Source organism: Nannospalax galili, unplaced genomic scaffold (genome assembly GCF_000622305.1).
Source record: "Nannospalax galili isolate Female #2095 unplaced genomic scaffold, S.galili_v1.0 scaffold543, whole genome shotgun sequence".
Taxonomy (NCBI): domain Eukaryota; kingdom Metazoa; phylum Chordata; class Mammalia; order Rodentia; family Spalacidae; genus Nannospalax; species Nannospalax galili.
This window is the reverse complement of record NW_008352270.1, coordinates 4,956,109-5,016,887: the sequence shown is the minus strand read 5'-3', so window position 1 is coordinate 5,016,887 and position 60,779 is coordinate 4,956,109. Positions and strand designations below refer to the sequence as shown.

The 60,779-nt window shown below is 41.6% G+C and overlaps 2 protein-coding genes across 2 annotated transcripts in view; one reads left to right on the top strand and one right to left on the bottom strand.

The window, feature by feature from the left end:
• Nucleotides 1–8,940: 8,940 nt before the first annotated feature.
• On the bottom strand, nucleotides 8,941–35,926 carry Fh (fumarate hydratase). Its single transcript, XM_008849181.3, has 10 exons — nucleotides 35,768–35,926; nucleotides 28,377–28,511; nucleotides 24,898–25,008; nucleotides 23,373–23,549; nucleotides 21,179–21,361; nucleotides 18,413–18,578; nucleotides 16,038–16,241; nucleotides 13,893–14,020; nucleotides 11,909–12,062; nucleotides 8,941–9,142 (listed from the first exon to the last, which is right to left on the bottom strand). Exons 1-10 carry the CDS (start codon nucleotides 35,891–35,893, stop codon nucleotides 9,000–9,002), a joined length of 1,527 nt encoding a protein of 508 aa, XP_008847403.1. The 5' UTR covers nucleotides 35,894–35,926; the 3' UTR covers nucleotides 8,941–8,999.
• A 24,438-nt stretch (nucleotides 35,927–60,364) lies between these two features.
• The window catches only part of Kmo (kynurenine 3-monooxygenase), a 47,076-nt gene continuing 46,661 nt past the window's right edge, over nucleotides 60,365–60,779 (top strand). Inside the window, 1 exon segment of the mRNA XM_008849192.3 lies at nucleotides 60,365–60,482. Coding sequence (XP_008847414.3) covers nucleotides 60,429–60,482 — 54 coding nt within the window. The 5' untranslated portion in view covers nucleotides 60,365–60,428.

Here is a 60,779-nt window from a genome sequence, read left to right as displayed (position 1 = left end):
TACCTGAAAGCAAATCCTGAATCCATCACTCTAGAGTCCAGCCTTGGCTGAGAAGACAAAAGAAAAATGAGGAGGAACCCAATAGAGGGATGCTTTGGGAAGCCCTTGTCAAGAAACTCCAATGGACTCTCATATGAACATTTGAAAATTTCCCTGTTCTGCCTTCTTTCTAGTTCCCTGTCTAGAACTTGTAATGCTAATTACACTTGATTTACTTCTTCACATCTCCTATTCATGATTCAAGGACTTTGTTTTCCCCTTAGAGATAAGAGTTATGCAATGTGGGAGTCGGGCCACTCCAATTGCCTCACCCTGCATGCCTGTTCAGCATGGAAGAAGCCAGAGTGGTCTGCATTCCTATTTCCTATTGGCAATTCGGGCAACCCCTTCAGAGGATGGTGTGATAAGAATAGGAGGTAGGAATTGGCTAGGCAGTTAGGGTAAAAAGACCCCAAAGAAAAGTAGCCAGTTTCTTGGCTAAAAAGTCAAAATGGCCTTGGGACTGTTAGCAACATACCCTGTTCCAAAGGCCAAAAATGTCAGAAGTATTTGGGAGCTTCTATCTAATCCCTAAAAGATTTTAGGGTTACCTCTTCAGAGAGGGAATGTTAGAGTAGCCAAAAGCCCTATAAAAATAAATAAATGAAAGAAGAAAAAAAAAGAAAAAGAAAAAAGTAATGGGGAGATATGGGAGGTGTTGGAGGGGAGGGAGTGGGCATGGATTTGATCAAAACACCTTCTATGCATGTATGAAATTCTCAATAAAATTTTTGTAAAAGTTAAATATATATATAATTCAAATATATTGAAAATCAAGCACAATTAAATAGAACATGGTTTGAGTACATAAATACTTCTGCTTTAGAATAATAGAGGTGGTACATAGAATTTTTAAAAACTTTAAAATTTTATGTATTTGAGTGTCTTGCCTGCATTCTCTAAGTGCATATGTCCATGCAGTACCCACAGAGGTCAGGAGAGGGCAGTAATTCCCTTGGAACTAGAGTTACAAATGGTTCTGAGTCACTGTATGTATGCTGGGAACCAAAGGTTGGTCCTCTGCAAGAGTAGCAAGTGCTCTTAACTACTGAGCCATCTTTCCAGCCACATTTAATTCATTTCCAGCCACATCTTTCCAGTTTCACATTTAATTCATTTTCACATTAAGAAATGGAAGTCACAATATTGTATTGTATTTCGTGTATTGTAACATAACTAGGAAAGCTGTCTGCTTTAATTCTTAGAGAACTATTCGATCTATTTACCATGTTTCCAAACAACATTTCTGTTTAGATTTTGGACAACTTACAACACTTTATTAATTCCAGGGCTGTTTACTAATGAGCCAATATTCAGAGTCTGTCTCCTCCAGGTGAAAATCGGAAAGAGCACTATTTATGTGAACTTCATGTTCTGAGCAGGGACCAAATTCACCAGGCTTTAGATTGTTTTAGCTTCTTGCTTCTGTCATGTGAAGGAGACATCAGGGCTTATGTCTGTTGACTGCACTTAGTCTTCCTGTAAAAATACTATTCCTACTCATCATTTATTGTGTATATGGAAAGGATGTTGAACTATAAAGCTACAGTATCCAGATTTCATATTCCTGCACCGCAAGACTTTCTGAAGTTGGCCTGATTATCAGAGTGACTGAGTATTAGAGAACTTGAAAATCTACTTTAAAACAAATTAGTGGTTTTTAAAAATCTGGGAAACAGTTCCAAGTGTAATATTAAGCAGGGTTCTGCTCATTGTGTGGATGTCATCTCATAACCTACCCCCCACCACCACCCCTACCACCACCAACTATAGGAGTGATTTTGTGACTAAGATTGATGACAGCATAGTGTTATGGGGACAGAATGACAGTCTAGTGACACATCAGGCACTAGAAAGGAAAAATATCTCAGAAATGTAACATCATGGACCCTAGAAATGTTTCAATACTATGAATCTCTTCCTAAAAATAAGGACAACAAAATAACTTTACTCACTGACAAAAAGCCACACATTCAAACAACTATAAGAGAATGTGGAACAAATTGTAATTATTCAAAGAGTCATCATGATTACTCATAAAAATCCTTAACGTTTGCCAACCATTTTTTTTTCTTGTCAGAACGCATTGCTTCTTCTGGGGTTCAGACCCTCAATTTGCCCAATTACTCTCCGCAAATGTTCTTTTAGGTGGCTGGAACCCAATGATATTCATGTTCTAAAGGCTTGGGAACCATGTTTGAGAACAGATTAATACCTTTCAAAGGCAATTGTGTTTAAGATTGGTGAGAGAAAGAAAGGGGAAGAAAGTTATCTGATGGCTTGGGCCTACTCCAGGGACCCTCCAGCTGCGGAGTGTAGCGGTGCAGTGCTAAAGGCGTTGATGCTCAGCACACGTGAGCCTTTCCTCTTCTTCACCGTTGTCCCTTGCATCTCCCCTCCCTCAAAGTGGTCCACATTTCTGTCCCTTCTTTGGCCCCTGTTCCCTCTCCTCGGTTTCCTTTTTCTGCGCTTTTCTATGCTCACTATAACCTTCTGAGATCTCTTGTTCTGAGATAACTGGGATATGAAAGCTGCAAAATATGGGTATCTAGCCCTTTCTATGGCCTACCTGAAACTATGAAACATGTCCAAACTGCATTTGATTACATGATATTTAACCCCAAGTATAGGGCTGTCACACTGAGAAGTTGTCTAGACTGGGAAATTGCAATGTTTCTATTTTGTTCTCAGGAGCGCTTCCCTAGTCTGGGGTATTCTTCCTGAACTGAATCTCCTCTGATTGCCTGCTGGTTGCTTTGCCATCACCTACCCCATCACCAGAACCAGACTTTCTTCCTTTAACAGGATCCCAAGACCTTTACCTCCTGCCATCCAACCTAGGGAGCTGCCATTTGTTAAGCTAATTTGATTGCTTAGTGTAAGCCAACACGTTAATGATTTAACTGATACTGTTTCCATTTATTGGGCCTTTTTAATTTTTTACTTTTTGTTGTGATGCAAATACCACTGTAGTTTGAATGTTGAATGTCCCCCAAAGGCCTGTGTGCTACAGGCTTGATCTCCAAATGACACTCTTGGGAGGTGACTGGGTGGAGCTTAGTAGAAGGTCCTCAGATCCTTAGGGGTACACCCTTCATGCCCCTGAAGGGGCTTGTGGAATGTGGTCCTGGCCCTCTCCTCCACTGCTTCTGTTTCTTGACCATGAGTCTAACGGTTTTGCTTTACCACACACTCCCACCAGGACATGCCACCAAAGGCCAAACAATCTGGACAATCAATCTGACTAGACCTACCAAAACTGAGGCAAAATAATCCTTTCTCTTTATAATTAATTAACTACCTTAAATATTTAATTATAGTAACAGAATGTTGACTGACACAAATACTTAAGAGCTTGCCCCTTGATCAATTTTAAGCACACAGTAATATATAGGCACTAAGTTTATAGCAATCTCTAGAATTTACTCATTTTGTATAAGCACCTTGAATGGATACTTAAAAGATCATTCAAATAATGTCTTAGTACCTCTTAGGAGTCAGACATTATGCCAGATTTTGCACATCTAGGGAGATAAAATGTACACATGGAAACCATATTTGGGGGTTTTGTGGAAGACTTGTTTTATATTCTGTTTGTTTTGAGACAGGTCTCATGTTGTTGCCTGCTATGTAGTCAGGCTGACCTCAAGCTCATGGTGATCCTCCTGCCTCAACCTCATAAGGGCTGGGACTATGGTGAAATCTGGCATGCTTGGCTCACATGGTACCTATCTCCTGAGCATTATAATGGGATAAATCACCAAGTCAGTACATTAGGTTGGTGTCTCCACACCCTTTGAATTACTTCACATGTGGAAGACAGGCATCTGATTTGTCACCTTATGTGCTGGACAGATTTAGTTGTTGACTTGACACACCTGGGTAGAAGGAGCCTTGAGGGAATTGCCTCCACTGGACTGGCCTGTGGCCATGTTTGTGGGGTATTTTCTTGATTTTTGAGTGATGTGGGAGGGTCCAGCCCACTATGGGTGGTGCCACCCCTGGGCATGTTATTCTGTATCGTATAAGAAAGCGGGTCAAGCAGGGACCAGGGGAGCAAGCCAATAAATAGCATTCCTCCTTGGCTTGTGCTCCAGCTCCTGCCTCCAGGGTCTTGCCCTAAGTTCCTACCGTGGACTCCCTGATGAACTGTAACCCGGGAGATGTAAGCCAAATAAACCCTTTCCTCCCCAAGTTGGTAGTGGTCAGAGTGTTTTGTAACAGCAAGGGAGAAATAAACTAGAATACCTTATGAACAATTTTTGGAAGAATTCTCTTCAGGGACACATTTCCAAACAAACAATAAACAAGCGATTTAGTTCTGTTGGCATTTTGCAGGGAGCAAAAGCTGGGACAAGCAAGTAGCAGTGTTGACTCTGAACAGAAGTTTGGATACCAAGTGTAGCACTGTCCACTCCATTGCCGGTGCCACCTCAGGCCCCTTGGATAGGTGGCAAGTAGGATGTACACACGGGACGAATAGAGCTGTAATGTTTTTCAAGACATTATTATTGCAATACTTTCATGCTAAGACCACATCATTCTCTTTTAAAAAATATTTGCATTGACTCTGAGAATTTCATACCACATATTCTGATTATGTTCAGACCCCCTCCCCCATGTTCACCCCTGCTTACTGCCCTCCCCTACTTCCTGCCCTCTGTTAAAGGCCTATCAAGTCCAATTTGTGTTTCTCAAATGCTCTTGGGCATGGGTCCATCCCCTGAAGGCTGGTCAACCCACCTGACATCACACCTCTAAAACTGATTCTTCCTCTCCCAGAAGCTATCAATTGCCAATAGTTCCTCAGCTAGGCCTGTGGGTTCATATGGGCAACTGTTCTGTCAGTTTCCTGGTATTTATCCACCCACTTTGGCTCTTGAAATCTTTCTACCTCCTCTTCTGAAATGACCCTGAGCCTTGGGAAGAGAGGGTGTGATATAGGTGTCTCATTTAGGGCTGAGCCCTCTGCAATCTCTTATTGTCTACACATTAGCCAGTTGTGGGTCTCTGTGTTAATCGCCATTTGTTGCAAGAAGTTCCTCTGGTGAGAGCTGAGAGATGCATTAATCTATGCGTATAACAAGTCATTAGGAGTGGGATTAATACTATGCCCATTTAAACAGAATAATAGTAATAAGTTTCCCATTATGGCTGTGATCTGTCTAGTCACAGGTTTTTGGCCCTAATAGTGCCAGTTATGGGCTCCATCTTGTGAAGTGCCTTAAATCCAATCAAAAAGTGGTTGGTTACTCTCATAACATTTATGCCACTATTGCACCAATGGGTATATACTGCCAGGCTAGTTATTATAGCTCAAAGACTTCATAGTTGGCTAAAACTGATGGTTACTTTTGTCTTCTAGTAACATGTGTAGCACCTTCCAGCACTATGAAAGCTATTCAGTAGATGAAGCTTTGACGTCAGTACTGACTTGATTTCTTTGTGTTTGTTCTACAACTCATATTTGTAGTGTCTTCGGAAATAGGGTTTTATTGTCAAATTCTGGAAGGTAACCAAGAGCAACGGCAATAGCCAGTTTTGTTTGAGGGTCTATGGGATCCCTCTGGTCAACAATTCCAAGAGTCCATTGCTGGCATTGGGCTTATTTGCCAGCCTGTGGTGTCTAGTAGAGGCATTGTCCCCGTTATAGAGTAACTGCATTTCAATTTGTAAGGGGAGTGAGGGACTTCATCGGAGGGGACATAGAATACAGGTACATCATTCTTACTGTAGAAAATATGCTGCCTAGAATCATCAAGCTAACTTTCTCTGTTCCCTTTACCTCCTCTGTTCTTTGTGTTAATGAATTCACCCTGTTCAATGAATCTTTCCCACAAATGTCAGCACAATGCTGGAGTTTGGTTCCTCAGTCTTTTCCTGTCTGATGCTATCTCCAGACATACTGTGTCATTCATTACTCACCTTCCTCTTACGTCAGCTTGTTGACTAGATCTTCAGTCCCTCTGCTTGCCTTCAGTAGTCATCCCTTACATTCAGCAAATTAAAGAGTTTATGTAGCATGGAAAGTGTCATCTGGTTATATAAAGTTATAAAAATGGGCGACAATGGCCTCTCTGAACTTTTTATTTGCTAGCTTGTGGTGTCTGATAGGGCCCTTAGTTTCTTCTTGCTTTTTTGTTTTTTGACAGTATATTTGTATACGAGGCTGTAATCACATTCACAGCCCCACCACCTCTCATCCCCCTCCCACTCCTACCAACCCTTCTTCCCAACTAGCCCCTCCTATGCTCGTTTCTTTTCTGTTTTTTATATCTGAAGCAGGCAATCACAGCTGCTATGTGTTCACAATTGTAATGGCCCTGTCACAACTAGAAGACAGCACCCACTACACTCCTATCTTTTAATTTTTATTTTTTGGATATGAATGCTATGTCTGCATGTATATAAGTGTACCTGTGTTATGCAGTGCTCATGAGGGACAGAAGAGAGTATTGGATCCCCCTGGAACTGGAGTCACAGATGGTTGTTAGCTGCCGTGTGGAAGTTGGGATTCAAACCTAGGTCTTCTGCAAGAACATCCAGTGCTCTCAACCACAGTCCCTCCTCCCCATCTTTTGATTTCTAATCTCTCAACCTCCCTACAGTGATCTGTAGTAGCTCTAAGTTCATTGGGAGACACATCAAACACACTTCACTCCGCAAAGGAATTCGGTTTGGTTACCATTTATGGATGGCTTGGAGGTAAATATTCTGTCACATGATAGTGTTATATGACAGTGGAAATCAATGAGACATGACTTATTTTATAATTCTATAATGTGTGACATACATGTGAACCAATTACTACCAGTCACCTTAATCACCAGCTTTCCATTGCAGAGGAAAACACTCTCATAGGATCAGTCTTACTACATTACAAAATATTCAGAGGTCATAAGGCTACAAAAATCTTGTGGTAGCAGAAAGGTGAGAAAACATGCCAAAAGAAATTGGTAAGTTTGGCCCTGCGCAGTGGCGCACGCCTTTAATCCTAGCACTTGGGAGGCAGAGGCAGGAGGATCTTTGTGGGTTCGAAGCCAGACTGGTCTACATCGTAAGTTCCAGGACAGCTGGGGCTACAAGGAGACCCTGTCTCAAAAGAGACAAAAAAAAAAAAATCGATAGGTTTGTGAAAAAATAACACAATACCCCACCTGAATGGTCAAATTCGGAGCAAACTCAGGATTTTCCAAACAAAAGAGCAGAGCTAATGGAACCTTCATTATTCCACCAAAGTTGATCCCATGTTGGCAAATCCTCTAGTCTTTGATTTCTTATTCCTATTCCCCCCCCATAACTTCATTGTATATACATTTTTAAGTAACCTGCTTCAAGTTATTTCTAAAAAAATGTGTTAAAAATTGCCTTCCTTTGGAATAAAAAAAAATTAAATATAGAGAAACAGAAAAGATCCATGATTTAATCAACACAACCTAGACACAAACACCCTGGCTTTCCACTGAAGCTTTTCTGCTTAGGATGCTTGTTACTATGCTAAAGTAACAGAGAGTAAAATGTTAACCATGGATATGTAAGAGAGTATTATGTGATATATTTACTAGATTTTTTTTTTTTTTTTGCCTGTAGAATGCTGATCAAAGAAATGAATCTAGTCAGGAACAAAGAAACTAGCATTTTCTTGAAGTTGACTAGGACTGCAGTCCATAGAAACAAAGGTCCAAACAGCACTGACTTTGTCAGATGGCCCACGGAGGACAAAACTGCTCCCAGCAGAAACTTTCCGAAGGTTGTTCTTTCAATGCAACCTTCCACCAGGGAATTCTGAAAGCCTCTTCCCCAATATGTTATCAAATGTACTCTTGTACTCCAGTACCACGAGATGATTATCAATTCAATGGATTCCAGGATGAGATGTATATGAAGTATGCTGAGATGTATCAAGACAGTTGTACCAAGGCTGTCTGAGGCTAGGAACCTGATCTGCTGTCATCTTTATTACCTGAGTGGTCGTGACTACAGATAAGCCCTCAATGACAGCCCACTGACACTGAGGGTGCCTAAGGTAGACAGTGACATCCTAATAGATACATATGTCACAACTAAAAAACAGTTTCTACAATGATCCATCAGTTGCAAGTTTGGTTGCTGCCACACAATCTGATTTTATTTTCAATAGTTTTATTGAAAGATGGGACAAAGGGAAGCCACACCTTATCCTAAAGCAAACTGTATATTATTACCATCTAAGTAACACTGGTGAAAATGGTATTACAGACTGAGGAAGTAGCTCAATTGTACAGCTTTCGCCTAGCAGGCTTGAGGTCCTGGGTTCAATGCCCAGCATGAAAGAAAAAGAAAAATCAAAGAACTAACATGTAAATCCTTTAATTTCTACAGTTACATAGAAAATGTCTGAAACTATAACAACATGCCTGTTCAGTATTAAGAAATTTTAATGTAGTCAGGTGTGGTGGCACAGTCCTGTAGTCACAGCTACTCAGGAGGCTGAGAAAGGAGGACTGCAAGGTAAAGACCTGCCTAGACTCCACAGCCCCTCTAAGGAAACCTGAGCAACCTAGTGAGGCCTCATCTCACAAAAAGTAAAAAGGGCTGGGCCAAGGATGGATCAATGGTGGCATGTTGAGCACATGTGAAGACCTGGGTCTAATCCCCAGTACCACCACACATCAAAGTCATCTCTCATTGAGTTTCAGAACTTGCTTTACCCTTTTATTTAAAAAAAAATTTATTTTTAAGTGTATGGGTGTACTGATTACATGTATGTGAAAACCAAGTAAAAAACAATTTTACTTTACACTTGTTTGGTTTACTGTGGACACTGCACATCCTGGAGCTTTACACAAATGACCACATGCTCTGACAGGGACTGGGTCTCCTCTCAAATGGATCTGGTTTCTCTGAAGAAATACAAAGGAGTCTTGTTTTTTAAAATTTTATATATAGGGTTTCTTTTTTTTATTACAAATTCATTTAAATCACTTTGGACCCAGCATGTCCTTAGGTTTCACCCACTCATCAAACTGCTCTGCTGTGAGGTAGCCAAGTTCAATAGCTGTTTCCTTTAAGTTTGATCCTTTCTTGTGTGCAGTCTTGGCAATCTTTGCTGCCTTGTCATAGCCTAAAGGGAAAATTGAGAACAAATATTAAGAGGGGTATTTTTCCAAAACAAAGGCAATTATCACTGCTAACTTGATATTGACGCTCGGAACCTCTTACATGACAATATTCCACTTTCAAAGATATGTAAGAGTAAATACATTAATAACTGTCATTTCTTATATAGAACACAAACAACCTTGGTTTTCCTAAGGGAACACAGACTTAAACATACCTCATTTTCTGCAAGATTGGTTCTTAAGTTGAAAATGCTCAGTAATCCAAACACTTTCACAGAGAAATAAAAATTTTAAAATATAGCACTAAGATATAAAAATTCACACCTGGGTGTACTGTTCAAACAACCAACATGCTTAATCAGTAATAACTATATTTCTAAGGAAGCACTAAGCACTCAGATGCTGAGAACAGGTGGCTGTGGGGACCAGGAGGGGGGCCCTCCTCGTGAGTGGAGAGCAGCCAGACTGAGGACAGTCTTCCCTAAGGCTGCTTCCCACAGTCCTCTCTTCTGGACTCTCATCACAATGGCTGCCATTTCCTGGTTCTGCTGGACATTACAAGGCCAGGGAGGGAAAGTTTTAGCAGATATACTTAGATAACAGGTCACAGGGAACCCAGACAGGGTGGTACACACTTATAATCCCAGCACTCAGGAAGCTGAGGCAGAAAGGTCACGAGTCCCAGGCCAGTCCCTGACTCAAAAACAAAGCAAAAGACCACAGACCATGAGCATATGGCTTACTTCAGAGTTACCTACTTTTTAAATAAAGGTTGGCACTGGGCAGCTTTTAAGGTTGTTTTGATTAAAAAAAAAAAATGTCAGAAAGTGGACAATGAAGCTGAGGAGGGAAGACTCAAGACCAAAGCTTGGGAGGCTGCTGAGGCAGGAAGATCATCGGCCAACAAGGCCTAAGAACATCAGTCAACAGGGCATTACGTGTCTGTGTGCAACAATAAACTAGCTACAGCCACATTGGGCCCACCTGACTTCATTATTCAGCTGAATCTGTGAATTTTAATATGCTGAAAAGGATGTATAGTAACCAGAGTTTTCTGAAAGAATTCTCACATTAAACTTTCGGGCCAACCTGTCTTTTGTACTGTAATGTGAATGATGACGTTAAATGTAAACATCTATGCCCATCCTATTTCCTTCAAGTTCCACAAACACTATGAACAACTAACTAGTCTGCTGGGTCCGGGCACAGAGGAACCCAGGATCTAGAAGCTTGGGCAGCTAGGGAGGTGGTTCGGGCCCACGTCATGAGGCACCACCTTGGGTAGATCTTACCTCACACTGACTCCAAGACAAATCTGCCAGTTACCCTGCCTAGAGAGTATCTCTAATTAGAAGTTTTGGCACATGTAAAGATCTGATGGAAATATTTCTCAAGTGAACCTTTGGGGTCCCCTTTGTACCTTTCCAGCTGAATATTCATGTGTAATGATTTTAAATGAATTGGACCAGTATTAGCATCCTCGACAGTATACCAGAAAACAGGTATAGCATTGAGTCTAGAGCTACCTAAAGATGAAAAGCTCCAACTTTGTAAAATTGAAAAACCAAGAATAAAATCTGCCAAGAAATTCAGGCTTACAGAATGCCACTACTGTAACTGTTTCATGCCAAGTGACGGCACTGTAACTTATTCTGAAACAGAAAAACCAAAGAAATCAATTCGGCAGAGGGAAGAGCACAAAGAAACCAGATGACTGTCTCAAAGCCTAGACAGCTAGAATAGCCTCCTTGATCACTGTGGTCAGCCTATAATCCAAGTCTGTACAAGCAAAGAGTTACAGTTCTGGAAAAGACTTGGAACACAAGAGCATGCTTTTAGACAAAAGATTTACATTTCCCTCCCTTTCCCTATAAGCAACAAATATGTTGCCTTTCTCTTTTAATTAATCACATCCAGTATCTGAATCGGATTAACAAAACCAAGGAAAGACAGACACAAATGGTAATCCAGTGGCGCCACCTAGTGACATTACCACCTGAGGGTGTTATAACCTCCCCAGGTGTTTGCATGCAACATTTAACATCGGGCTCCATTAATACTACAAAGGGGGACCTGATGACCTGGGTTAGATTACCAAAATCCACATGATGGAAGGAGACAACTGACTATTGCAAATTTTTCTCCGGCTTCCACGGACATCCCATAGGACACATACGTGTACAGAAATAAATGTAATAAAATTTAATTTTTTTAAAAAAAGAAGAGTTCAGTCATTCTAGGCATATATACGCACGAGATCCTGTCCCCCAAAAAGTCAGGTGAAACTTCTGGGACAACAAGATGGCTCAGTGGGTAAAGGTGCTAACTACCAAGCCTGAGAACCTGAGTTTGATCCCCAGGACCCACATGGAGGAATCAGAGCCCCCCAACCCCAAGCACATGTGCACCTCAGCACAACCCTGGTCCCCAACATCCACACACAATAAATAACATATATATTTTTAAATTTTAAGGTTTTCTTTTTTTTTTTAACATTTTATGTATAAGCGTGTTTTGCCTGCATGTATGTAAGCATATCATGTGTGTGCAATGGCCACAAAAACCAGAAGAGGACATCGAATCTCCTGGAACTGAAGTTATGAACAGTTGTTAGCTACCACATAGGTGCTGGGAACCAAACCTGAGTCCTCTGGAAGAGCAGTCAGAGCTCTTAACTGTTGAATATCTCTCCAGTCCCTGTCTCCACCCCTGTACCTTCTCTTACTTTAAAATTTTGTATTCAAAATGACATTACTCCTGAACCTTACCTATATGAGGATTAAGAGCGGTCACCAACATTAGAGACTCGTTCATTAGCTTGTTGATCCTTTCTGTGTTGGCCTGGATCCCCACCACACAGTTTTCTGTGAAGGAAACAGAAGCATCCCCCAGCAGCCTGGCGGAGTGTAACACGTTCTTAATCTGTCAGAGAGAGGAAGACGAAGGGAGAATGATAGCTGAGGCCATGTTTGTTTTGTTTTCTTTGGTCCAATGACATCTACCTTTGCTGCTTCACACTGGATATACAAGTTGACAAGCCATGCAGCACTATACCCAAAGACCAACAAGAAAGACATTATGAGCTAAGGAAACAAAGCTACAAACCTAAAAATGACAGAAAAGACATAAAAGGAAATAATACAGGAAAGCCCATGGTGAAGAGCAAAAGAGGGACATGGAGCGTGGCAGCCACAGTCAAAGAGGAGTCCACTCCGCTGGAGAACTGGGGAGCCCTACATGTTGGAGAGCTGGACAGCCAGAGGGACAAGAATATGGGGGGGATGGGGGGGCTAAGGGGCAGAGGCCAGGACCTTCACAGGTGCTTGTCACAGTTGCTAAATTTTAGAATCTCCAGTTTTAGGCTTTAGGAACAAATATTCTACAGTTACTTTAAAATAACATCACACAATGTATAAAGTCAGTTGGTAGGTTTGGGCATTTGTTTCTACAGAGCAGTATTTTCTATACATGCCTTTGGTCTAAAATCCCAGGAGGGTCTAGAAACTTCCACCAATGAATTCTAACAGAAGAAACTAGAGGCTAAAGTTTGGTTTGATTCTAATGTCTTTACTGTAAGGCAACTATCTTGATTTTAGTTAAAAATTTTTCTCACTTAGGCGTATTTTCACCCTCTTCTTCCTCCCTCTCCCCAGGCTTGGCTTCATTAGTCTGGCTTCTTCCAGATGCTGTGGAAACAATGTGTCCACTCATCTGTTCTTCCTTCATCTTTCCACAATAAATGATAAAAGCCAACAATCAACAGTCTCTATACACTTGTACATGTCAGTCAGCTGGTGTTAACTGTTCGGAAATGGCCTTTAGGCAAAAGAATACAGATCTGAAGTCTAATTCGGCCTGTCTTACCTACCAGTACTAACACAGTACACACTCCATGAAGGAGGGAAAAAACAAAGAACAAAGAACCAAATCCCAAACCTTGTCTCGTACAGTGGAACAGAATGAATATAGTTCTTATCAGGCAACTGCACATTCTTACCAAATTATCCTGCATCCTATACCAGCAGAAATAAGCCTCCGGTGTGTTTCTGATAGAAGGACTAAGCCGAGGCACAGCTTCCCTGTCTGAAGTTCAGGGACCTGCACACAAGATGACACTACCTTGTTCCATCGTTGCAGTGATGAAGGAAAAAGAAGTGTGGTGACACTGAATGTTTCCGAGGTACGTGGAAAAGGCAAAGGGGCACTAAGGAGCGGGGCAGAGAGAGCTGAAGAAAAGGAGGGACGGCCAGTGTCAGTTAAGAGAACGGGATGCCCACTGGATGGAAAAGGTCACTGATGATGGAGAACAATGCAGACACAGGTGGAGGGGCTGAGGCTGGACTACAGTAATCAGGTCATAAAGGGACAGGCTGGTCTTCCCAGACCAAATCTGAAGGAAGCAGGTGCCAACGAAGCCAGGAGACCGAGTTGTAAAGGAGTCGTATTTTCTAAACTGAGGAGACCTGAACTGCTTTCCAGCTACTGGCATCCCCAGTGGCAGGGACAAAGAAGAAACCCGTCTTCCGGGTTTCTTTTTTCCTACCCAAGAAAGCAACCCATCAAAACACCTGCACTAAATGACTAAATTCCAATATCCAGGATTATTCCTCTAACAAAACCATAAACTTGACTTTTGACTGCTATGTAAGCCACACAATCACCTACTGTGGAAGCTGCAGAAACCTTCATTAAAGACAACAGTGATGATTAGTTTTCAATTGAAACATGCTAAAAATCCAATTTAAACCTTACCATCATTGGTTTAAAAACATTCAACTCAAAATGTCCATTGCTGCCTCCAACAGTAACGGCCACGTGATTCCCCATGACTTGGGCTGCAACCATGGTCATCGCTTCACACTGAGTAGGGTTCACCTTGCCTTGGAGAAAAACCGGTGGCAGAATCTCATCACACATGCAGTTTTACATCAGCAGTCAAAGAAATCTGCTCTTATCCAATTAAGACGTACACTAAAGCGTGGTTGACTGAAGGAAACAAACCAATCAAAGATCCTGGTTTGGTGGTACAGGCTGCAATTCTAGCTATTCAGGAGGTACAGGCAGGAGGATTCCAAGTTCAAGGACTTTCTGAGCTTCAGAAGTTCAAGGCGAGCCTAGGCAATTGGGTGAGACCTCTCTCACAATAAAGTCTAAAGAGTGCTGAAGATACAGCTTAATGGTAGAGCACCTGCCTAGCATGAGCGAGGCTTTAGTTCCATCTCCAATATCATACACGCATGTGCACACATATACACACACACACACAAAGACAAAAGACAACCAAAAAGGTGTAGCCACACAGACTCACTCAGTGAGTAACCAGTAAGATCCCCATCTATATACAGTTCCCCGTCTTTCTGGCTTTTATTCCTGTGTATGTGCTTAGGCAACCAGGCACTAAATATATAATCAGAAGGACATAGACTACCCTTCCAGGGTCTGGCAGCCAAGAAAAGCACTGGCAATTTCAATAAATAGGGGTACACACAGAGAAGCACAAGCTCCTAAGGGGAGGCTTCCTGCTAAGCCGGAACTCTATTTACCACTAAGTTTCCAGAGCTCCACCTCCCAGCACCGCTCTTCTGACAAGACCAAACTGGAACCAAGCATGGTGGATTCCTCCAGCCAGTGTAAGGTAGCATACTGGGAGGCATACCTCCTTTATCTGGGATGGTCTCTCATTGTTTTTTTTCTTTTGGAGACAGGATCTCACTAAGTAGCCTCATCTGCTCTAGAATACCATATGCAGCCATGGCCTTGAACTCATATAATCTTCCTGCCTCAGCTCCCCAAGAACTAGGATTATGGTCATGTGCCACTACACTTGGCTCCATTTCTCTTTTTTTAAAAAAACTGACTTATTTTTATGTGCATGAGTGTGTTACATTCATGTATACATGTGCACCACAGGAGTGCAGTGCCCACAGAGGACAGAAGAGGGCATTAGACGGCCTGGAACTAGAGTAACAGACAGTTAGTTATACTGCCATGTCGAGCTAGGAACAGAAACCAGGCCCTCCATAAGATCAGTGAGTGCTCTTAACCACTGAGCCATTTCTCCAGGCCCTTCACTTTTTAACGTATTTTCAGTTTACAATCAACTAAATCTGTATGTCATTTTTCAACACAAAATACTTAAATCAAGATCTCTTATTCTAGGCATATCCAGATTTAAAAACCCAGTGAAGGCTTTCTCTCTCACTATTAAAATTCACTTTTTCAGTTTTAGTACAGTTCTATTGGTCTACAGAGGCCTTTGTGACTCTCGATTCTGTTGTATGACATATGCCAATTTCCTATCTAATATGACTAATTTCCTATCTAATCTGTCTTTACCAGTAAAATGCTGAGTGGGTAGAACACGGTATCAGGATATTTGTCTGAAGTCAAGTCAACTCATTAGTCACTCCTTAAACGTCTATTCACACAACTACATTCATTTCCCCCATTGAAACCAGTGAGTATCGTGTCTACTGAACAACCTGGAGAAATCCAGGCTCCGGCACCTTGCTACTTCTCATACTTAGGCCCAGAACCCAAGGCAAAACATGAAATAAGTTTGGAACGACTCAGACTTATTCAACCCGCTGCTCACTTTCACAGCCTACTCTAGAATTCTCGTGGCTCCAGACTGTGAAGGCTCCAACATGTGTGCTAATGTGGGAATCAAAACAGATGGGCAGCACATGCTGCTGATTCAGAGTCTTCTTTCCTGACTGGCTGTGATATTTCTATCAGCCCTGCTTCACGCTGGTGCACGTGGACACTGAGGAGCACAAACATATTCCTCAAATGTCCCCAACTGCTTTGGGGATCACAGGGGACATGTTCTGTGGTTGAGAATGCCTATGATCTAGTCAAAGTCCAACTCCTAGCATTGATTGCCTACATGATTACCTGGCATGATACTGCTCCCTGGTTCGTTCTCTGGCAAGATCAGTTCTCCCAGACCTGACCGAGGACCAGAACCCAGAAAACGAATGTCATTTGCTATCTTCATCAGACTGCAGGCTGTGGTGTTCATGGCTCCACTGAGTTCAACCAGAGCATCGTGAGCAGCAAGAGCTTCAAACTTATTTGGAGCAGTGACAAAAGGCAAGCCTGAAAGAAAGAGACACAACCTCTGTGGGGGACAGGGAAGACTGAGCACATCTGCCTACTCAGCAAGTTGAACAGAAAAGTTCCAGTATACATAAAGCAAAACAGAACAGGCTGGCTATGTGATTCAGCGATGTAATGCCTGCCTATGTGTGCAAGGTGCTGAGCTCAATTCCTAGTACTACAAACTATTCATAAATAAGGTAAATAAGCACAAACTCTTAGTTCGGGAAAAATGCTTAAGAATTAAGCCATGATGATATTTAAGGAGTCCCAAAGGACTTCTGAATGCTACCCTATAATAAACACACGGGTAAAATGTCTGACTACTTGTAAAATGTCTGACTACTTGAGCAAAGATGAAACCTGTGGCATTCACTCTGCTTTTGTCCACTCCTGTCCTGTACAAAACTTTTAAGTCCTTTGCCCACTCCACCCCGTTCTACTTGTTCCTCTCACCAAGGGTCACAAAAATCCTAGAAAAAGGAGCAAAATGAGCTACAAAGTCTCAATCGATCTTGCCCATGGGCAACAATTTTTAAATCTATGTATTCTAAGTCCTAAGAATATAGTTCTTTTGTATTAAAATATGAGTTTTAAAAAATCAGCTAGAAGGGCTGCAGAGATGGCACAGCAGTTAAGAGCACTGGCCACTCTTGAAGAGGATGGGGGTCTGGTTCCCAGCACCCACAATGGCAGCTAACAACCATCCTCAACTCCAGTTCCAGAGGATCCAGTGCCCTCTTCTGATAGCCATAGGCATTGCATTCATGACATGGTGTACTTACATACATGCAGGCAAAACTCTCAAACATACAAAATAAAAATAAAAAAATAAACAAAAATCAGCTAGAGAATAAGTTAACTGTGAGTGCTCTGCAGTGAAGGGACATGGAACTCCAGCCCTACCACCACACACACAAGGCTCAGGTAACATCTCAGAAGAGGGGGCAGAAATAATAAGAGCTGGAGGATGGAGAAGGTTCTGTGAAATGCTGTCCTCTGTATATGACATGAACTCACAGCAGCTGTGGTTATCTGTTTTACTGTGGACTCCCTTCTTTCCTTCCTTTTTCCTCTCTTTTTTTTCTTTCTCTTTTTCTTGTTTGGTTTTCAGACAGAGTCACCCTGTAGCCCAACTGATCTGGAACTTGCTACGTAGACTAGGCTGGTCCTGATCTCACAGTGATCCATCTGCCTCTGCCTCCTGAGATTAAAGGTGTACACCACCACCACCACCACACTCAGCCCAGCTATGGTTATCTGAGTAAGACCTGCATAAGTTTAAGCCAGTTAAAAATTCCAGCATGGATCGAGGGAAGGGCTCCCAAGGCCCCACCTCTAGCTGAGGAGCTATCAGCAGCTGATGGCCTCTGTGGAAGGGAGTCACTCTTCTCTGTGGGGTGGCTCCCAGTAGGTTATGTACACACCAGTGGATGACCCCACACCTGTGCATGTACTGGTAGCACTAAGCAGACTCAGTGGGTAATAAAAATAAAAGAGGACATGAAATTTGGAGGCAGGCATGCTGGGGGCCTAGAGGAGGGAGTGGGAAGGAGGGAGCAATATAATCAAGATACACTATATACATGTATGAAAGTTTTAAAAAAAAATTGATGTTTTCAAAATCAGCTAGTAGGCTACAATATGCATTGTGTAATAATCTTGACCTAACCTTCTGTAGCATCAACACTTTAATCACGTTTTCTAGACACAATGAGCTGGCTCAAACAACAATAATAGCAATCGCTACTCAGACCATTGTACCCTACTTGTGGGAAGACAAGATTTCAAAATGTTAACACAAATAGATCACAAAGCATGACACAGGGAAAATGTATGTTTACAACACACTTGTCATCTGCTAAGTTTCTCAACAGTAAATTTGTTTGCCTTCTTTGGAAAATACTTCAAAACAGCTTTGAAGGGGGACCACCTGAATACTATCAGACAACAAATAAAGCTACCAGGTAAGTTTTAATTGCATGCCCATTGCAATCTTATATGGAAAGCTTTAAAAAGCAAAAGGATTAATTTATTAACTTCTGAAATGGTCACAAGCCACATTTGGTGGGAAAATATCACTCCTAAATTACAGAATTCAACACAGAAACATCTAGAAACAGGCAAGCCAGTATGAGGAAGAGTGAGCAATAATTCATGTGGTCACCAACCTGTGAGTGAGGCCACTTTTGCAGCAACCTTTTCTGCAAAGCCAATTCTAGTGTTTAACCCGGTGCCGACAGCAGTGCCTCCAGCTGCGAGCTCGTAGATTCTCGGCATGGCAGCTTTAATTCGCGCCATCGCATACTGTACTTGTTGAACATAACCACTGAACTCCTGAAAAAGGAAAATTACAATAAGAACACATTTCCTAATGGCTTACAAGTTACTCTAATGGCATTAAGTACAAGCTTTTAAAAACGCATTTCGGAATACTAAATCATATGCTACTCAAGTGGTATTTATGCTGTTAATTCACATGATAAAGTGAGGGAACCCGGGAAGGTCTATAAACCCACAAGGCAGGACAGTGCAACTAGCAGCATGCAGTTTAGTTTGTTTATTGTTTTAATAGAAAGCAAAGAACAACATATGAAATAAATGGCTTTTTTAAAACAGGGTCTTACTATGTAATCCCACTACTCAGGAGGCAGTCAGGAGGATCTCTGTGAGTTCAAGGCCAGCCTGGTCTACATAGTGAGTTCCAGGACAGCTGGGGCTACAGGGAGACCCTGTCTCAAAAAGACCAAAAAAAAAAAAAAAAACCACAAAAAACCTGAGCAGCAACCTGAGGATACCTCACAGGGACTGGAGAAGCAAAGTGATTCACAATACAAGGAGGCAAGAGGAGGAGGACCACAGCTTCGCTGTGCATGTTAATACTATCAACGTCTCCCTGGTTCCCAGTGTGATACAACCACACAGTCTATCATGTTTGAGCATTGAAAGGAGCATTAATAATTACTCAAGGACAAAACCCTTATGCCTTCTGCATTTTATAATGGACCTTATCTGGGTAAGCCAACATACAATAATAATAAATCTTTTCTCCTGCCTGAAAACACTAAAAATCTATGAATACTTCTGACTAGAATTAGGATTTTGTTATATTCTAAAGAAAAAATTTTGAAAGGTATTATATCTGATTTGCCCAATGTTAAATCAAGTGTTCTTTTCTACTCAAAGAATTTCACTTTATGAGATATGAAAGTCATTCACACAAAGTTACACACACACACACACACACACACACACACACACACACACACAACCTAGCTGCATGCACTTACAGGATGCATTTTTAATTGAGGAAAACTGAAAAAAATTGAAGACAACTGCAATAAAAGCAAATACACTATTTCTAATCACGTGAAAAAGGAAACAATGTTTCTCACACTACACAGAATGATGATTTCACATAGGAAACTCAGTTCTGGCTCAAATTGTCTTTAGCATGGTGGTTTTCAATGTAACACACATACATACAAGAAGGCAAAAATTAGAAACCAGGGGAACAATAGATTGAAACACACACAGTTCTTCACTGTTCCTCCTTAGAAATTATGCACAGTACAGAGAGCCAACGATGCAGGGAAAAGGCCTGTAAGAGGCAACTACTCCAGCGGGCTCAATTTAGCTCCATCACTGGTTTTTAACTAAGCCTTTGCAGTGTTCCTCATTCGTTCTGTAATAAAATTGCGCTAAATAATCAAGTTTTATTTGGTGTTTTCCATCATCTACACAGAACTGAGATTCTGTCCAAGGAAGTGGAAGCCAAGTTCTCACCCTCACCTGTTGCCATGAGACTATTGCTTGATATGGCTATCACTTGATGCATAAATTGTACATATTCTACCTCCCAAAATGTAGCATGAGCTGAGACAAAAATTGCTTCATGAATTTCCTTGTTTCTTTGCAATGCACATTACTAGATATCCCTTAAGTTATTGATACAGAACATAAAAATATCTTCTGACATGTAAGAGAAAATAATCTCTTTTGTATGTGGTCAAGATAATTTTAAAAAGATCTGCCTCACTTAATTACTTTTAAAAATTAGCTTTAATTAAATAACCTCCCAATATAGAGTAAGAGAGACAGATGAAGCAATCGTGATGGTCGGTTGATGAAGACAAAGATGACGATGACCACTCATGTGTCTTCCATGTGCCAGGCATGACTTCAGGCACTCTGCTTAGTCAGCGTGTGAGTGCCTCACAACCATGCAGTCTCCTTATTCTGTAACTCAGAAAACTGAGGCACAGCAAACCAAAATAACTTTCCTGAAGTCACATAACTGGCATACAGCAAAGACTAGAACCCTCAGCAGTCCAATCAGTCTGGCTCACTGACCGTATGCTATGTTCCTAAGTGGACACCATAAAAATTATTAGCTGGTTGTGACGGCTAATCCTGGTTGTCAACTTGACTGGACATGGAATTAACAGAAATGACTTACTTGATTGGATCATTTGAAGATGGAAGACCCATCCTAAATGTGGGCGTTGCCTCTTAATGGCAGCCCTGCATAAAGGAACCCTCAAACAGGGAATTTCCTCCATTGAACTGGCCTCTGGCCCTGTCTGTGGGGCATTTTCTTGATTACTGAGTGATGTGGAAGGGTCCAGCCCACTATGGGCAGTGCCATCACTGGGCAGATGATGCTGTGTTGTATAAGAAAGCAGGCTGAGCACAGGCCAAGGGAGCAACTCAGTAAGCAGCGTTCCTCCATGGCCTGTGGTTCAGATGTAAGCCAAATAAATCCTTTCCTCCCCAAGTTGGTATTGGTCAACATTTGTTTTGTCACAGCAATACAGAAGCTAAGATACTAGTTAATTCAGAAAATCACTAAATGTAGTTGTTATAAACTATTTTGAGGGTGAAATATTAATTTGTATCAATTCCTAAATTGAATAAAATTAGTCCAACTCCTGTACCTGCCCAAGAGTAAGCGGAACAGCATCCTGCGTGTGAGTCCGCCCGATTTTGATGACCTGTGCAAACTCTTTGGATTTTGTACTGAGAGCATCGTGCAGCTTCTGCAGTCCTGGTAACAGAACTTCATTAACTTCCATTGCAGCAGCGATGTGCATTGCTGTAGGGAAAGTATCATTGGAGCTCTATGGGAAATTTTCAAAAGAAGAATAAAGTGTTAAGGCAGAGGTAAAGAAAAACTTGACTACTTCAAAAACACTCACTAAACTATTTAAAACTCAGTGTATACAGTACTCAATACATTTATGTATGGAAAGTAATAGGTCACGTGGTCAAGTAAAAAGTAATCTGGTTTCCTGTATGAAACATATTAGGACAATATCACATACAAAGATATGGAACATAATACATATTATGACAAAGCCTACTAAATCCATTACATATTGCAGATGCTCCCTAGTAAGAGACAGCAAAACATGGGCGTTAGCAAGCACATCTGAACGCGGCAATACATATCTTACAATGCATTCACTATTTCAAAAACCACTTATTTATTAAACCTGAGGAAAATTCTGTAAAGTAGAAAGCCAAAAGCCAAGCACTCAAAAAGATAATGGGACTTGCCAAAGTATCTAGAACTTGTGAAGCCAGGCCTGATCAGGAAGTGTACACTTGGTACACTGTTGGCTCTGTGCTTTTAAGGTGTGATATAATTTAAAAAGACACATTCCCTGTTCATGTATTTCAATTGCTTACTATTGAAAATATCAAAGCAGTTACAAAGCAGAATGGGCAGTCCAATGACCACTCATGTATCTATCACCTAAATTTAATCATCAACATTATCCAATCTTGTGTCACCTGTCACCATCCTGCTCCCTCATCCTACACCACAGTATTATTCTGAAGATTTTAGACTATACTATAAAAAAAACATATTCAAAAGCTTTAAAAAATCCTTTATACAATGAATATAAAAAGGTTTGCTTTTAATACTTAAAAATACACTAAGGTAGACCTAACACTCAGATTCTGGTCTCCTTGAAGAATGACTGCTTCTAGGGCCAGAGCAGAAAGGATATGCCTTCACAGAGAAAAGAAAAAGACAGAAGCAGACCTCCAAGACACAAAAGTTAGCTGAGTAGGGCTCCCCAAACTGAGACCATCAAAATGACAATATGAATAAAGGAAACTGGGTGATAACTGAAAGAGTAACAATCAACCACAAATTTATAGTGACATACATGACCAATTAAAGAAAGAAATTCAGGAGAATAAAGCTTCCTTACAGAAAAATTTCACTTAATGTAAAAAGGGAAACAGGAAATCATTGAAACAGCATAGCAGTGGGCAGGTGGAACTCAGTGGCAGAACACCTGCCTAGCAAACGGAGGCCTCAGATTCCATCCCCAGCACCACAGACAGCCAAAACACATCATAAAACAAAACAACAGCAAAATACCACAGCAGTAATTACTATAGGTAAGAGCCATAGATAAATGCTTTCTCTGTTTTAAGGAGAAACATTATTTTCATAGTCTCAAAGTAACTCTGCAAATTCTGTGGTGATTCTAACACACATCCAAGAGTTTTTGATAGAACCGAAGCTCAAGCCAGGAATGGAGGCAAAACAGTGACAAATATGGCACAGATGACAACAGTAACTAACGAATGCCCTCAGAAAAGATGTGTCCTTATGAAGGAGACCCAGCTCCCTTGCCCCCTCCCCTACAGAAGGACAGCTTGCTAGGAAAAAGCCCTCTCCAAACACCAAATCTGCCTGTTACAGTTTTGTTATAGAAGCCTCAAGGAACAGAGACCAAGAAACCATCACAGATTAGAAATACAAAGAAGACATGACTAAACTCAATGTGCAGGCTGGACTGGATCCTCGAAGAAAAAGGACATCTCTGGAAAACTGAGGAAATCCTAAAAAGAATCCTATTGTTCATTTATGTCCTAAAAGTGATTTTTATGACATTTGAAACAAAGTCAAGATTCCTGAAAGAAATACGAAACTTCAAAGTCTTCTTTCCACTGAGGAACATAAGCTAAATAAACCGCCCTTGTCAAAAAACTGTACACTGGCCTTTCAAGAGCAAGCTCCAGGATGCTTCTCAATGTGCACTGGTTACAGGAGAGAACACGGGCTTTTACTAAGGTGCTCACTGGTTATAGGAGACAACACACACCGACCTGGCTTTTATTAACGTGATCATTGGGGTGCACTGGTTTCTTACTGCCAAGTTCCCCGCCTAACATTTCAATGGCTCTGTTGCTGATGACTTCATTCACATTCATATTTGTCTGGGTTCCTGATCCAGTCTGCCACACCACAAGAGGAAAATGATCATTCAATTTACCTTCAGCTACCTGTGGAGAAGAAAACGTCTTAAGTATCTTTAAAATAAGAAATATCAGGTATCTATTTAGCTATTTTAATCAACCATGATTAAGTAAAGTTCCATTTATAAAATTATTGTTGATTGTTTCATATAGTTCACAATTGTAAATTTCTGTAGCATCACTTTTTTCAATCACAGATACTAAGTGAAATATTACATATTCTGAAAGGTATGAGCGTTCACCGGCTTCCGATGAACACTGAATGAAAGCTGTCTTTATCTTTCCCCACTGACTCCTCTGATAGAGGACCACCTAAGCAGGCAAAGGCGTTGTCTTAGGCACATTTATTGTTGCTCAGCAGAAACCACCAACAGATGTTCTTGCCACAGTTGGCATGATACAGAAGCAGGAGCTCAACTGTGAGCTCACTGCCAGCCATGTCAAGCACAGATGTCCAAGAGTAGCTGCCAAGCTCAGAAAATAGGCACTGCCGGGTCCCCCCTAGTTCTGTCAGATTTTGTTTCTTGATTTATTATTACTCGTGTGTGTATGTATCTCTGTGTGTGTAAGTCAGAGAACAACTTTGTGGAGCTCTTTCTCTCTTTCTATCATTACAAGAATTCTGGAAAATCACACTCAGGTAGCCAGGCTGGTGCGGCAAGCACCTGTACCCACCGAGTTATCTCACCAGCCCTCTGTCAGATTTTGTATGAAGTTTCCGTGTTAGTTTTTAAGCTGTAAGCTTACAAAAGGGCAGGCACTTAACTTCATTCTGAAATGGTTTTAACTTAAACAGAATGCATTTGAGAAGTCTACTAACTTGAGGAACTGTTCACTTTCTAGGTCTGATAATATAGGTGATGAGACAGAAAATGGTAACTGCCATGTAGATCCAGTGCTCAGACCACTTGCTTGTCAGCGTCTCTTCCAGTTTCTCTCCCCTGCAATGGGGGAGGGCAATGGCCCTCCGTCTCTGAGTTCCCCCTTCAGATTCAACCAACCACAGAACAAAAATATTTTAAGAAAAACTAAAAAACAAAACTGCAATTGTACCAAATATGTACAATTGTACCAATATGTAGATTTTGTTTTTGTTTTTTTTGTTTGTCATACTGCCTAAACAAAAGAGCTTAACAATTCTTTGGGTGGCATTTATATTGTATTAGCTACCATAAGTAAGCAAGAAATAATTTAAAATACATGGGAGGATGTGCACAGGATCTATAAATATTACACCAATGAACTTAAGCATCTGTGGATTCTGGCATCCAATGCAGGGTGGGGAGTTACATGTATGTACATATGAAAACACACATCTTCTGTTGACTTTCTTTTTCTAAACAGCCATTACGCGAGCATGCCCCCCACGTCCTACCTCATCTGCTGCCTTCATTATTGCACTAGCAATCTTTGGATCAAGACCATAATCCTGGTTTACTTCAGCGGCAGCTCGCTTCAAAATGCCAAAGGCTTTAATAACAGGGATCTAAAATCAATCAGAAAAATTCCTTAAATTTGCAGTGTTAGATAAGCATAAAAGTTGTATTATAAAAATGCAAAACTGTTGGTAAAACAGTAACAGCACTGTGGTCTCTCAAAAGTTTAGAATACAGAGAAAAATTATGTTAAGTGTATAGCGAACCAAGCAAAATCCTGAGGCTTCATATACATGTATGCATATGTACGTCTAAAACATACATATGCACATGGACATACTCATACAGCTACGAATCCAGTAACCATACTTCATGTAATAAATTATAAAGTATACATGTTTATTTCACACAGTACTTTTTTTTTTTTTCTTCGTCTTTTTGAGACAAGGTCTTCCTATAGCCACAGCTGGCCTGGATTCACTATGGAAACCAGGCTAGCCTTGAATCCGCCTGCCCCTGCCTGGGATTAAAGGCATGTGCCACGACCCCCAGCTCATACAGTAAATATTTTAAGTAAATGATATTCAATCATTTCCCAGCAAGAGTCATTCTTTCCTATCACTGGATCCCATGCTTCATTATTTTAAACTCCACAACAAAAACAACAAAGAGCAGGGCATGGTGGCCCATGAGAAGCTGAGGGATGGTGGGTTTGAAGCTAGCCTGTGCCACGGTTAGACTGTCTCAAAAGAAAAAAGAAAGATCAGTGACATATTTAACTTCTAATCACTTATGATACTCAGTTGCTGATTGGCTACTGTTTTACCCCAATGTCTTAAAACTAAAAGTCTCATGAGTAAACACTTGACACTTAGTAAGCCACAAAATTTCTCTCACTTTTTAAAATATAAGGTTCTATAGACTTAGTAATTTACTAACTTCTGATATAATATATTCATTTCTTAGTATGCAAATATTTTTATTTTCTAAACCAAAACACCTCACCACAGTTTAAAAGGATAAATCAAGTAACTTTTGATGAGATTTCAATTTAATAACAACTTGGCTTTTGTCAAACAAGTGAATTATGAGTTTTTGTCAAAATCAGTAATAGAGAATGAGGCACAGATCTTGCACAAAGAGAAGGAAGAAAACAAAGAATTTATAAAACAAAAGCTACACTTCTCAGAGAGGATCAAAATGGAAAACAAACAAACAAAAACCACAGAAAAGAAAGGAAGAGGTACTTAACCCACAAACCCAGATAAAAGTGTGTACAGGCTAAGGGACAACTGAAAACACAATTTATATTTTGAATTTTAAGTAATTAAAATTAAAGTGTCGTCTTCAAATAAAATGAAGGCAAATGACACCTAACTGAAAAGAAAACACAATTTATATTTTGAATTTTAAGTAATTAAAATTAAAGTGTTTTCTTCAAATAAAATGAAGGCAAATGACACACAGGACTAGAAACTAGAAGGTTCTTTCCTTTGCTGCTGTTTTGAGACAGGATCTCACTATCTAAGCCAGGCTGGCCTGAACACCTAGGTAGTTCATGCTGGCCTCAAACTTTGCTACCTTCCTGCCTCAGGACCCCAAGTGCTGGGATTACCACCGAAAGCCACCATGCTCATCTAAGAAGGTAAGAGTTTTCAACATGAAAACAACTGGAGATTTAAATTCCTACTAAAACGTACAACTTTATGACAGGTTGAACTACAACTGGGGTCCTAACCAAAGATCAAGCAGCACAACTCTGAATGGACTGACCAGCCTAGTCTTTACACACCCACTAAAATGAAAATAGTGAGAAAGTTCTGTGACACATAAAGACAGAACAGCACTGGGTCTCACTGAGGAGAAAGGATTGTCAGTCCTTTTTTTAATTTTTATTTTTATTTTATGTCTATGAGTGCATTGCCTGCCTGTGTGTATGTAAATGTACCTGTGTCGTGCAATGTCCATGGAGGTCAGAAGAAGGTGTCCCCTGGAACTGGTGTTATGAGCAGTTGTCAGTCACCTTGCGGGTACTGGGAACTGAACTCAGGTCCTCTGCAAGAACAACCAATGCTCTTAACCACAGCCATCTCTCCAGCCTGGATTGTGATCGTCTTAACTTACTCACATTACAAGTTCAGTCTCATCACCCTTGTGCCCTCTCACTAAGTTCAAGTGTAGAAGTTCAGAATGGTTTGGGCTGTTATTTTCCTTTGGACCTCAGGTACAAAAAGCTGGGTTTAATCATACTAAGCTCAGGGCACACAGCCTTTTTCCCATTTAACAAAACTCGGGCTAGTAATAGAGATGAAGTCAAGTGTGATGAAACAGAGAGCCTGAGTGTCACTTTTCAGGGGCATGGCTGGGCTCTGGAGCAGCCAGGCTTCCTCAGAGTCACACAACTTGCTGGTTGAGGCAGACAAACACAAGTCAGGCTCATGCCCACCAGGTCAGCTGCGGCTCACTTCCTCATTCCCAGAAGCTGAATTAGGAGAATTATCTGGGGCTCAATCACTACCTTTTGCCATCCTAACAGGTAGTCAGACCCTATGTTCATCTCCTTGCCAAGTACATTATTGGCACACCATTAAGAGATTTTCTTTGGGAATTTTGCTGCTGTCATAAAATTCTGAAAATGAGTCAAGTCAGTATGGAGGCTTTAAAATGAGTTAAAATGTGGAACTGAAGTTACTTCAGAGAAAAAGCTTTCTGAGGAGACAACTGGTAAATAGCACCTCATGGGACACATCCCAGCTACCCCTAGGCTCGCTGCCCTACCCTGCATTCCTGCACTCGCTACTTTTCATACTCCAGCTGAACTCCAAAAGGGTAAGAAACAGATTTCACCAACTCTTTCACCTCGACATCCCTGAAATCAAGATGTATCCTACAATCAGTGGCATACCACACACCAGCTTCTTTTTCTCAGTGGTACATGTTGGTACACCTTCCAACTCAGAGTATCTCAGATTTAAGGGAATGTGGCAGAAAATTTTATTATTGTATCACTTACATGAAACTGGACCAACACTCACATTATCATATAAATACTTTGAACAATACTCTGATATATCCGTATACTTTGCTGGAAACTGAATGCATGATAGAAAGTATACAATTAAAGAAAAACCTAAGTTTTAAATCAGCACAAACAGAAAAGGAAAGATAGAAATATTTGAGTATTGAAATAAAATATGGTTCCCAACTGTGAAATCCTAGCAAAAATCTATAAACTCCCAGAAGTAAATCATTTAATTAATCACTGCTAAAAACCCCAAATATTCAAAGTTAAAGCTCAAAATAACAGCATTCTGAAACCTTAATAAGTTCTTTGACATTTTAATAATAGCTTTTTATTCACAAAACTGTTTTCTAGTAACTACATTTTAACTCTCAAATATTTAAAAAGTAATGTGATGTCTGCGAATAGAGCCTAGTTCACCCCAAACAAGCCAGCATTCGCACAAAAGCCACTTACTGGCATGCGTTCTGTTGGACCTCCGATCTTAAAGTTCATTGTAGACCTCACCGTCTGCGCACCATAGTACTTATCGGTTGGGACCTTCAGTTCACCAAAGGTATCATATTCTACACGGAAGGAATTTTGGCTTGCCTAAAACAAAAATAAGAAACTGTTTCAGCTTGAAAAAAACCAGTATCAAAGCAAACAGAACCTTATCAGCTCTGAGAAGAAATTTTGCCAAGTATTATAAAGACATAAAACTCCGTCTTAATTGCCACTCTAGTCCCATTTGCAGCTTTTTTAACATTCCTGTTTATTGATGCAGGTGTTAAAGACAGAGTGTACAAGTCACACATTACTCAAATTATAAATACAAAGGATTTTGAAATATAACAGGCCATTTCCATGTGAGGTGTAGGACTATTACTGGTTAGGATTTCAGACCTAACTTAATGTTTCTTTTTTTGGGACCTCCTGAAAACAATCTAAAGTGAACACTGAGATTTTTAAGCATCTATTTAAGCAAAGCTAAGATACAGCCTCCTATCCCTCTTAGTGAGACAGTACAACAGAGACAGTCCAGGCTAGGGGGAGACACCTGCCTCTTAGCCGTGTTGCTTCTGCAAGTCGGCTCTTCTCATCTATCAATGAAGGTGAGGTGCAGAGGAGAGATGGGCTACATCACCTCTTCATCTTTTAGGGTTATGGTACTGAAACCATTTGAGATTCTGAGGAAAGCTATGGGACATCTCTCTAGAAAAACAAACATAAACATGTACATATACTCTTCATGTGCGTTAGGGAGCTTACACCTTGAGTTTACACCTAAGCTGTCACCTAGAGGAAGATCATGGGCTCAAAGCTTCTAGTGGAGAAGCTGGGATTCTACCTTGTACATGAACTTACACCAATAAAAATTAGTAACTGCTCAACAAATATTTTATAACACTATAAAAGCCTAGCTATAAAACAGTAGATGCTTGAAATTTACATGTGATCCATTCATTAGGGCCACTTCAGAGGGATACTCAGAACTTTAATATATGCATTTTGTGAGGCCGGAGAGGTTCATGAGTAAAGTGGAGGACCCGAGTTCTGGAATTCTGATCCCCAGCACTCATACACTAGTCAGATACAGCAGCCCACAGCTGTAAGCACTATAGGATCAGAAACAAGAGGACCCCTGGGGCACTGATGGGACTGTTAGTGCAGCCCAAATGTAGGCTCCAGGTTCAGTGAGAGTCTTAAAAACAGTGGAAAGCTGCAGAGGACACCTGATGTGTCCACACAGGAAAGCACGCACGCGCGCGCACACACACACACACACACACACTCTCACACACAAAAAGCCAAGTATTCTGCATTAATAATAAACTAAACGTCATCAGATGATGTCAAAAGGATTTAAGAATTCCTGTTTTAACTGCTGGTCTTCTCCTAAGACTATATAAGGTTGTAAAAACTCTGTACTACAAAGGTTGCTTTGAAAAGAAAAATTATCACTGTCATTTACCACAGCCCCATACCTAAAGGTCCGCAGAGGGCTGGCTTAGAGCAGGGGAATCAGTGGCTAGTGCCTCATCCAACCTGAAAGAGCCCCAGGAGCTGTTCTCCAGTCCAGCCTTAAAGGGGACATTGAAAGAGCAAATACCTAGCAAATTACCCCAACAGCAAGGGAGAGGTGCGGTACAGAAACTCTGCTGTCAGTCTCCAAAAGCCATGAGGACTCACTTTCCTATCATCACTTCTTTAAGCCAAGAAACTGAGATGGCAATGGCAATTTCCAGGCAGCCCTCAAGTCCTTCACTGACACCTCCATCTTGTGAAATAAAAGGGGCCAAAGTGCAGTAAGGTTTTCTCCAGTGGAGTTCAACTACAGGGACACTACTGTTCACCAACTTGGCTCCCACACTGTACCAAATCTCAGGTTTTATCTCTGAAATGCATAAGTATTTTGTATCACAACCTTTGTTTTCAATGTCTTATAACATCTTTATGTTAAAATCCACTTTGGACCAAGTAACAAATGACAACATGTGGTGGCTTGAATGAGAAATGTCCCCCATAGGCTTAAGTATCTGAACACTTGGTCCCCAGGTGTCAGCACTGTTTGGGGCAGTCATAGAACCTTTAGGAGGTGCAGCCTTGCTGGACGAAGCACATCACTGGTGGTGGCCTTTGAGAGGTCACAGCCTCACCCCACTTCCAGTTCTCTGCTTCGCTTTCTCTGCTTCTGAAGACGTGAGCTCTCAGCTTCCAGCTCCTGCCACCATGTCTGCCACTTGTGCCAGGGCTCCCTGCCATTGAGGACTGGCCGTCTGGAACCAGAAGCCAAGATAAACTCTTCCTTCCTTGAGTTGCCTTTGCTCAACAGAAAAGTAACTAAGATACAGCAGCAGCAGCAGCACACAAGTACTAATCCAGGGAAACAGTACCTGGATACAGGGTGATTTTCACCAGTGGTTTGTGAAATCAAATTTCAGATTTTAAATTTCTATTAATCACCTGTGCTCAAAATTACCAAATTTATCATTAAACAACAATAATTTATCTCCTAAACAACACATTACTGAACATTTAAAATCAAAGTTACTTGAAGAAAATTCCTTTTAATTACATCCTTTAGCTTTAAGGACAAAGTTAATTCAAAGTCAAGTTTGATTGCTTCAGGCTGTAGCTCAACACTCAAGCACTTACTTCCCTAGCATGCAAGACACCTTTTGTTCAAGCCACAGACACAAAAGTAGGGAAGAAAGAAAAGATGGACCTAAAGAGGGGAGACGGGAGAGAAGGAAGGAGTTAGGGAGGAGGAGGGGGAGACAGGGAAGGAGGGAGGGAGGCTGAATCAAATCCTAGGATTTTGATATCCATAATCTTAAAAGTACAGGAGTGAATTGTACCTGAAATCACAATCTCAGAAGACTTCAAAAATCCACTTCTTTATAATTATTTAAAAAAAAAAAAACAAGTACGTAACAAGAACAAATACTGCCATACTCAGCTAATAAACTTCCAAAAAGCTAAGTTTCCTATCTTCAATGTCACGATAATATACTCAACCTGATAGGATCTATAATGACCAAGGAGACAGGACTCTAGGCACATCTGTGAGGGATTGTCTTGATTAGGTTAGTCTAGATGGGAGGACAACCTTAACTGTGGGCACCGTTCTGTAGGCTGAGGTCCTGGACTGATACACTCTGAGCTCCACCAGCATGCACCTCTCTGCATTCTGAGGACACAGAATGACAGCTGCCTCAGATTCCAGCTGCTAAGCCTTCCCTACACAAAGGACTGTACCTTGAACTGTGAGACCAAAACCCCTTCCTTCCTCCAGCTGCTTTTGTCAGGTATTTTGCCACAGCAGTGAGAAAAGTAACTAATACACCAGGAATTGCACAGGTTGAACAAACCTTCAAGATAAGAAGCAACACTCTCAAGTGCTCCGCAAGGCTGTGTATAACAGATGTGAAGGAGGCTGGGTGTGGTGGCACATGCCTTTAATCTCAGCCCTCAGGCAGCAGAGGCTGTTAGGCCTCTGTGAGACTGAGCCCAGCCTGGTCTACTTAGCCTATAACTATAGGCTAGCTATGGCTACAGGAAGACCCTTCCCCCCTCCATCCCACAAAAAAAGAAGTAAAAGTAAAGGGTTAAAATCTACCTGTAGCAGAAGTCAGAGTGTGTCCCACAAGGCTGGGGCAATAGAAGCCCACACAGAATGTTTCATGGAGTATGAAAAGTCTTTACATGTGCTGCAAAGATCTGAAGAAATGCAATTTTTAAAAAATGGAAGGAAAAACAGAACAGAACAAGGGATGTGTATATTTGACTTAAGATAGCACTTTGTTCAATAGAACAAAAAATTAGAATTGAGGAGCATTTATATTCTGCCAGAAAGTACCAGGTGTTAGAGAAAAAGTAGCAGGAGGTGATGCCCTTGGGCTCAGCATCTGCTGGGTAAGCAAAACCCAGGTACATAGCTGGCAAGTTTCTTCAGACATGCCTTACAATGACCTATGAAGAAAATGTCATGATGTACATAAACATACAAATGTACAAACCTGAAACCATAATCTCATGACACTATGTATATGCTGTGTTCTCACACTTTCATTCTGTTATTCTGCTACCTATTGAAAAAAAAATACCAATCACTACCCACTACCCTGATTTCACCAACTACAAATGAGTCCACCTCAGAACTGAAATCACAGTATTATACACATCACCCAGTGACTTAAGTAAGAAACATGGGGACTCACCTAAGTTAATGAAAACATTGCTATTGATGCCATCATGGATGTAATTATAATTTAAATTATCATTTTTGTAATTTATTATTATAAAAATTTGGTCCTTTTGAAAACCACACCTTTATATTCCATTATCAAGTAAAGAAATTTCCAGGACAAGACAGCTGCTGCTTCAGGAATTACACCATGAACCAGCTAGGCCCAATGCAGGCACAAAGTCCCAACTTCCCAATGGTTTCTGGGAGATGTGTTTACTTATCCATATCTTTATCTCCTGGGGAATAAATGGGTAGTGTCCAGCAGTCACTATGACACCAGGTGTGGTACCAGGTCTAGAAATGCTGTCAACAACCACTAACCCCAAGGCCCTCAAGAATTACAAAGGTAGTCTCATAATGTGTTGCACCAGTATAGGCCAGAAAGGCCAGCCAAAAAAATACAGGCCTTAGGCCTGGAAGACATCCCATGCAAATGCATGGATAAGAACATTTCCTAAAGAACAGGTAAAATGCTCCCCAGAATGTTGGTCTGAAGTGGCTTAAAAGTATTTCCATTTTCAGCCAAGCATGGTGGTACACGCCTTTAATCTTAGCACTTGGGAGGCAGAGGCAGGTGGATCTCTGTGAGTTCCAGTCCAGATGGGGCTACAAGGAGGCCCTGTCTTAAAAAACCAAAAAAAAAAAAAAAAAAAAACCCATTTTCAACAAAACCCAAATACTTTCTCATATAATAAAGACTCAATAGGTAAAAAGCCAACATTAGATTTCACTGTAATTTGAGTTTTCAGTTTCTTTCTGAAAATCTTTCTGGTTCTAAAACATAGGATGATCACCAAGTCTCAAAACAGGCCAATATACAAGGAAATAGTTTATCGATATCTACATTGTGATACAGAAAGAAAAATTTATCTTTCCCCAGACTTTGTGGTCATTCTGAAGATCATTAAAAATATGCAGGCATCTCAATCTACAACAGTACCAAAAGTCACAGCCTGCCTCCTCATTATCCATGTGATGCGATTTACACACACACACACTCAGCTTCTTTGCTTATTTAATCTTATTTTTGTGTGTGGTGTGTGCAGTCACATGGGTGTACAAGCTCTTGCATAAGGCGGCCAGAGGTCAGACACCCTGCCTATCATCCTCTGCCTTATTCCCTGGAGACAGGGTCTCTCACTGAACCTGCTGGCAGGTAGCAATCCCCAGTGATTCTCCTGTCTCCAACCCCCACCCCCTCAGCACAGGTTACAGAGGTCCCACCCCCTCAGTACAGGTTACAGAAGTCCATGCCCAGCTTTACATGGGCTTTGGAGATTTGAACTCAGGTCCTCATGCTTGCATAGCAAGCACTGTTAAGTCTCTGAGCCATCTCCTAAGCCCCCCATTTATTTTATCTTTGCCAGTAGTCTCTAAACTCTAAGCACATATGGACTATCTTATTTACAGGGTCCAAAACAAAGAGAAAGCATTAGACATATGCGTCATATTTTCTTTCACATGACGCATTTTAGATGAACTTTGAAGTGTTCTTTTAAATAAAAGATAACTCAGCACTTCCAGAGCTGTGGGAATTTTTCAACACTGGAGAACAAAATCAACAGACTAGTTGGAAATGAGAGAGGGTTAAAGAGCAAAAAACGTCCTTGAAACCACAGAAAAAGAAAACTATCATGATTGTTTTCAGACATTACAACCCTAAGAAGAAGATAGTGATTTTTTTTCACATTTGCCAAAATATAGATGCCAAAATTCTCCATCTTTCTGTTTCCCTAAACAGATTTAAAAATTTTTATATGTTTGAGGGTTTTCTGCGCATGTACATATACGATGTGTGTGCAGTGCCTCTGGAGGTCGGAAGAGGGTGAAGGAGCCCTTGGAACTGGAGTTTTGGATGGCTGTACTAGGAACTGAACCTGGATCCTCTGCAAGAGTAGCCAGTGCTCTTAATCTCTGAGCCATCTCTCCAGTCCCCCTAAACAGATTTTAAAACAAAAATAAACAAACCACTCTTCTTTAAAAGAGTCTAAAATGCACTGAATTACTAAAGCAGACAGTTCTAGGACACTAACACCCTGGACTTTGTAGCTTTATGTATAGTGATGTCATCCAAGTTAAAGTCCATAGAACGTCTTGGTCCTTTGAAATACTCTAGAGGAGGTGGATTTAATGAACACACTGCGGTGTTTCCTCATGGTCACTCTGACTCTGTAATTATTTCAATTTACATGTGGAAACTGAGGCAAGGGACAATCTGCCTGAAAGCAGAGTAGGAACAGAAATCACACCTCACACTGCAAAGGACATGGAACACCTGAGAGATCCACGAGGAACTGCACTCTTCCTAAACTACTGACTTCTCAAAGTTTTCCTAACATATATTACCACTTAATCCTTTCTAAAGCATGAATTGCCGAAGGTGGCACTCTAAACAGCAAACAGTAAGGACGCATGCCGTACCTTGGACTTTACTCTTTAAATTCCTTAGCTGTCTTTCTAACACTGATTTAGCTAGCCTCTGGGCCTATCCAATCTCTTCAGGGATGTTTAAAAATACTACGTCCACATTTATGAATCGTAAAAGTTGTGGAAGAAAACACATGCAACCTCATAACCTAGATAGACAACATCCTAAGAACTAAAGCCTTTATGTTCACAAGACTTCGAGGACCAGAGAGCAGCAGAGTGCAACTTGGTGAACCACGAAATCAGGGGCGAAAGACGCCTAGGGAAGCACCTAATGTCCCACCAGCCAGACCCTGCTAAGGGATAGGAGGGGGTTGCCCCATCACCCCAAGCCCTCATCCATCTCTGCATCTCCAACACCCGGAATCTTCCTGTATCCCTCCATCTCCTGTATTCCCTCATCCTCTTGCATTCCCGCATCCTCTTCCATCCGTTATCCTCCTCCATGCCCAGTTTCTTTGCCAGAGGCGGTGCCCCAGCCTCAGCCAGCCCGGAATCTCCCGAAGCCATCCCCGCATCTCCGCTCACGGCCTTCCACCGAGGCTCAGTCCCGGACTGGAAGCGGCGGCCGCAGACGCGGAGCTCAGGCCAGGCCCGGCCCGGCAGGGAAGAGACACCGTGGACGCACTCCGGCAGCCCGCGGGCGGCTGAAGGTCACCCCGGGGAGGCCCGGGCGGCCCTTGCTCACCATGAGGGCGGTGTTCGGGGGCCACAGCGGGAGGACGGCCGTGCCACCCGAGCCCGGAGCAGAGGCCGACGGCGGGGCCCGCAGCAGGCGACGCGAGCGCGTGAGGATCCGGAGTGCACGGTACATGGTGCTGCGGTGCGTGGGTGGAAGGCTTGGAGCCCGTGGTCACGCCCCACGCTGTCTATCACAGCCCGCCCACGCCCGCATCCAATCAAAAGCCTCATCTTGAGCGTGGGGGCGGGACTAGTCCTAGTTGGCCTGTGGGCGTTCAGTTCCTGAGGGGCGTTTGAAGCCGTCAGGTTTATGGGAAACTAGTGGGAAAGGAATTATGGGAAAGGAAGTCGGGTTACATTTCAGCTGCAATTATAAAGTGTGGCTGAGAGAGGGGCGGGGGTTCTAGCTGATGAATCGGTCTGCTTGTGAAACAGCCTAGAGAGTTAGCAAGTTCTTTAGCATGCAGCCGTCTACAACATGAATCCGTTTTTTCCAAGTCTTATCTTCCTAGCTAAATGTTTAGAAAGTACAGCAAACTTTGTAGAGGGAAATAATTATTCATAGTGCCAACACTAAAAATAATCACTCGTTTTGTTGTTTTTTAATCTGTTATTTTGGATTCTGTCGATTTTCCTTTTTTTTTTTAACGTGTGCTCTCAATATTTTTCTAAATGCAGTATGGGAGATGTCCATAGTTAACGAAGATCTTTAGCTTCTCTTCAATATGGTTACTAATGTCTATGCTTTCAGAGTCAAGAAAGGCATTGTTTTAATGATGAGGACACAGAAAAACAAAAACCGATTTAAAACTACATCTGAACCACGGTTTTAACCTTTTCTTTTGCCCTATCTATTGCTTGGAACCGGACGACAGATTAAAAAGAAAGTTGTGCTGAGCATGAGCATGGTTACCCAGATCTATATTCCTAACCACCACTCTGAAAGCCAAGGCAGAAGGATCTCAAGTTCAAAGCCGACTTGGGCTATATAGTGAGACCCCAGCATCTTGGAGGTGGTGGCTGGAGGATCAGGAGTTCAAGACCATCCCTCTGCTATACAATGAGTTTGAGGTCATCTTGGGATATAGGAGATCCTGTCTCAAAATAAAATGAAATAAGTAAATATGAGATTACTAGTTGATCTAAAATCAAAACACTCCATAAAACCCATGCAAATTATTCATGCCTCAGTATCTCCTCCCCCTCTCAACTAATGGTTAAGAAATTACCTAGAATATTTGATGAAAAAGTGAAGCCAAGGATTATTTAGAAGTTGGGTCAGAATTAAAAAAAAAAAAAATTGAAACAAGATAAAGCCATCTCACCCAAAAGTTTAGACTTTTCAGCATTAAAAGGCAACCACAAGTTAAATGTGAAGATAATGGGAGGTTTGGCAGTTAATTTGACAGAAAACTCTTATCGGCATGGATCTGAGTTCAGAGGGCATCAGATGATATTTTCAGGTTCTCGTGTTTCAGAACAAAGAATTGGAGCAGGGACACGTGGATAGTGATAGAAATAAGACAGCCTTTAAAGAAACATAAGAGGAAGGTACTTTTGGCCTGATTTGTGAGTTCATTTGATGTTCCTTTTCTTCTTTCTGTCCCTCCTCTTTTTTTTGTGTGTGTGTCTTTTTGAAGCAGGGTCTCCCTGTAGCCCCAGCTGTCCTGGAACTCGCTATGTAGACCAGGCTGGCCTTGAACTCACAGAGATCTGCCTGCCTCTGCCTCCCAAGTGCTGGGACTAAAGGCTTGCACCACCACGCCCAGCTTTTTCTGTCTCTTTTGAAAGAACTGCTTGTCTTATTTATTTTTAGAATGATTTATTTTTTCCTTTTTTAAAGACTTGTGCAATCCATTTTGAGGTGAAACAGTGAATTTTTTTGTCTGATAAATTAGAAAATTTAAGTGACTATTACCCAGATAGATTTTTTTTGAGTATTTGTTAAAGCCTAATTCTTTAAGTTATGATAAGTCCCAAATGACAGCACCTTGTTGTTTACCTAGCTTTTGTACTACTGTACTATTGTAAATTGTAATAGTCAATACATAATCCTATTGTATGCAGCTCTGTGACTGTTAGCCATGTCATCTCAGGATCATATAAATAAAGTTTATTTCCTATAAAAAAAAAAGAAAAGTGAACTAGACAGCTGGGACGGTCCGGAGGTTCAACAACCCCTGTGTCATGACCTGTTACATCCCATTTTCCAGTGTTTGGAGATTGACTTTTTTGAATGCATACCCTGCACAGGGGCGAGGGGGGGGGGCTGCGGAGCTCCAGGGTTCCCCTTGTCCTCTGCCACTGCCATTAGTTTCTTTTGTATGTTGATATTAATGACTCATTCTCCATGCCCTACTCTCCTGCCACAAAACTGTATGCATGTTTCTTATCACTTACCATCATTTCCTTGCAAATAGTAATGTTTGTTCTGTACCCTTTGAACCCTGAGGCCCTGCTGCATTGGGGTTTGCTGTAGATCTGAACCTAACACCCTTCATGAAATGAAAGATACATTTCTAACAGTGAGTGGCATTTTCTTCTTCCTCTTTCCAGAAGCGCTCATTATTTCAGTATGTATTCTTCTAGACCATCCTTGTATTTTTTTTTTGGCTTCAGTCATTGGTGTGGAAACAATGTTTTTGGTGGGAGGGGGTTGCTTTTTAATATTTTATTTATTTATATGTATGAGTGTATTGCCTGCATGTATGTGAGTGCACCCATGTCGTGCAATGCCACAGAGGTCAGAAGAGGACTTCGGATTTCCCTGGAACTGGAGTTAAGGACGGTTTGTAGCAAACGATGGTTTTAAAAATTCATTTTAAAGTGTATTGTTTTGAGATATAACCATGATAATAATATTCCATTACATGGAGAGAAAATTTACCCTTTTTGTTGGATTTTGGTGTAGACAGGGTCTCATGTAGCCCAGGCTGACTTCCAGCTTGGTATGTGACTTTGAACACCTTACCCTCCTCCCTCTACCTCCCAAATACTGGGTTTACAGGCTTGTGCTACCACCCCTGGCTCTCAGATTTCTTAATGAAGTAGTAATTTTTGCTAGGACACAGAACACTTTAATGCGCATAAATTAATGGTTTGTTCACAGATCTTCATTAGATAATGTCTACTTCTTTGCATTCACTCACTGATTTATTTTGGGTGGGGAGGTAGAGGTATGCATGTTCATGCCACAGCATACACGGATAGGACAACTTGTAAGAATTGGTTCTCTCCTTCCAGTATGCAGGGAATTAACTCAGGTCTCCAGGCCTAATGTCAAGCGCCTTTATGGGCTGAACTATCTCCTGGCCCCAGTATCGTTTATTGCTTTTTCAAAAAACTATTTTATTTATTATTTTTATGTGTATGAGGATATTGCCTGTATGTGTATAAGTGCACCCATGTTGTGCCATGCCTGTGGAGGTCAGAAGAGGGCACTGGATTTCCCTGAAACTGGAGTTATTTGCTTTGTTCTTACTGGCACTTGCTAATTTGTTTATTTCTGTTTTATTTGCTCTCTGTTCTTTGTAAGCTATGACCTAGTCCCTGATTTGGGAGACAAGTGAAAACCTAACAGTTTTCTCTTCTGTTCTAAATCTTAACTCCCAGCTGACAGACTTGATGACAAGGTTCCTCTCAGTCAAATTATTCTGGGGCTAGGAGAATGGTTCATTGTAAAGTGTGCATGAGAGGGCTCAGGGTTCTAATCCAGAAGCAGGGAAAGAGCCAGATGGGGCAGAGAAAGCGAGTTCTCACTGTTCTAAATAAAGACCTTGAGGTATACGTGTACCTCCTAGCCAGGGCACTTGACAGAGAGTTATTTTTGGATGAAGTTTATAAGATACAACCATAAAAAAGTTTGTAAGACAGTTCTACAGAAAGTTTGGAAGATACAACCATAAATGTCTCCCAGAAAGTAGAACACACATTCAAAGAGAAGAAAAATAGTATGTATAAACTTGTAAGATTGGAAAATAGTGTGGCACATCAAACATCAAATAATATAAAGGAATAAAGTTGAAAAAAACCTTTAAACAAAGAAATCAAGAAAATGCCACTGGGGCTGGAGAGATGGCTCAGTGCTTAAGAGCTCCTTCTGCTCTTGATGAGGACTTGAGTTTGGTTCCCAGTACCCACTTCTGGCTACTCACAACCACCAGTAACTCCAGCTCCAGGGGATCTGACACTCTCTTCTGGATGGACTGTAGGCATTTGCACTCACATGTGCACAAACCCCACTTCCACACACACATACATATACATATAATTTTTTAAATCTTTTTTTAAATAAGAAAAGAAAATAGCATTGATCGAGTGAATATGAGCTAGCCAGAACAAACCAAGTCAATAAGAAATGTTGAAACACCAGAGACAAAGAGAAGAACTCAGGATTTTCCAGGGAGAATCAGAGTAAGGTCCACACAAAGATCCAGGAATATCTCAGGACCTCAGGACACTGGCAACGTTAGAACTTGTTAGTCTCCTTTGTTTCCCCAGACAGTTTTGCTTCTACTTTCAAGTCATATATACCTACACAGAAGAAATAAGTTCTTTTTATTTTATTTATGCATTATTTTTATTTTACGTGTGTGAGTGTATGTAGGTAGGTGTACCCATGTCGTGCAGTGTTTGCGGAGCTCAGAAGAGGGTGTCAGATCCCCTGGAACTGGAGTTGCAGATGGTTGCTAGCTGCCCTGTGGGTACTGGGACACCCGAGAAAGCATAAATGTATTTTTTTCATAGACATTGTTCAGCCTTAGAACTGAAGGTTACATTGTTACTAACATGTTAAATTCACAACTTTCTTTAAAAAACTGTGTTTTGGTTTTTGGTGGGTTTTTTGTTTGTTTGTTTGTTTGTTTTTTTGGTCTTTTTGAGACAGGGTCTTCCTGTAGCTCCAGCTGTCCTGGAACTCACTATGTAGACCAGGCTGGCCATGAACTCACAGAGATCTGCCTGCCTCTGCACCACCACGCCCGGCTGCAGCTGGCTGGGAACTCACTATGTAGACCAGGCTGGCCACGAACTCACAGAGATCTGCCTGCCTCTGCACCACCACGCCAGGCTGCTTTTGTTTTTTAACTCACAGAGCTCCACCTGCCTCTGCCTTCCGAGTGCTGGGATTAAAGGCGAGCGCCACCATGCCAGGCCTAAAAAATTGTTTTTACATGAATTAGTGTGTATATATTTGTGTGCACCTGCACGCAGAGGGCAGAGGCCATCTTGCAGGATTCATTTCTCTCCCTCCACATGTGTTAGTCTTGGTAACAAGCACTGCACCTGCTGAGCCTCTTACCAGTCCTAAATTTATAACTTCCTATTTTTATTGCCATTGACTTATAAAAAAAAATCACACATGGCCCTTTACATTTATTGTTTGCTTCCTTATTGTGTGTGTGTGTGTGTGTGTGTGTGTGTGTGTGTGTGTGTGTGTGTGTAGGTCAGAGGACAACTTGCAATAATTGATTCTCTCTTTTTATCATGTGGGTCCCAGAGAGTCAACTTAAGTTGTCAGACTTAGCAGCTGTAAAGGTCTTCAAGAAGGAAGGACAGAATAGGGAATGAGGGATTTTACTTCGGTGCAGACTTTATTAGAGAAAAGGACTGGAGGGGAGATCCCTAGAAATCAGAGCCTGATGTTCATTTACAGGCTGTGGTTTAAAAAAAAAAAAAAAGGTGGGGGTGGGATGGAGCTGGAGAGATGGCTCAGCAGTTAAGAGCACTAGCTGCTCTTGCAGAGGATCCAGATTCGGTTCCCAGCACCCACATAGCCATTAACAGTGGTCTATAACTCTAGCTCCAGAGGATCTGACGCCCTCTTCTCACCTTTATGGGCATTGCACAGCATGGGTGCACTTACACACATGCAAGCAATACACTCATACACATAAAATACACATAATTTTTTTAATGAGAGCGAAAAGAAATGAAAAGGCGGAAGAGGACTGAAATTTTTTTCCATTTTTTACCAGCAATTGGCCTTTGTTAGGGGTAGCCAGGGAAACAAGGTGCATGGTGGATAAAAGAATGTCAGGTAATCCATAGACATCCCTTGTGACCAGCCATTAGGGCAAGAATCTCGAAAAACAAGTTACTTTAGTTCTGGAGAAACAAATTACTTTAGTTTCAGAAATTACCATAGTTTAAGCAAAATGAAGGAGCTTTACAACATGACTAACAAACACCTTTACCAGCTGAGCCGTGTCACTTGCCCAATGCATGGCCCTACAAAGGTGGGCTTATGGTATGAATGGCAGTCTACGTGTTAGTCAAAAGATCCAGATTCAGATCCAACTCTGCCCCAATTTGCTACTGTGAGATCGAGATTAAGAAGCAAGAATGAAGCCAGGTGTAGTGGGGCACGCCTTTAATTCCAGTATTCAGGAGGCAGAGGCAGAAGGATCTCTGTGAGATCGAGGCCAGCCTGGTCTACATAGTAAAAAGATACTGTCAAGGGAGGGGCTGAAGAAACCAATACTTACTGTTTTCACAGAACCCTCCAGAAGGGCCGCAGAAACCCTGGCAGCTCAGCTCTTCCCTCTGGGACAGGGTTGGGAGCTATTAATCTATTATGTACATTGAGCTGTGGCAGGCCTGCTTGTTTACTTAGAGTTTGTGTTTTGCACACCAGTACCTAATCTGCCAAGTCAGGAGGAATGTGTTTATATGGTGGAGTTCACAACAAGTATTTGACCGCTCCTTGACCCTCGGATACAGGTGGGAAAAACAGCTGTTGGAGCTAATTGAGTTAAACAAACGGTGGCTAGCTCTGATGCCCTACTGTATAAAAAGGCGGAGCTAAAAAAAAACCGGGGCTGCAGTCTCTACTGACAGTCCTCCCAGGTATCTTTTCTCTGTCTCTTGTTTTTTCTTTCAATCCTCACTCCCCCTTTCAAGTACTGTCTGTCTTGGCCGGCTGGCACCTGCAGACAGGGGAGAGAATTCAAAATCAAGACAGCTGCAGAGGAGAAACTCTGGGTGTGTGTGTATGAGAGGATGGGGGTTGGCAGGAGGCTGGTGCATGCTGGAGACTTCCCTAGGTCCTGAGGTCAAGGTAGAAGAAGGCTGAGAAGCAGGCTGGCCTTGAACTCACAGAGATCTGCCTGCCTCTGCCTCCCAAGTGCTTGGATTAAAGGCGTGCGCCACCACACCGGGCAGCTTTACTTACCTTAAACCATGATTGCTCTTTGGAGCATCTTTTCTTTAGTTCATTTTATTTCCCCTTGGTTTAGGGGGAAACAGAAGGCATGGTTTTCCTCACTCCTGGGCCTGGGAAGCAGAGGGCCCCTAGTGGCCAAAGTTGGATCTGCAGAAGCCGAATCCTATTGCTTGGGGACAAGGTGGCTGGTTGGTGAGCAAGACCAGAGCTCTGAGCACTTTGAAGGTCTCAGTAAATGAAGGGAGGTGGGGTGGGGGAAATAAAGAAGTGGAGGAGGAGCAGGAAGGGGAAGGGAAGGGAAGTACAGAAAGGAGAAGAAAATCATAAAATGCCGATACAAGTTATAAAATGTGGCATAGCCAGTATTTATTCTTAGCAAAAATGGTTTTGTTTTGTTTCGTTTAAGTTTTTTGAGGCAGAATCTGACTACATAGCCCTGACTGGTCTGGAACTTGCTATGTAGACCAGGCTGACCTTGAACTCACAGAGATCTGCCTGCCTCTGCCTCCCATGTACTGGAATTAGGGTTATATGCTAACATACCCTGCCAGCAGATACTTTAATAATCTTTTCCAGTGTAATGCAATAATGTCTTTATCAAGAAATCTTGGACTCACTGAAGTATTTTTAATGCTGTTAATAAGATTTTTCCAGAAAAATAATATTGCTGGAAAAAATATTCTAATATCAGTTTTGGTGGTGGCCATATGTCACACTCAGAGTGTAGGCTTAATTGAAGTTGATTAAAATTTTATTTATTCATTTTATTTTATTGATTGATTGATTGATTGATTTGGTCTTTTTGAGACAGGGTCTCCCTGTAGCTCCAGCTGCATGGAACTCGCTCTGTAGACCAGGCTGGCCTCGAACTCACAGAGATCCGCCTGCCTCTGCCTCCCAAGTGCTGGGATTAAAGGCGTGGGCCACCACTCCCGGCTTCATTTTTACTTCTTATGTGTATGGGTGTTTTGTATGTATGTAAGTGTACCACATGTGTGCAATGCCTGTGGAGCCCACAAGAAGGCATTGGATCCCCTTGGAACTTGGTTTCAGAAGGTTGTTAGCTGCCATGTGGGTGGTGGGAGCCAAACCCTGGTCCTCTGCAAGAGCAGCAAATGCTCTTAACTGCTGAGCCATCTCTCCAGTTGTGTTGAGTTTAAAATGTTCCATCGTGTATTGCTTCTCTACCTTTTGGCTAAGATCAAGTGTAAAATGTTCCATCACAAATAGCAGTGTTCTACTCTGACTGGGCTAACAACATAACATGTAAGAAAAGATCCATATTGCAAGTGGGGTGAGCAGGTTGAACAATTTTTTTTTGGGGGGGGTGTCTCTGTTACTTAGACTTATCACGATGCTGGGTTATAAAGTGAAATGCTTAAATGTGAAGCCCTTTGGTAAGGGGAGGCCCCATAAAATGTCTGTCCTGCCCCTTATTCTTCCCGCTTCACAAAAAGTGAAGTGAACCTGAGACTCAGTCTTTATTACCTATTAAAATTTCATGTAGCGCTTTGGAGTGACTCGTATGACTGGGCCGACCCCTGCTAAATGGATACTTCTCTAGGTAACTTGTTCTCAGACTAGCATACTTTGTGTGTTTGTTTGCAGTTTTTAAATTTTGGGTACAGACCTTTTTGAGACAAGGAATCATTGTGTAGCACAGGCTAGCCCCAAACTTGTGATCCTCAGCCTCCCAAGTGCTGGAATTACAGGCATGCACCACCATACTCAGCTTCCAGACTAGCATTTAGAACAGACACTGGTGAAGAAAGAATATATTGGTTTAACCATTTGGAAAGCAACTGGTAACATTCATTAAATTAAAATACACATATACCCTTCATCCCCGAAATTCCACTTCCATGAATCTATTCCATAGAAACAGAAGTACAGAAGACAAACATCTACAGGAAAGCTTATTATGACATTGTCTGTTGGACCAAAAAGTGTAAACAAAGTAAATGTCTGTCCATAGGGGAGTGACTGAATGAACTGTAAAATAGAACTCTACAGTAGATCATATTAAACCAGAAAGAGTTAAAAGGATATCAATTGATCTAGATGTGTTTTCATAATGTATATTGTTAGGAAAATATAGTAAGCAACCACTTAAAAATCATAAGTGTATAAAACTATACATTATAGGAAAAATATATAAAGAAATATATAAAACAAATGATGGCCAATCCTGCAATACTAGACATATGATTATGTAACTATGGGAAATACATGTCAGGCTGTAATTATTTCTGTTTATGGGGAGAGATGGGCCCAGACAGAGGAGAAGAGTGTCATAAGAGAAAAAAATAATAACATGATCATAGAAATATATTGGTGCATGTGTATATGAAATAAAATATATAAATGAAATATGTTTATATACTGTTGGTAGGAATTAAAGTAGTCTAGTCACTATGGAAATCAGTATGGAGGTTCCTTAAGAAACTAAAAATAGTTTTACATATAGTAGTGTGAGTTCTATAAATAGTACTATATGATCCAACCATACCACCCATAGGAGATATGGCAAGGAATCACAGTCATGTCTACTGTCACATACTACAGATGTCTGCACACCTATATTTACTTTGACACTGCTCACAATCGTCAAGTTATAGAATCATGCTAGGTGACCATTAATGAATGAATAAAGAATATGTGATATAGGGCTGGAGAGACAGTTCAGTGGTTAAGAGCACTTGCTGTCTTGTAGAGGACCTGGATTCAGTTCTCAGCACCCACATGGTGGCTCATAACCACCTGTAACTCCAGTTCCAGGGAATCTTATGGCCTCCATGGGCACTGCATGAACGTGGTGCATATACATACATGCAGGCAAAACACAAATATCATAAAATAAATTTTTTAAAAAAAATATGTGAAAAAAAAATGTGGTATGTATGTCACCAGTCAGCTGGCTGGGGTTACTCTACCTCAGTACCAATCATGGGTCATCTGGTTGGAGAGGTGGTTAAGTGGTATGAGTGAGGGTCAGAATTCAATCCCGAACACCATTAAAAATGTTGTGGGTAGGTAAGAAGTTCTTTGAGTGTTGGCCTCTGGCACCCTTTGTATCTATCCCTCAGCCCTGGTCAGCAGTAGGTCCCAATAATAGGCAGGTAGGGAGAGCATCATGAGGTGGTGCCCTCTAGCAGTACAGCTACTGTGCAGCCTTGGTATGGGGACTGAGGTTCTACAAGGGCTACAGCTTTTGTGTAAAACCAAGAAGTGAGATCTCTCAGCCCCCGGCAATGGCTTGCATTGCAGCTTCTGTGTGGGCCTGGGTATTAGGATTTGTCAGACCCTACATCAGCCAGGTTACAGTTCCTGGTCTGGGGTTCTGAGATCCTCGGCACTAAACACGCTCTTCAGTGACCAGAGCCTGTAGTTTCCCTTCTCAGGTTCTTTATAGCCTCTGTCCTTCAGCCTCAGCTCTCCACCCTCTCTTGCCCTTCTTCCTGTCTTGGCTGCTCTCTCACACGGTTCACTTGCTGTTCCTCCAGCTACCAATCAGTTGGCTGCCATAGTACTTTCACAGCTCGGGCCTACTGAGCTGTTGCTGCCACTGCTGCTCTATGGCTCCTGCTGGTGCTGCCTTTCTGCTGTGTCTTTCTTCATGGCACCAAAAGACCTTTGAGAGAAGTCATATTTGGGGCCTAATGTTGTAATCCCAGGTGTAGGAGGACAACACAGGAGTGTGTATCCCACCTGACTCACCCAGGGAGCCAGAGCTGTGTGCTTAAGACCAGAGAAGGAATGTTTGGACCAATCACAACAGGATGCAAATCAAAGTTTGTGTTTGCACCAATCACATCAATTCTGCTAGGCTGCACCAGAACTGCTCCCCACTCTGGCCTTGAAAGAAACATTTGCAAGGTTATCTAGAGTAATCAAGGCTTGTGATAGCAAAAAGTTTGATGCAAACATTTCAAAATAGACCTGGCCAAGACTGCACTTTCCTGATCCAGGGCAATCAACTGTGATTGCTATGTAGTTTAGTTTGCTCAGGACATCCATGGAGTATTCAAAACAGCTACTGTTGACGTAAGGCAAGTTTGGCTGGCGGCATAAACTCCTTTTGCTCAAGGCAGGTAGAACATAAGGAAGAATTCAACAGCTTCTAGTCAGGGAGTTAAACTGTGTACCACCCAGCATCCTTGCTTTACAGAAAAATGAGCATCAGAATGAATGCTTATAATAGGAACCTAGAGACATATTATTAACACTAATAGTGATTTTTTTTTTGAGAGAGAGAAAGAGTGTGTGTGTCACTATATAGCCCTGCTAGCCTAGAACCCACTATATAGAACAGGCTAGCCTCAAACTCACAGAGATCTGCCTCTGCCTCTGCCTCTGAGTGCTGGGATTAAAGGTTCATGCCACTACACCTGGCTCATTAACAGAAATTTTAACAGTGTTCTTTAATTCCCAGTACCCTAGAAAGTGCTGAGTCCTTTAACTCTCAGTACTCTAGAGAGTGGTGAGTCCTTTTTATCTGTTTTATAGATACATGATGGAGTTCTGAGCTGCTCAATCACAAAGAAGAACAAAACCATGACAGGAACACAGATAGAACTGGAGATCATCATGTTAAAAAAAATAAGCCAGAGCTGGGTATGATGGTGCTCACCTTTGATCCCAGCACTTGGGAAGCAGAGGCAGATGGACCTCTGTGAGTTCGAGGCCAGTCTGGTCTACATAGTGAGTTCCAGGACAGGTGGGGATTTAGGGAGACCCTGTCTCAAAAAGACCAAAAAAAAAAGAAGAAGAAAAAGAAGCCAGATTTAGAACATCATGTTACTGGATGTTTATATATATATATATATATATATACTCCAAACAGAGAAAAACAGACTTGAAGTTAGGAGGGACTATGAGGAAATAAGGTGGGTGCAGCAGTGGGGGAGGAAGTGTGAGTGATGGACAAGTAAATATGATCAAAATACTTTATGTACATGTATGAAAATGTCAGTGAAATCTGCTATTTGGTACAGTCAACGTATACTATCAAAATCCATAAAACTTACAAATTAACAATATATTGCAGTTCAAGTGTGGACTATAAAATTCTAGCTGTGATACAGGGTTAACTGCAAAAAACTTAATGCAAGTAGAAGATGACAAATACAAGTAAAAATTGATTTGATTTTTAAAAAAATTTTATTTTTATTTTTTGTGTATGAGTGTATTGCTTGCTCACAGATGTGAGCACATCTGTGTCATGAAGTTCAGGGGAGGTCAGAAGAGGGCATCCGACCTGCCGGGCAGGGTGGTGCACGCCTGTAATCCTAGCACTTGGGAGGCAGAGGCAGGCGGCTCTCAAGTCCAGCCTGGTGTCCATAGCAAGTTCCAGGCCGGGTGTGGCTGACTGAGAATTGGTGGTGTTACAAAAATCAGAGACCAACAGTGGAAATCAGGTGAGGAGAGGAAGTTTAATTTGAAGCTAGTGAGGCTAGCGGGATTGACCCCACGAATCAAAGGAGTCAGACCCCTTGTTCAAGTTTTGGAGGGTTTTTTTACTCATGTGAGAAGTGCAAGCCAAAAGTACATAGCACATACATGGTAATTAAGTAAGATAACATGGGCCTACAAAGGTGATAGAAATGCAAAGGTAACAGAAATTTGAAAGCCTTAGGCAACAAAGACTTCCATCTTGGATAACCACAGGGGGCAGGGAAAGATTCCTGTTTACTTCTCCATTCCAGTGTTCTTAATTACCATCAAGGTCCAAAAGCTTTTAGCATCTAATATGTGCTTCTATTTCTATAACAGAGTGTGAACACTGGGCTTCTGGGATGACACTCCCACCCTGAGCACCATTCTGTAGCTGTTCTGTTTTCTGAGCTGACTCTGGCAGAACAAAGAGCTAAAGTCATGGAGTTTCCAGAGCACTGTGTTAGGAGTCAAGTATACTCGGTATCTCTTCAACATTCACTTCATAATTGAGATGAAAGATCATCTTTGGAGAAACTAGGTTTGTTCAAGGTCATACATACACATAAGGGGAATGCCAGAAAACAGGCTTCTTGCTTCTACTCCATGTGCATGTCAGTAGGGAAAGGATGGTATTTTGGGTTTGGGTTTTGCTTATTACATTAGAGCAACTGGACTTCCCTCAATTCTGTCACCACACAGAACACCCAGTTCTAGGAATATTGAGGACCTGAGAGACCTGAGTGACTCCATCCTGGATAAAACCTCCATAGGACTGACCCAGCCCTGGGCCCTGTTCCAAGAAAAACCACAATACTTGGAACGGATAGAGAACAACTACCCCATCAACGGTCAGTTAACCAGGGACAGGAAAGTACTAAAAGTCCAAATGTTTTTTCAGATTTCCTGAAGCTGGCCGTTTATGGTTTGGCACTGAGCTGCAACTAATCAGATGCTTGCCAGGCTGGAGACCCCCTACTCCCCTACTTGCTGAACTTGCTGAAATAAACCTATAAAAACCTCTGTCTCCCAAAGCAAGGGGTCTCACTTCTGAGATCCGCTGAGTCGGTGACAGAGTGGGCCCAAGCTTAAGCTTGCAACAATAAAAGAACCCTTGTGTGTTTGCATCGATTGGCTCCTTGGTGGTCTTTGGGGTCCTATGTGTGAGAGGCAAAACAACTATGATCTGGAAAGATGCTATAGAATAATGTCATAGGAAAAGATTTCTTAAAGGATGTTTTTAAAAAGAAACAGTAAGCCAGGCCATGTCACTGCACACCTTTAATCCCAGAACTTGGGAGGCAGAGACACGCAGATCTCTGTGAGATTAAAGCCAAACTAGTCTACATAGTGAGTTCCAGGTCAGCTGGGGGAAAGAGAGAGAGAGAGAGAGAGAGAGAGAGAGAGAGAGAGAGAAAAGGAGGGAAGGAGGTAAAGAAAAGGATCATTCATTCATTCATTCATTCATTTTTTTTTCCCAAAAATCTGCTTACCTAAAGAAACCATAAAGTGAAAAGCCAGGCTGCAAACTGGGAGACAATATTTACAAAATAAGCAACTGACAAAGGACCAATATCCAGAAACATAAAGAACTGATGATGAGAAAAAGAATAAAATAGAGGCAAACACATGAACAGGCATTTCCCAAAGGTCGAAGGAGAAATCCAGCTAATCAATCAAGACACTTCTCTAGAAATGCAAATGAAAACCACGGTGAAAATATGCAGGTCAATAAAGACAATGTCAAAAGTAAAGAGAGAACATATACTCCCAGCACTCCTGCAGCAAGATGGGAGGGGGAGACAGAATGCCCTGAAGCTGAGGAGCTACTAGCCTGCCTTAGCTGTAAACAACAAAGAGATCTTCCCTCCAACAAGGGCTGCACCACACTGGAGAGGCTGAGGTAGCTGCTCAGTAAACGAGGCTGGATGTCTCAGTGGTCCCAATCTGGCGTGGAAGGTCCAGTGAATTCCAAGAGACCTGTTAGTCTTCAGTCTACAGCAGCATGCTGACCTCACCTGTGAGAGAGAAGGCAAGCAGCAATTTAGGGCCAGTTAGATGCTTTAAGCGATTTATGGCTTTCCCTGATGAGATTTGTAGCTCTTCTGCAATTCACATATTCTATCAAAGTGAAGGTGAAGATGAAGGTGAAGGTCGTGAATGTGACCATGAACATGACCGTGAACATGACCATGAACTGTGAATGTGAACATAGTGAGGCACAGTCAGACAAGACTTCCAGGAGCAGCAGCGTTGAGCATCCATGTTCCCTTTTTTGACAGCTGTCGGATGCTTTCTGCTAGAGTGGATTTCTGCCTTGCCAAGGCTAGCAGATAGCTAAGTTTTTCTACTCTTAAACAACTTTAAAAAAAATTAATGTTTTCAAACTATTTCTGTAACACATAGGAAATGGAGGCACCTGCAATGGAAACAGGATAGACTACAACTGTCTCCACCCCATCACTAAACCACTCCACCTCAGTACCATTAGCAAGAGGCAGTGCTAGGGATCAAACCCCGAGATTCGTGCATGCTAGACAAGCACATTCCTATTTATCAAATCCTGAATTCAGGACTGAGATACAGATAGTGAAGATAAATCTGAAGTATCACCCCATTAGTCATTTGAGAGGTATCCAATTGATGAGTATGTGATGGGAAATGAGGCAAATCTTAATGATCACTTTGCTTGGTTCACAGCAGGAATCCCATGGCAGCCTGCACTATTATTTGGTCTAGTCCTTAGCCTGCAGTGGATAAGGGCCACAAAGATAGTTAAGGTTTTAATCCAAAATTATTAAATAAAACACCAGCCCTCCCATCTGTGATACATTACTCTTCCTTGGAGTTTATGAAGTTGAATTCTTACATGGTGGACCTATTAAGGATCTCAAAGAAACCCTTATCCCTTAGGGCAAGAATGAAGTTTTCCCTGAAGGAAGAATTAGTCATGTGCAGAGTGGAAGCATTTTGTATCTTTTCAAGCAACAGACTTCTACATGCCTGTTGACAGCACTCATTTTATAAGTGAACACAGAAGTGATAGATATTCTGATAATCAAAGGGAGGGACACAAATATCTCCCTTTAGAATATCTCTTACTTCAACCAAGGCATCCGCATAGGATCATGGTTACACCATCACTGTGTGTGTGTGTGTGTGTGTGTGTGTGTACCAGGGCACACACATGCCATGGTACACCTGTGGAGGTCAGAGGACAATCTCAGGTGTCAATCTTCACCTCCCAACTTGTTTCCCTTGTTTAAGGAGGGTCTCCTGCTGTTTTCTGCTGTATACAGCATGAAAGCTGGTCTGCAAGCTTCTAGGACTTCTGATTCCTCTTCGCATCTCATATTAGGAGCACTGGGATTAGAGGTGTGTGCTACCATGTCTGGCTTTTACAAGGATTCTAACTCAGACCCTCATGTTTGCTCAGGAAGGGCTTTACTCACTGAGCTGTCTCGACAGGTCTTAAAAAGGTTTTGTGCCCATTCTTTCAAGCAGAAAGAATAGAGATGAAGTATTTTTTTTTCCCCTAACAACCACACATGGTTTGGTTCCTTAGAACATCTATACTCTTTAACATATTCACATTTGAAATTATGTTCATCAGTATTTGTTTGAACCAACCCCACATCTGCTATTCACTGCCATATCACCAGCGCCTGGCATAGCTCCTGGCACATAGAAAATATTCAACAAATACATACTGAATGAGTGAAAAAAGATGATTATGAATAAAGCAGCTTCCAGCAACTGTGATTGTATGATGGGCTATGGTGTTGTTTACAGTGATTGCAACTTGTACAAAGAACTTAATGGCCAGGCGTGGTGGTGCACGCCTTTAATCCCAGCACTCAGAAGGCAGAGGCAGGCGGATCTCTGTGAGTTCAAGGCCAGCCTGGTCTACATAGTGAGTTCCAGGACAGCTGGGGCTACAGGGAGACCCTGTCTTAAAAAAAAAAAAAAAAAAAAAAAAAGAACTTAATTATACTATATTGCATGGTGACCCACATCTGTCATCCCCGCATCTGGGACACAGGAAAGGGGATCAAGAGTTTGGAGCCAACCTGGGATATGTAGCCAGCTTCTAGCTCCAGAAACAATGAAACATATGATGAGAGTTTATTTTCATTCTATACCAACTGCAACTAATATAAATATCAGACTGCATCCAGGCCTTTTATCTGGAACTCTCTCAACATAGCAGAAGCTCTAGATGCCCTTTGTTCTTTGGTAGTGTTGACAAATAAACCCAGGCCCTCTAGAAGAACAGCAGGTGCTCTTAACTGCTGAGCCATCTCTAGGCCCTGAACCTATTTTTCATTCTGCAACTTGAGATAACCGATACATTTCCCTGAAGCCTTGTGAGCATCTGAAAATGGCTGACTTCTATTTCTCCTTCACTAATGAGCTCATCTTATTTCCAAGTAGTGCCATAAGTGACAAGAGGGAATGCTCTCTGTTTCTAGAAAAAATTCAGATGAAATCAACTTTAGCTGCCCCTTCAGCCTCTCAAATCTCATGAGCCTGCTACAGCCTCTTTTCCGACTCCTTTGGTCTGTTGAAGAAGTCAGGTTCTCACCCCTCTCGTGCACCCCTTTCCCATGCTCCAAATTTGAATTCTTTCACCATACTCTATTTCTTCTGCATTCTCCCTTCCCCAGAACCTGTCATCTGTCTGTATACTGTATACTGAATACTGTATGTGACTATTTTGAAGATAAAGAGGTTATGGATAAGGAAACTCAAGGCCATAGTAAAGATTTTTCCTTCCATGGAACTCTGTGGTCACAAGGAACAGAGACTCAAGTTTTCTCAGGCTCTGAGGCACTTGACCAACAAGTCCACACAAGAATAGGAGGTGAGGGTCTCAGCTCAGTGTCTGAGTTTGCCCCTTGCTTGCCCATGATTGAGTCTGTCTTTAGTAATGAGCCATCTTTTCACCCTCTGTGTCTGATGCTTTGATGCCCTTCCTTGTCTGGCACGGTAATTTTCTGTGCATGGGGATCTGCCTGCTCATCACTCCTGTGACACCAGAGCCCTGCACTAGGTTCTCAGAGCTGTGATTGTCTGTGGCTAGATCTGTGGCTGTATTGCGTCTTTATATCTTTTCATGCTGTGTTCCTGTACAAATTAGAATGCCCCATCTAGGCTATTGCTAGATTTTTCCTGAGGGGATATGTCCATCTCCCGGGGCTTCCAACCCACTCCCTGCCTTGACCCTATGGGACCTTTTAATCCCCAGCTTGGCCCTTTCCACAATTCACTAAGCACTAGATCATCTATTTCTAGGAACTGTTGGTGAGTGACTGTTGTAAGTTTAGGGACACAAATATGAGTAAGAAAAATGTCTTTGCCCTTAAAAAGGAATTTGGGGGAATTTGAAGAATTTTGACAATAGGTTTACCTTAGTGGAGAAATTAATGGAAAATTGGAAGTTATTTGGAAAGGGAGAGAGGGTGTGTGGCAATAGATGGACCTCAGGAAGTAGAAAGGAGAGTTTGGACCTAGTAGTACAGGCTGTGTAAGTCAGCCCTGCAAAGCTACGGTTTGGGTCTGTGTGGCACATGTGAGAGGTGAAACCACACCGTCAAGATGTAAAGGCAAGTGTTTTATTGATTGTCTTTACTATTATGACTCAGAAGATTGGACAAACTCTTTTCAGCTCTGGGTCATTTTATCTGTGTTTGTGCAGAGCCAGCTCTTGTTCTCCCATAGTGAGTTGTAGATGTGCTTTATCCTCATAGAAGCCTTACACCATGGGGATTCTGAAGAACAAATGAGTTTAGACTTTCTCAGACACTTAGAAGTTTGTTCAGTCCTAGTCTTCCCTTCAAGGTTTGCACAGAGCAGATGAATCTAAATTTTAAAAAGCCTTCCAAACTATTATATTAAAAAAATAAATAAGGGCTGGCTCGATGGCTCGGCAGTTAAGAATGCTAGTTGCTCTTGCAGAAGACACAGGTTTGAATCCCCTGCACCCACATGATGGCTAACAACCATCTGTAACTCCAGTTCCGGGGGCTCTGGTGCCTTCTTCTGTCCTCTGACAGTATTGCATGACCTGTGTGTGCGTGCAGGCGTAACACTCATACACATTAAAAAAAAAAAAAAAAAAAGATGATCTCTGGGGTTTGGGAGTGTGGCTCAGGGGTAGAGTGTTTTCCCAGCATGAAGGAGGCCCTGAGTTCAAGCTTCAATACCACACACAAATTAATTGTGAGTTTATAATTCTTTTAAATTTATTTATTTATTTGTGTTTGCTTGTGTGAATTTATTATGTGCACTACATGTTTGCAGGAGCCTGAAGAGGCCAAAAGAGGGCATATGATCCCCTAGAGCTTACAGAAGGTTTTGAGCTGCCATGTGGATGCTGGGCACTGAACCTGGGTCCTTTGCAAGAACAGCCAGTACTCTTAATCACTGAACCATCTCTCTATTGTGTAAGTTTTTAAACTTAATTAAAAAATTATGTTTATAAAAAAGTGACCTCTAGACTGGGGAGCTCAAGTAAGAAGGTAAGAGCACTAGCTGTGCAAAAATGTGGACCTGAGTTCAGATCCCCAGAACCTGCATAAAAAGTTGGCTACAGGGGCTGGAGATATAGCTCAATAGTTAAGAACACTGGCTGTTCTTGCAGAAGACCTGGATTTGAATCACAGCATCCACATGACAGTTAACAACTGTCTGTAACTCCAGTCCCAGGATTCCAACGCCCTCTTCTAACCCCTGTGGGCATTGCATGACACAACATAAGTGCACTTACATGCATGAAGTCAATACATGCATACACATTAAAAAAAAAAAGTTGGATACAGTCCTGTGACAGTAACCCCAGGGCTTTGAGGGCAGAGACAGGAGGATTTCAGGGGCTGGTGGTACCAGGTTAGCTCTAGGTTCATGAGAAGATAGAAAATGATAGAGACAGAAACCCAGTGCCCTTGTTTGGGTTAGGTACATGTAAATATTATCTCATTTAATCTTTTCAACAATACTTTAAGGCATGCTATTGATAGGAAAACAAAATATGGTAGAGGCCACATCACAGATAGCTAGTGGGAAGCCAAGACTTGAACCCAGGGAGCCTAATTCTTAAACTGCTGAAGCTCCTCTCCAAGGGCCTGTTTGGACTTTTCCTAGTTCAAGGAAAATGCTGAAGGATCGATGTAGCAAAGCCTGGTGTTTTCCCTCTGCTGAGCTTGGTCACATGACAGTAATGATGCCTTGGGATTCCTTCCCTTCTTTCCTTTTTCTTATTCTATTTTCCTCTTCTTTTCTTTCTTTTGGTCTCTTTTTTTTTCCTTTCAACATCAGTCATGGAACTCACACTCCAGAGATGGGGTTCTCCCTCCAGGCTCACAGTCACCCCAACGTGTATAGTGTCCTGCTTCTGTTCATCATGGCAGAGGCCACCACGCCATGAGAAGCATATTAGATTCAGCCCTGTCTGCATTCTACCTTTACGTGCCCTTTCTTATCTCTAATTGTTTAAGTTTTGAATGTTTTAAAGAAATATTCACATTTATTTTATGTGTATGAGTGTATTATTTTATGTGTATAAGTGCACACAGGCCATGAATTGCCTGCAGAGACCAAAAGAGGGTGTCAGGTGAACTGCAATTCAGATAGTTGTTAACTGTCATGTGAATGCTGGGGACCAAGCACTGAGAGGCAGAAAGTTCATGCTCTCCTCTTATGGCCAGAAGGACAAGGCTGAGCCTGCTTCCATCTGGGATGGCAGCTCTCTACACACAATCCACTGCTGTCATATCGTCATGCAAAGAACTGTCAGAGTCTGTCTCTTGTGCTGTGGACTCTACTCTCCTTTGTATTGATTTACTCCTTGGTTATGCTGGAGCATGTTCTCAAGTTTTCTGTAATAGGGTAAATGAGAGGTTTTTGAGATCTTGCCTATATGAAAATATTTTTATTCTTGCCACACACAAGTGATTTGCCTGGGAATCGAGGACAGAGTTTGAAAAAAATTTTCTTCAACTGTTTGAAGATCTCAACTGCCATAGTTACAATGAATTAAATGTTGTCTATTTTTTTAATCAAAATTATAACTATACTGAGAGAATGTGGAGGTAGAGTATGTTTTTTTTTTTTAATGTGTAAGAGTGTTTTACCCATATGTACGTAGTGCACCCATGCATGCAGTGTCTACGGAGGACAGAAGAGGGCATCAGATCCCCCGGAACTGGAGTTATCGATGGTTGTTAGCCCCGCGTAGATCCTGAGAGCAGAATCAAGACCTCTGCAAGGGTAGCCGGTACTTTCAACAGCTAAATCATCTCTCCAGCCTGAGTGTGAGATTTTTAAAGATCTTAGGAAATGCTTTCTAAAATCCTTCATTTCAAGAACGAGTATAAATTATCTAATGCCTAAAACTACAAATTGCAAAACTATTCAGAAACGTAGAAATGTGTGGCCCAGAGCTGGACGGGACATCCTTGTGCAAGAAAACTGTCAGGAAGGGAGGGAACGGGGTAGCACGCTTTTTGTGTTAGACATCTAGAACATTCTGACTCCTCAGACAATGTGCATGTCCAAAACCTGTGAAGAGCCAGGCATAAGGGTACCTCTTACTCTCTCTCCAGTCTTCTCCAGGGACCATCAGTGCCACCCCATTCCTCTGATACCCCTGTCCTTGGGGTCACAGATGACCTCCTCCATGTTGCAAATCCAATGGACACTGTTCTGTTTTCAGCTTCGTTAACATGATCAAAGCATCTTCCACTTGGAAATGTCAGGAGACATCTCTGTCTTCATCTCTGAAATACTCACCCCCTGACACCCTTACATATTTCCCTACCTGGTCCTTCACACATTCCTTTGCCAGGTCTTTACTTATAAATGAGGATATGCCTTGGGCTCAGTCCTTCATGATCTTTACTTTTTCTTCCTTTAAAAGCAAACTGTAAGGGAAACCCGAGTATACAGACTTTATGACCTGATGTGGAATGTAAGATGTGTTCTTGACTTGTTAAAATACGGATTCCCTTTTCCATTCTTATTTCCATCCAGTATTCCCTCCTCTCAGAGTCCTAGAAAATTGCTGCCCTGTGTTTGTTTTGTACCCTTTTGTTTGTGTGTATCCTTATAAAAATTGTATGGTTATTTTGTGTACTTGGAATTACACAGGTTATTTGAATTACATCAGCTATTCTTTTTCTTAGCCATTTTCTTAGTGAATCGTCTTTTTTGGGGGGGTTGTTTTATTTTATTTTTAAAATTTATTTATATTTTACATGTATGGGGGTTTTGCCTGAATGTAAGTGCACCCATGTCATGCAATGAATACCCAAGGAAGCCAGAAAAGGGGATTGGATCCCCTGGAAGAGTGGAGCTACAGACCATTGTTAGCTACCGTGTAGGTGCTGGAAAACGAACCCAGGTTTTCTAGAAGAGCAGCCAATCCTTTTTACCACTGAGCCATCTCTGCAGCCCCTCTGTTTGCTTTTTGAGACGGTATCCTGCTATTTAGCAAGGGCTGGCCTGGAACTCTCAATCCTCTTGCTGTAATCTCCTGAATGTTGGAATGAGGTGGGCTAGTCCTCTCTTCTTAAACAAATTATCCATTCCTGTGATTCTTAACACCATCTTTCTGCTGATGTACTGATAATACTTTTCCAGCCTAGACTCTTTCTAACTCCAGGCATATATCCAACTGTATACTTAATAGTTCTGTTTTGTTATCTAACTCAATGCTCACGTTTCAAAATTAAAATTCCGCAAGTGGCAAATCTTGATTCCTCAGTTTTCCCATAAAAACATTTTGAATCTTCCTTGCTTCTTGAACACTGCATGCACTCCCTAAACATACATACATACATACATATGCTATACCAAACTTGCCAACACATTCTGACTATTGTGACTCAAAATTATACCTTGGCCCCGTCCACCTTCCTCTCTCTTCCTTTCCACCAGTTCTTTTAAAAAAAAAAAAAAAAAAAAAAAAAAAAAAAAAAAAAAAATCAGGCGGTCATGTATTATAGTAAACACAACAAAGGAAATAAGTAAGCAGATACTGAGGCAATGCGCTGGAGTACTTCTTTCAGGTAAGGCCATCAATAAAGGATATTGCATTTGAGCCGGGATCTGAATGAAAGCCAGCTGTGTGAAGATTAAAGCGCGCTCTGACTAGAAAGCTGCAAGTACAAAGGGTCTAGTTAAGGGAGTAAATGATTGTTGAGCAAACTGATAATAAGGAGAAAACATTCTCCCGGTTGCCACAGTGTAAGAAGGAGAAAAGCACCAGAGAAACATTGGTTTATTTGGCTGTAAAAACATGCAGAGGATGCACAAAGGACCAAATTCTTAAGAGTGTTGGCTGCTCGGGGCAGTTAATCTTATCAATTCCTAACTGGTCCTGTAGCCTGAAGTTCTGACTCAGAAGACAGGGGTTAGCAACCGTTAGATTTTCCTCTCTAAGAGGAGAAGGTGGCACTGAACTTCCTGAAGCACACCCTACCCCCCCGCACCAGTGTCCTCTTCTGACCCCCATGGGCATTGCACGACACAGGTGCACTTACATACATGCAGCCATAACACTCATACACATAAAATAAAAAATAAATAAAACAAAATACATTGACTGAAATTTTCAAAAATTCAACCAAAAAGTCTGCCAAAAAGAAGAAAGAAAATGCGTCCAAATGAAGATACTCATATTAGGGAAATTGTCAGTCTCAGAAAGACAAATATTGCATGATTGTGGGTCCCAGATTTTTTTATAGTATATGTTACCTATTATAAACAAACAAGCAGATAAATAAATTCACAGCAGTTTTCCAAGAACTCTAGCATACTCACCCACAGGGGTCACTATTAAGTGACGTTTTGTTCTTGTCCCAGCCCAGGGGAACACTCCTCTGAATTCTTTTTGTACTCACCAGAAAACAGAAAACAACAACAACAACAACAAAAACCCTTGTTTACTTTCTCATTTTATTTTATACCACAATATATTCCAGAGAAGAGGTTCAACTAATCAATAGGCACAAAAACCAAGTAATATACATCTCCAACGAAGTGAGACAGACAAGAGTAGGTAGGTGCTCCAAATGCAGAAATGATTATAGTAATGTGCTCACCATCCTGTCTGTGGTAAAGGCACAAGCTAGATTCTAAAGTCCAAGGCTAAAAAAAAAAAAAAAAAGTACGTTCAGTCAGTTAAACATCTACAAATCTTGCTGAGGAGACATGTCTGTTCAAGGCAACCAGTCCAAGAGGGTATTTAAAGTGGAATTCTTGCCCAATCCCTGAAGCATGGATATGTTGTGAAATGGTTTCATCTCTCTCAGAGAAGTAGAAGATGGGGGCTGGAGAGATGGCTCAGCCGTTAAGAGCACTGACTGCTCTTGCAGAGGACCTGCAGCATCTACATGACAGCTACGAACCCCTTAACTCCAGTTCCAGGAGAATCCAAAGTCCTCTTCTGACCTCTGCGGCATTGCACGACACGGGTGCACTCACATACATGCAGAAAATACACTCATACACATAAAATTAAAAAAAAATTTTTTTTTTGTCTTTTTGAAGCAGGATCTCCTTGTAGCCCCAGCTGTCCTGGAACTTGCTATGTAGGCCAGGCTGGCCTTGAACTCGCAGAGATCCGCCTGCCTCTGCCTCCCAAGTGCTGGGACTACCGGCGTGCACCACCACGCCCAGCTTAAAATAAAATTTTTTTAAATTAAAAAAAAGAGAAGCAGAAGATGCTGTGGAACCTCAGAGGATGAACGTTCCATTCGTAGTTTACTATGAATGAAATGAAACTGACATGTGCCGAAAAAGAAAAAGAAAAAAACTATAAGAGAGCTAAAAATAATCCTGTCTTGCACTTGGCTGGGTTTTTCAAAATTTCGTTATTGCAATGACTTCTCTCTGTTCTGAAAGCTGAGCTGGTCACACTTTGAGCTTGTAATGGGTTAAATGCAATCAGAGGAAGTGAGTTCTAACCAAACACTGCTTTGGCACACAAGGGCCTGGACTGCTGACAGTATAAAGACTGAGAGGCACCAGCAGGACGGAGAGCACCAATCTGGACAGAAGTGTGTTGACAGCTATGGACTCATCTGACAGTCAAAGGAAAAAAGTGGTTGTTATCGGTGGTGGCTTGGTAAGACACTGTTCAGATGTGTTATTGCTGTTTGTACTGCTATTTTGTGATTCTTCTTAATAATAACTGATTATCATGTATAGATTGTTCAACTTTTTAATATTTAAATACAGCTGTTTTAACTATGACATTTTTATTATAAATGTTAACACATAATAATTATATAAATTATTGTTATTGTATAAGATTCATTGATTTTCCATATGTGCATACATCATGTACCAATCAGGCCTCTCTACCTGTCGTTCCTCACACCTCCTTCCCAATACCTCTTTTAAGTCAGTCTTTTTTTTCTTT

Bases quoted from the DNA above. Each gene is read 5' to 3' on its own strand.
- Fh (XM_008849181.3), bottom strand. From the start codon at position 35,893: ATGTACCGTGCACTCCGGATCCTCACGCGCTCGCGTCGCCTGCTGCGG. The intron at 25,009-28,376 runs GTAAGTGGCTTT...GATTGATTTTAG, and splicing joins GTCCAACAGAACGCATGCCA to ATCCCTGTTATTAAAGCCTT. The intron at 14,021-16,037 runs GTAATCATGTAG...TTTTTCTCCAAG, and splicing joins AGGGAGCAGTATCATGCCAG to GCAAGGTGAACCCTACTCAG.